Source organism: Medicago sativa, chromosome 2, assembly GCF_051527215.1.
Source record: "Medicago sativa cultivar Bolivia chromosome 2, Bolivia_mono, whole genome shotgun sequence".
NCBI lineage: Eukaryota > Viridiplantae > Streptophyta > Magnoliopsida > Fabales > Fabaceae > Medicago > Medicago sativa.
In genome coordinates this window covers 13,413,018-13,465,245 of record NC_140750.1, presented here as the reverse complement: position 1 = coordinate 13,465,245, position 52,228 = coordinate 13,413,018, and the positions used below count along the sequence as shown (strand labels likewise).

Sequence of the window (52,228 nt, the reverse complement as noted above, 5' to 3'; positions counted from 1 at the left end):
ATTTTATGTGGGACTCTCACACTCTATTTTTTCAATTCACACAACACTAGATCAAAGTTTAATTACTTGGTGTTTAATTTTTCAACCTTCCAATTTCTTTCCATTTTCACACCAATGTTCCAACAAAAGCTACTACCAATTGTTTCTCAAATTTAATGTTGGCACAAAGTGAGATACGTCTATGCAAGTTTGACAAACTAGAAGCTTCTTGTTCAATAATATCATTCAAAGAAGTGGCATGCTTATCCTCAACATGATATTCCAGCCATTGATTATTAACAGCCATTTTACATTTGGAAAAACTCCTGGAAAGAAAGCTCACATCAAATAAAATGATCGGAACTATTTTCCTGTTGGAAAAAGATTGGTGAACCACTCTTTTGCTACACCCTTTTGGTACACCCGCTGATGTGGCAGTGGTGGTTTGGTAAATTCACGTGATAAGGGGTAGTTTGGTAGTTTCCTTCACAACCACATAATCTTCTCCTCTTTCTATCTCTCTAAGCTCACTCTTCCATATCTCCTTTTCCCTCAACAACTACGACCTCCTCCCACCGCCGCCTCTCTTGTCCGTCATTGTCTCCTCACAACCACCGTAGGCTCACACTCGGGCGGAACTACACTGAGGCATAATTTGATTCCGTCATATGAAACTTGGGTATGGCATAATTTAATTATTCAAGACAACCCATTTTCTTTTTTGTTGTTTTTAATTTCAAAGATTGAATTTTTATGTGATGATGTTACTAAAGTTTAGAACTTGCAAGTTTTTTTTTTTTTTTTAATGGTTTGAACTTTGAACTGATTTTATTGGTTATAATTATTTGTGTTGTGAATTTTTGATGTTTGTGATGATTGCAGATACTGTTTATTGGATTTGAGTTGATCAATTTCTCATGCACTTGTTTTGTTGCGTAGAAATGAAGCTGTTTCTTTTGCTGTTTTGATTGGATTCTAGCGACCTGAGTGATATTTTGGATCCAAGTTTCATTGTTTTATTGGATTCTGAAATCTGAAAATCTAGCTGTTGCATTGATTGTTTAAGAATTGTTGAGTACAATGCCGTATATTCAGAAATTGTATGACGTCTGCAAGGCTTCCTTGTCTCCTGAAGGACCTATTTCAGAAGAAGCTCTCAAAAAAGTCCGAACCGTTTTAGGTACAATCTGATCCTTTGTTTTGTGTTGAATTTGTACAATTTACTTATTTAATTGCATATGATAAATGTGTAATTAAAGCATTTGAATTTGCCGAATTTGATTGTGAACTGTATACTGTAATGTTTGATTTGGGATACATGCATGTTGTTAGTAATAGTACAGTTTCCTTATTGTTACAGTGAACGGTGAATCATTGTGTTAATTAACCTTTTATAAACTGCATTGCCATGGCAGATGGGTTGAAGCCTTCCCATGTCGGTCTTGACCATGAGGCACAACTGGCACGAAGTTGGAAACGTTCTATGAATGGTGGAAATGGGAGAAATGGAACTCCTGAGGGTCCTCCTATTAAGTACATTCACCTGCACGAATGTGACAAGTTCTCTGTAAGCATTTTGATTGTTTTTGTAATTGCAGTTTGTCACTGTTTAAGTGTTGATGCTCTATATAGATTTGGATCGAGTCTTGTTTTTAACACTGAATTTTGGATTCAAATGGGCTGAAGCTGAATTTTTTGTTTTTGCAGATTGGAGTATTCTGTATGTCTCCTGGTTCTTTGATTCCGCTGCATGATCATCCTAGAATGACTGTTTTAAGCAAGGTTCTCTATGGTTCGTTGCATGTGAAAGCATTTGATTGGATCGACTTGCCTGCATCATGTGATCTATCCCAAGGTGACACTCCTTATTGTATTTACTTATGATTCAGTCCTTAACAATTGTTTGTAATCGAAAATGCCACTACGCTGCAATTGTTGATATTGTGAGAAATTGTGGACAAATGGGTTTGATGCGGCCGTAATAACGGTTCCAAAACCTAGACATTATGGCTGCAATTGTGGCAATAATTTAAAACCTCGCACATGGGATCGTAATTGCTTTGATTTACTTACTTCTTATAGAAAGTACAAGTAGATTAGCTATTGCACAATAACTTTATAATTTGGCTTCATTAACATGCCCCTTTTTCCTATCTAGATGACCGTTTACAGAAAAAAAAATACCTTTTTGCTAATTTTTAGTTGGAATTAAGGAAAGATGATTAAGGGCTCAACATTGCACTTGAGCAACTGTTAGGTGGAGTAAGATTTAGGCCTTCTTTTCTGTTTTGTTTTTTTAAGCAAAATGGTCAAAACCTGTCTTTATAGATCTCTTTAAGGGGTAATCCTTGACTTGAAATTAACATCTACAGAGGATGAAAGTTTCTTTAAGTCTATTTCCAAATAGTTTAACATGTCTCTACTAGATAAATTGTTGGAGAAAGTTGCAATCAATTGCCTTTTATCACATGTTAACCATCTACATTAGTGTTAATTTTGCTTCTCACTTTCAATCTTGTCATACCCAAGATTCAAGGTGCACTTATTAAGTACTCAGATTTATTCCTTTCAAAGAGAGCACGTAGACAAGTAGTGAGAAAGAGACAAAATCTATATGAAAATAAAAATTGCACCCCCGGGATAAAACATGGTTCAGTCATTCTCAATCTTTTTTTTTAGTAATTCACATCTCACACAGGGTAACTCATTTGAAAAATAATGGTGAATTCTAGCACAATTTTTGTTAGTTTTCCTAACTCGGATATAGAAAGTTATACAATAGTTCACATATGAACCCTGCATATCAGTTAAGATCCCGCAAATTGCCTCAGATGTAGGCATTGCACAGAAAATACGTGTAGAAATAGTGAGAAGGAGACTAATTGGAATGAAGAAGTTTGTCAAATATAGAAAATTATTCACATATAACTCATGTTATAAGTACTACATGTATGTTTTAGAGGATTTCAGTTTTCCTATTTCTGCAATTGATGATCATTGGTATGAAATTGAATAGCAGTTTCTATAAGTTTCTTGGAACAAGGTACATATATTAATGTGATTGTTGTTGGTATAAATTGGACCCGTATGTAATTTTTCATTTTTGGAGTTGTTTTGTGGCATATTTTATTTTGCATTTGATAATGATTAGTAATGTGTTTGTTATTTGGGCTCCGCAAATTAGTTGATTGCAAGAAGACTCAATAACTAACACTTCAGGTTTTTAATGATGACATTGAGCAATATAAACGATTGGGAATGGAATTATAATATTACCCCTTGATCTAGAAGTACAAACTGAAAAGAAGCTTCAATTTAGGTTGTTGTCAATTGTCATGACTTGATATACCCAAGGTGAAAGATAAGAAAGATCTTGGAATCATGAAAGTCAAGGTCTTGTATTACCAGTTTAACAAAGAGGAGGGATTGGTTGTACTAGAAGAAAAGATGTAAAGTGTATGGGAAGGACCATAAGAAATAATGAGTGATTCTTTGATAATTGACAGATTTCTTTGTAATGTTTTGACTTGGATGTGTAATATTAAGGTATTGTAAACTTTCCTTATTTATTGTAAATCAATGGGAAATTTATCACTGAAATATCAAAAGATATAGATTCTATGTTTCTTGAACTCTTAATATCATGTGAAATAGTGATAAAGACAATTTGGTCATGAAAATAAAATGTGGTTACACCTTTGTTAAAAAATGGTTAAACGCAGATCATTTTTCGATAGTTTTCCTAAAGTCTGTCAAACAATGAAGAACATTCACCTCACTTTTCAATGATCATCAAACAATGAGTAAATAGTTTAAACTCGAATACATATATCGCCTTAAAATGCCTTAAACAATGAGTAAATTGTTTTCACTACATTTTATCACTTTTTGATATTTCAGTGATAACTCGCCTTAAAATAATATTGTTTTCACAGGAAAATTATGTATAACCAAATATATGAAGTGTGTAACCACAGTTTTACAAAGGCGTAACCATGTTTTTTTTTTCTTTCATGTGTTTAAAACTAGTCGTGAGACATTCTAATTTACGCAAAAATGGTTACGCCTTTGACAAATTATGGTTATATTGTTCATTTATTTGGTTATCTGTAACTTACATGTGCAAAAAATAGTGGTCACGCATATGTAAAAATGTGGTCATACAGACCATATATTTGGATAGTTTTTCTTTCCCAGGTGTAAATAATATCGTTTTAGGCGAATCGAACGCATGATCTCATTTGATCACTGCATTAAAAGCCTTTCAAACGATAAATAACTTCTTTTACAATCTGCAAGTTTATCACGCCTAAAGACGGACAAGTTCTAATTTATGAAAAAATAGTGGTCACGCATGTGTAAAAATGTGGTCATACAGACCATATATTTGGCTAGTTTATATTTCCCAGATGTAAATAATTTCGTTTTAGGCGAATAGAACGCATATCACTGCACTAACAACCTTTCCAACCATAAATAACCTAATTTACAATCGGCGAGTTTATCACGCCTAAAGACGGACGAGTTCTAATTTATGAAAAAATAGTGGTCACGCATGTGTAAAAATGTGGTCATACAGACCATATATTTGGCTAGTTTATATTTCCCAGATGTAAATAATTTCGTTTTAGGCGAATAGAACGCATAATCTCATTTGATCACTGCACTAACAACCTTTCCAACCATAAATAACCTGATTTACAATCGGCGAGTTTATCACGCCTAAAGACGGACGAGTTTTAATTTATGAAAAAATAGTGGTTACGCATGTGTAAAAATGTGGTCATACAGACCATATATTTGGCTAGTTTATATTTCCCATGTATAAATAATCTTATTTTATGCGAATCAAACACATAATCTAATTTGATCACTACACTAAAAGCAATTCCAACAATAAATAACTTATTTTACAATTTACGAGTTTATCACGCCTAAAGACGGACAAATTCTAATTTCTGAAAAAATAGTGGTCACGCATATTAAAAAATGTGGTCACACATACCATATATTTGGCCAATTTATATTTACCAGGTATAAATAATCTTGTTTTAGGCGAATCAAACACACAATCTAAATTTGATCACTGCACTAAAAGCAATTCCAACAATAAATAACTTCTTTTACAATCTGCGAGTTTATCAAGGGAGAGAAAACAATTCAAGCACTAGCTCAAATATGAGTACTATTTATCCATCTCAAATGAAAAGTACTGTGATGGAAAATAATAATGCAGGGTTTTGTTGGGATGGATCAGAGAACAAATTGGACCCTTTGTTTCAGTTCCAAGTAAATGCTATAAAATCTGATGATTATGGAACTAGTTCATGGGAAGAAGGACAACTTCAAACTCACAATTCAATAGAAGATTTCAATAGCTATCCTTTAAATTCACTTTCAAAAGATTTAGCAGAAGCAAATTTTGATGTCTTCCATCATATATGAATTGTAAATTCTTTCTTTATTTTTTTCCTTCCAACAAAAGAATACAAGAACAGAGATAAAACTAATTAGAACCAATGAGATAAATTTAATTAGATCATGACTAATTAGATACAACTTCTCAGATCAGGCACAACTAAACACACTCAAAACGGTGTATGTGCTATGTTTCAAGTCCAGCAATTCCGACAAACTGTGTATAAATTTCAACAGTAATCACTACATAATGTTATTAACATTGAGACTATACTGCAACAGAATAAGATAATTAATTGAAAATATTGATTCAGTAATGAAAATAGAATAAGATAATTAATTGAAAATATGATTCAGTAAGGTATTAGAAGGATCCTTCATGTAGCTCAAAAGGTGAACCTGATATGGTTCAGCTGCCCTATTATGTAGTTGTAGTATATATTCTAACTCAAGAAAAGCAAAAGTATCACCATCATTATTTGCCATAGGGTAAGCTAGCTCCAGCAGGTATTGTCGTATCATCCTGGTTATGTGCAAGGTTAATGCACCACTCAAAGTGATATCCCATAGCATGATACTTGGAGGTTCTTCATACCAATCAACTACTTCAACTTTCACAATGTGTGGGAAAACTGATATGATGGTAACATGAATAACCACATCAAGGTATATCATAGTGCCCACCACTTCAAACAATGGATCAATTTTAACATATACAACCAATATAACTTCATACACTTGAGATGTTGTTGTTATGTGATCAATTGTTGAATTAACATCTAAAATGTTGTGCCACAAAACTATGCTGCCAGTGCCACTTGCCACTTGTAACAACAAAGGTCTAGAATCAAATGCTGAATTATCCTTATGGAAAATAAGGGATAGATCATGTACCTTGAAGCTTGCTGATAGAGTAAGCCTGGAGTATGGTTTAAGTGCAGAAAAATGATCTAGTAGTAACCATACATCACATGGCCAAAGAGTTAAAATTACCAGGTAGCCAATATTCTCACTACTTGTGTGGCTAAACTCAGAATAAAGCTCGTGAAGCAATTCACCATTCCTACCAACAATTGTGTGTTCTAAAGGAATGACTCTTAAATTTGTGATAGGAAAAGCACTCCTTAGAGCCTTGATTGTACCTGGATCCCATTGTTTGAAATCTAAGGACCAATTTATAATTGAAAAATAGCAAGTTCCACTAAGAGTCATTTCATCAAACACATAACGGACAGTGAACAAGGTACTGATGTTGGTTGATGCAATTGATTTACTTGTTCCATATCCAAAAACTACACTGTAACCATAGTCTAGAGGCCATTCAAACCAACACCAAGATAAACGACAAGGAGTACCTGTTCATATTCATTTTCCTTGTGAAGTCGAACTGGCAATACAGACCGAGACAGCATGAACGGCGGCAGCTGGACGACAACCCAATCCGGTGGTTTTGGAGGAGGTGGCGATAGGCAAACATAAGAACAAATCTTATTTGTGAGTTCCCCTGGCGCTTGGAATTCAACAATAATGATCTGGACACTTCGATCTGGTGGTTTCGGTGGCAGAGACTGCATTGGAACATTTCGTCGAGCACCAGACAGGCATGTTTGTATCAATTTTGTTATCCTTGTTGTGTCCTTAGTGTGATACTCACCGTATGGAGGTTTCTCTGGTGGTGGATTCAAGGTCAATTTGAGCATAGTTGTTTCAAGCCGGGACGTCGCAACGATAATACTATCTGATGGTTTCGACAGCGACGACAATGTTGACACAAAGTGAGTTCCCCCACGGTCGAAAAGAGAAACGAAGTTGAGTGGGAGCATTACATTCATCTTTGTTGATGATGACCCAATGAACGAAGAACCACACAAATCATCTCGAAATGTATCATTTCGCAACAAGGCCGTATTGAAAGAAACTGCAGTTTTAGGTGTGAAGGTGCTGGAAAATTGTTGCGAGAACTGGGGGAAATTCAATTTGGTATTGAGATGCAAAGCCTCCAATGAATCAGAGAGATGGAATCGAGCAAGGAAAAGAGAAGAGAGGGATGAAGAAAGAGGAAAAGAGAGATAGTGGAGTGTGGGCCCCACATTGCCACATGTCATTTTTTTGTGTGGAGGTAGGAGGGTGTTTGCCACGTTAGGATGTACACCTATCAGGACTCTTTCCTGTTTGTTTTCACGTTGAAAACCAATTTAAAGTGTGTCTAGCCTAATGCTTCTTTTTTCAGCTTCTACATTTTCACGTTGAAATTGTCTTGGGACGCCATAAATGTGAACGGAAAGTTGTTCCAAATAGGTACATTGTCCTTCTACCTTTGAGATATGACAAATTTTTAGCTTTGTTTTTATCTTTTCAGATTTTACCGAAAATTTTAAAGTAGAGCTTTTCTAGAAAAGTGTATATTTTGAGATTTGGTTTTACACAAGATTGCTTATATGCGAAATGTTGGTAGTGTCTAAATTGAAATATGTCTTTTCTTCAATTCCTTATACTTTACGTTAGGGTTTTTTATGATTTGTTGCTACTTTTTTTGTGTAAATATATTTGTGTTCATCTTCTTCTTTCCTAATGGTTTCATATTTCAAGATAAGAATGAAGAGATACATGATATTGAGTTTATACAAGATGCTCCTGATTATGAAGGCGTGGAGACATACCTCATGATATTGTAATATCAAAACATTATCAAAGTGTTTTTAGTTCAACTAATTGAGATTTACAAAGTGGTGCTTATTTTCTGTGCATAACATGGTTCACATTCTTCTAAAAAAAACTTGGTTTATATTATTGATTCACACAATTTCTATATGATGAATTTTTTTTCTTCCTATATATATCTAAGACAGTAGATGTGATTATAAAATTCCTATATGTATGAAATGGATTATGAGTTATTGTGTTGAGAATGCCAAAGGTAAAGTAAGGAATGAATTTGTGAAGATGAGCACATATATTTCCACAAATATTGTTCGGAATGAATTTGCGAATTTATGAACGGATAAGTGATTTTATTTATAAAATTATTTTGCCACCATGTTTCAACTTGAAGGATTGTATTGTATGTTCTCTTGATAGTTTTATAAATACAACGAGTTTATCATTGTAAAGTTTATTTTGTATATGTATGTTATATGATATGATTTTGCTAATTAATATCAGTTGCATTAAAAATTTAGAGCTTCAACAAATTTAAATTGTACTTTCAATGATTTGTCTCTAGCCTACAATTATTTGATTGATTGATGGGATTGAGATTAAATGAGACAGATCAAGAGTTTTTTTCACCCTCTTCAACAAAACTTGCTAGAGTCATAAAAAAGTGTTAAAGAAGAAAAATAAACACAATTACAACATAAAAATATAACGTACGTGGAAACTTTAAAATCGGAGAAAAAATCATGATTGTTGTTTAAACTACAACTAGAGATTTATTAGTATGTGAAAAATTGTACAACCACACTCTCACAAAGCAAATATTTAAACTATATCAGGTATAAGCTTAAAGTGATATTGACGGGTGCATCTAAACACAAACAACCTAGGTCCAATATATAGCATTGGTCTTCCCCTTGCTTCACCACACTAAGCGATGTAGGACTTCTCCAATAACTAATATTATTTAACCTCCTTTATTTAAGAAATTACTTGACAATCAAACCCAACAATCTCCACCTTGATTGTAAGAGTTTCATCTTCCGCTTCCATTGTCTATACCGACAATCATACTTCACAAAACAAATGAACTTCATAGTCTCTCATATATTTAGAGAAGGAAATTGTTGTGCTGATAGTTGAGCAAATATTGAGCTGTCTATTAAATCTTTTGTCTGGATGAATGACATTCCATCTCAAGCGAGAGCTGACTTCTTTAGGAATAGGCTTTGGCTTACTTAGTTTTAGATTTGTTAATTTTTTAAAGGTATTGGCCTTAGTCCCCCTTTCTTTTGTTTTTCTTTTTGGTGGAATATATAGGTGATGCTTTCTGCATCATCAGTTTATTAAAAAAAATTATACCCTTAAACAACAACTTTTTCTATAATAAAGATTATTGTTAGTGTCATTAAAAAAAATAAGAATTTAGATTTTTTTTGTTATATTGTTGAATTTATTGAAATAGATAATCATGGTTAATTTGATTTATTATAATTTGAAAGCAAAAAACATTTATTTTTTTACTTTTAATCAAAATTAAAATTTCATAAAAAACACTGTTCATAATTTTCAAAAGTTAGCGCAACAAAAAGAGAATACATAATTTTGGGCAGATCTTTTCACTTTCAATTATATCTTTAGATGAATTTATTTATAGAAATATTATATTGTTGATGTCATTCAAAAAATGAAAATTTTATATTAATATTGGTTATATTGTTAATGTTACTGGAAAATATAAGTATAGTTTGTTATAAAAGTGAAAAATATCAATATTAAATTTTTTAATCAAAATGAAAATTTCGTTTTTTAAAAGGAAAAACAATATTTCATAAAAATCTATTTAAAAAAAAAAGTCTTAACGTCTTAGCGACTTGTATCGTATATATACAAGACTACACACTTGTTTCATCACTCACTCTGTAACCGTCACCGAAAACTTAGCCTCCCTACCGTCACGATCAACACCGACAAATGTCACCGACCACCAAAATTCTCACGGCCAACCAGGGCAAAAACCACTTCTCAAAACTCACATCCTCGTCTTCGAAGATGAAAATGTAATATCCATCCATGAGATTTTTTTTTTAAAAAAGGGCAAAAAGGTAACTTCCCCTTTAATACCATAAAAGTGGGTGTCTTGAGAATTCTACACAATTCCACTCCTTTTTCTTTCTAAAAATATCATAATATTTTCCCCCTTCTTTCTCAAGAAACCTATCGGCCCTCTTATCTTCTTCTCCAACCCTCACCAAAATTTTAATTAACCAAGCTTTAAAACAATACACAATCCTTCCTTTGTAATTCTTATATAAACTCACCTATAGTTTCAAGTCTAAATCCTTTCCTTCCTTCCTTTTAATTGAGGTCGAAGCTCTCTCTCCCTCGCATTACACTTTGGTTTCAGTTACAATTCAAGGTAGAGGAGTGCAGGCATGCTTGTTTTGTCTCTGATCATGGCTTAGTGGGTGTTCAGAAGCTAAGAAACAACAAGGATGTTGGAAGCTAGGGTTGGGTTTTGAGCTAAAATTAGGTATGTTTGGATTATTAAATTTAAGTTGTTTTATGGAATAGGCTAAGGCAGTAGCTTATGTGTTTGATTGAATAAGCATGATGGAATATTAAGAACAAGAAAAGAATGATTTTTAGGGCAGAAGCAAAGTAGTGGATTTAAGCCATAAGCTGTTTTGGCACATAAGTGATTATTTAGAGTTGTCGTTTGGGCTGCTATAAACTAAGGGATAATAACAAGTGGTATATGTATGGTTTTTGAGATGTTATTATGTTTGGAATGATAGAATAAAAGCTTGAGTTATCTTATGAATGGTTAATGTTGTGTAGATGTTTTTGGATATTGTTGGTACTATCTTGAGTTGTTAAGAGCAAGGATTAGGGACTAAGCGTGAGCTGCTGCTTGTTTACGTGGGTACAGATGTGAGTATGTATGTTTAGAGAAAGGCAAAGTTTGAAGCTGTATTTGGTGTTAAGTTCGTATGGACAATTTCGTTTGTATATTTTCCTGTGTAACCTGAAAGTAAATAATTGTTGAATTTTTAGATTCTTCATTCAATTCCCTTCAAATCGGATATAAATTTCATGTGATTTTGATTAGTAATGAACTCGGAAAGTGTGTTTGAAGTTGGAAAATTCTGCTGGAAAACGGCTTACGGGTTTTGTCATGATTTTTGCGAAATGAGCTAAATTGTGGATTTAGACTAGTTAGAAAGGTGCAGAATTGAACGCCTATGATTAATAAGAGTTTGATCGAAGTTTGGGATGAATTCGGAACACGCAGAAGCCATAAGCTGCAATTAAGATGTTTCGGGGAAAAGTGCTTACGGAGCACACCAGGAGCTTAATTAGGACTCAAGCAGCGCGGAGACTTCAAAAGATGTTAAGATTGGAAAAATTGTTACCCTGCTTGCTCTCCGGGAGTGTTTGAAGAGAAAATATAGTTGGTGCGCCATAACTGTGAGTTGATAACTATCATTATCACATATTTTCACTATTAATATCATTTATATTTTGATATTTTTCTACGTTTAAGTGTTTATAAAAAATGGGGAACACACCCTTTGAATATTTTTCCTCTCATTGATACTTATGATAAAAGTCAGAGATATTATTATGGTCTCTATTTAGATTTATCTCTGACTTATGGAGCAAAGGATTTGAAATTGAGAGTTGGTTGCATATATTATGACATGTGTTTGAGACATGGGAAATACGGGTTTTGAAATATATGTTTTTTTTTTGGAATTTTCGATACTAATATGCGTTTTTGAAAGGATTTGATATTAATATGTACGCGATTTGGATTTGGGTTTGAATTCGGGTTTGCTTATGATTTGTTAAGCATTAGATTTTCAATTGAGATTTGATTGTACGTATTTTGAATATAAGTTTTGATATTGTGAAATATGGTTTTGGCATTTTGTTTTAAGAATGGTGTTTTGAAAATTACGGTTATAATGACGACGACCTAGGTGCACCTAGTATGTGATTTCAATTAGGTAAAGTTACCCCATTAGATGGAGCCGCCCCTATGGAATGGCCACCATTAGGAGGAGAGGGCTATCAATGAGAGGTAAACTCCCTAATTGAAAATGTTTTACACTTTGTTTTGAGTCGAGAGAAAAGAGCTATCCGTTAGATGGAGCCGCCCCTATGGAAAGGCCACCATTAGGAGGAGAGGGCTATCAACGAGATGGAGCTAGTTCTCGATTCACCCATTTTGATTATTTTTACTAAATGGAGTTTTCTATATTTTCTTTAAAGACTTTTATCAAGATTTTCGACAATATATTTTTTAAAGGCTTTTGTTATGATTTTCGGCGATATATTTTCTAAAGGTTTGTAATCTTATTTTCACCCCTTTACGACATTGGACTCAGAAATATTCTTATTTGATTTTGGATTAATAGAATTTTATACGGTTACTAGTTTGTAAATGAACATTAGATTTTGAGAAACTTAATTACTCGTGCCCATGTGTGTTTCCTTTCTAGTTGGTGATGGTTGTTGTCTCCTCACTAAGTCTTTATGACTTACCCCTTTTTCTTATATTTTTACAGATTCAAAGTCAATTGCGTAGAAAGCTTCTAGCAGGGTTAAAGATCTATCAGTGTCACTTTTGGTAGGCCCTCTTGGTTGGTTTCTCTTTCTATATTTATATTTCAGTGTCCATTGATGTATCTGCAGCTATTTGGAAGTCTAGGATGTGTTATTCTGAGTTGTACAAGTATGAGAAAAATGTTAATTGAGATATTGGATGATAAAACAGGTTTTTAAAACAGGATTCATATCTTGGAAATGTTGAATTTACAGGGGAAACTATGTCGAAATTTCAGTAAATATTTTTATTGAAGTGAAAACCGAATTGGAATTGTTTTTATTTTATAGTTTGTCAAGTTGAATTAATAGGCTTGCCGAGCTGGAATGTTCTAGTTCGTGCGCCGGTCACGATTAGTGTTTTGGGTCGTGACAAAGTTGGTATCAGAGCTTCGGTTGTAGGTCTTAATAGCTGCAGACATAGAGTAGTAATAGATTTTTGCTAATGAATTGTGAACTGCGGCACAATTTATTTGCAAAAAGCTATTAGCACTCTATGGTAGTGTCACTTGTTGTTCAATCTTATGATTCCTTTTGGGTCTTTGAATTGTCTCACTTTGTTTGTCGCTTAGTCCTATTTTTTTTGGTCAATTTTCTTTCATTTAGTGAGGGTGCCACCCATTAACAAGATCTTCACTAGAAGGGAAATTGGTTCCTTGCGAATTTAAAGCTGAACCGTAAAATCTTAGTCAAATAGGTCGTCATTCGGGCTGTTCTCATGGTTGACTTAAATAAAATGATAAATGATGTAGCATTTATGTTGACAAACGTGACTGAGTTGTAGGAGTAATTAATGTCGAGGTTCCTAGAGAAATACGAAGAAATCCAATGATGATAAAGATTATTGTTGGCTTACAAGGAATACAATGGCTTGTGTAACAAATTGTTGGACAATAACAACATGGTAATCAGGCGCATAGAAATGTTTTCGGCCCACAAGAAGTTAGTCATAGTGAGTACCAGTCGATAAACCATCTAGAGAGATCAATGTGGATATAGAAAAGTTCATGAAACTTACACCTTTACCTTTTATATGTCTACTATGTGTGTGGATATAATGACTTATTGACGGTCAAGATAGGTTATGAATGAAATTATGATGCTCTCATTTAAAGGTGGATATAAGGATGTGGGAGTTGACATAATATAAGTTGGAAGGTATGGTATATGACTAGTTTGATATATTTACACGTGGAAAACAAGTATGATAACCTCTGTTGGGATGAAGTGAGACATCTTAATTGTTTATGACTCGTTTTCTTTTAGAAAATGTTGGAGATGAATTTCCTCAAGAGTGTGAAAGATCGGACTAAACTGAGTTCATGCCAGTTTTAGAGTACAAAACCCTATCATAGTAGAGATACGTGTTAAGTGGTTCATTATAAAATTAAGAGAATGCTTAATTGGATTAGTGGTTAGATCTAAATGTGCTACTTTGCGGAGGTTTAAAGCTTAACACTTCAGATTAGGCAACAAAAGCTTAGGGGATGTAGTAGACAAATATTTGCAAGAAATGAGTTGAATGATTATACATAGATTTTTCTTAGCATGATGGTGAAGTTATATTTGGTTATTAGGAACAATAAATATAAATAACATAAATAGATAGTTCTAGTTGACAAACTTTTGGGCACAACGCAAAGTGTTGAGTAGATCATGGGGCATGTAGGTAATTTACTCTTCCTTGTAGTACTTTTGATCCTACAACGGTTGATTCGACTCTGGAAATATTTTGTTTCAAGGATGAAAAAGTATGATTTCAATGTGGTTAATTATGCTATATTAGGAGTGTTCATCATGGGTAGCTACGACACAACTATTATTTAGTCATGCATTAACATAGTCGTGTCAGTACAAATTTATAGAATTTTGAGTATGAATTGGTTGTTTGTCTAGTAAGCCACCTTACCCTATTATAACTAAGTAGTGAAAGTTGAGATATCGGGTAATCACTTTTATCCTTTTGAGGAAAATCTGGTTAGGTATTATATCATTTAACCTCAAGTTTAGGTTCTAACAAGTTATTAAAGAGAGGTTGTCAAGGATAATTGGTTTTGATTAGGGATATACAAGTGAGTGAAGGAGAATTATAAAGTCCCAAAAACATTTGGGTTTCTTGATATTGTCCTGAAGAACTTCCTGGATGGTCACTTGATATCGAGACTATATTCTCTATAGACTTGGTTCCTACCACTCAACCCACTTCCATACCTCTTTATCGAATGACCTAGAATAACTTACGTTGTTAAGGGACTGACCACAAGACCTTCTCAAGAAGAGATTCATTGACCTAAGTCCGTTTCCTTGAGGATTAATGGTATTGATTATAAGTAAGGAAGATAGATATGAGTGATTGTGTGCAGTTTATAGACAAGTGAATAAGGTGATAGTTAGGAATGCATATTGTTTACCATGCGTTTATTAGTTGTTTGACCAACTTCAAGAAGCTTAGTGTTTTCCAAGATTTATTGAAGTAGGGTATCACTAGTTGGATATTAAGAGTGAACATACATCAAAGACAACTTTTCGCACATACTACGAGGATTGTAAAATTCTGGTTATACCTTTAAGACTTACTAATGCTTCAATGTCTTTTATGGATTGATGAATTGGATTTTTCAACCTTAGATTTGTGGATGATATTGTTTAGTGATGACATTTTGTGTATTCCAAGAGTGAAGAAAGGCATGACCTAAGAGATCCTACACATGAGTGAATATGTCAACAATAATTTTGCTCTTAAGATTTTGAGGCATTAGCAATATGAAAGATTTTTTTTTTAGATTTATAACAACCACAAAGGTCTTAGTATAACTTAAATTTAAGACAAATAAGGTGGATGGACTTGTATCACCTTGGAAAGTCAAGTGTCGTTGTAAATGTTTTGACTAGGAAATAGATAGGTAGTCTTACTCATTTAGACAAAATGAAGGGACTTATAATTAAAGGGCTACAAAAACTTGTTGAAAAGGGGGATTCAATTTTAGCTTGCTCATTCAATGGCATTATTGGTCATGTGTAAATTTGTTCCACTATAAATTACAGTATCAGGGAGACTCGGTTAAGATTTAGACTAGGTAAAATTGATAGGACCTTGGAGGAATGAAGCATACGAAGAAGGAAAGACATGATGTGAAGTTTATAATGAATTTTTTTTAAGGAAGTATTCAACGCCAATGGTGGCTGGTACCTGTGCAGTTTAAATTAGTCAGTCAAAAAGAATCAGTTCGTAACAATATATGTTTGAGACTAAAAGTGAAAGTATGGGAGAATTATTTGTATTTATTAGCAGGTAAACTTTAAATTTCGAGGACGAAATTTTCTTAAGGGGGGTAGAATGTAATATCCATCCATGAGATTTTTTTTTTAAAAAAGGGCAAAAAGGTAACTTCCCCTTTAATACCATAAAAGTGGGTGTCTTGAGAATTCTACACAATTCCACTCCTTTTTCTTTCTAAAAATATCATAATATTTTCCCCCTTCTTTCTCAAGAAACCTATCGGCCCTCTTATCTTCTTCTCCAACCCTCACCAAAATTTTAATTAACCAAGCTTTAAAACAATACACAATCCTTCCTTTGTAATTCTTATATAAACTCACCTATAGTTTCAAGTCTAAATCCTTTCCTTCCTTCCTTTTAATTGAGGTCGAAGCTCTCTCTCCCTCTCATTACACTTTGGTTTCAGTTACAATTCAAGGTAGAGGAGTGCAGGCATGCTTGTTTTGTCTCTGATCATGGCTTAGTGGGTGTTCAGAAGCTAAGAAACAACAAGGATGTTGGAAGCTAGGGTTGGGTTTTGAGCTAAAATTAGGTATGTTTGGATTATTAAATTTAAGTTGTTTTATGGAATAGGCTAAGGCAGTAGCTTATGTGTTTGATTGAATAAGCATGATGGAATATTAAGAACAAGAAAAGAATGATTTTTAGGGCAGAAGCAAAGTAGTGGATTTAAGCCATAAGCTGTTTTGGCACATAAGTGATTATTTAGAGTTGTCGTTTGGGCTGCTATAAACTAAGGGATAATAACAAGTGGTATATGTATGGTTTTTGAGATGTTATTATGTTTGGAATGATAGAATAAAAGCTTGAGTTATCTTATGAATGGTTAATGTTGTGTAGATGTTTTTGGATATTGTTGGTACTATCTTGAGTTGTTAAGAGCAAGGATTAGGGACTAAGCGTGAGCTGCTGCTTGTTTACGTGGGTACAGATGTGAGTATGTATGTTTAGAGAAAGGCAAAGTTTGAAGCTGTATTTGGTGTTAAGTTCGTATGGACAATTTCGTTTGTATATTTTCCTGTGTAACCTGAAAGTAAATAATTGTTGAATTTTTAGATTCTTCATTCAATTCCCTTCAAATCGGATATAAATTTCATGTGATTTTGATTAGTAATGAACTCGGAAAGTGTGTTTGAAGTTGGAAAATTCTGCTGGAAAACGGCTTACGGGTTTTGTCATGATTTTTGCGAAATGAGCTAAATTGTGGATTTAGACTAGTTAGAAAGGTGCAGAATTGAACGCCTATGATTAATAAGAGTTTGATCGAAGTTTGGGATGAATTCGGAACACGCAGAAGCCATAAGCTGCAATTAAGATGTTTCGGGGAAAAGTGCTTACGGAGCACACCAGGAGCTTAATTAGGACTCAAGCAGCGCGGAGACTTCAAAAGATGTTAAGATTGGAAAAATTGTTACCCTGCTTGCTCTCCGGGAGTGTTTGAAGAGAAAATATAGTTGGTGCGCCATAACTGTGAGTTGATAACTATCATTATCACATATTTTCACTATTAATATCATTTATATTTTGATATTTTTCTACGTTTAAGTGTTTATAAAAATGGGGAACACACCCTTTGAATATTTTTCCTCTCATTGATACTTATGATAAAAGTCAGAGATATTATTATGGTCTCTATTTAGATTTATCTCTGACTTATGGAGCAAAGGATTTGAAATTGAGAGTTGGTTGCATATATTATGACATGTGTTTGAGACATGGGAAATACGGGTTTTGAAACATATGTTTTTTTTTTGGAATTTTCGATACTAATATGCGTTTTTGAAAGGATTTGATATTAATATGTACGCGATTTGGATTTGGGTTTGAATTCGGGTTTGCTTATGATTTGTTAAGCATTAGATTTTCAATTGAGATTTGATTGTACGTATTTTGAATATAAGTTTTGATATTGTGAAATATGGTTTTGGCATTTTGTTTTAAGAATGGTGTTTTGAAAATTACGGTTATAATGACGACGACCTAGGTGCACCTAGTATGTGATTTCAATTAGGTAAAGTTACCCCATTAGATGGAGCCGCCCCTATGGAATGGCCACCATTAGGAGGAAAGGGCTATCAATGAGAGGTAAACTCCCTAATTGAAAATGTTTTACACTTTGTTTTGAGTCGAGAGAAAAGAGCTATCCGTTAGATGGAGCCGCCCCTATGGAAAGGCCACCATTAGGAGGAGAGGGCTATCAACGAGATGGAGCTAGTTCTCGATTCACCCATTTTGATTATTTTTACTAAATGGAGTTTTCTATATTTTCTTTAAAGACTTTTATCAAGATTTTCGACAATATATTTTTTAAAGGCTTTTGTTATGATTTTCGGCGATATATTTTCTAAAGGTTTGTAATCTTATTTTCACCCCTTTACGACATTGGACTCAGAAATATTCTTATTTGATTTTGGATTAATAGAATTTTATACGGTTACTAGTTTGTAAATGAACATTAGATTTTGAGAAACTTAATTACTCGTGCCCATGTGTGCTTCCTTTCTAGTTGGTGATGGTTGTTGTCTCCTCACTAAGTCTTTATGACTTACCCCTTTTTCTTATATTTTTACAGATTCAAAGTCAATTGCGTAGAAAGCTTCTAGCAGGGTTAAAGATCTATCAGTGTCACTTTTGGTAGGCCCTCTTGGTTGGTTTCTCTTTCTATATTTATATTTCAGTGTCCATTGATGTATCTGCAGCTATTTGGAAGTCTAGGATGTGTTATTCTGAGTTGTACAAGTATGAGAAAAATGTTAATTGAGATATTGGATGATAAAACAGGTTTTTAAAACAGGATTCATATCTTGGAAATGTTGAATTTACAGGGGAAACTATGTCGAAATTTCAGTAAATATTTTTATTGAAGTGAAAACCGAATTGGAATTGTTTTTATTTTATAGTTTGTCAAGTTGAATTAATAGGCTTGCCGAGCTGGAATGTTCTAGTTCGTGCGCCGGTCACGATTAGTGTTTTGGGTCGTGACAGAAAAAGTCTCAGAAACGAAATCATCCAAATTACAATTCTTCGTCCGCATGTGGAACAGTAACACCTTAGTGATTCGTGCTTCTAGAAAAAACAGTTGAATCGCTCCTCAAACAAATTTCATCTAAAACCAAAATTCCGATTCTACATCAACGATTAATTTACAAAGGAAAACAGCTTACTCTAGAACAGAGTCTCTGCGAATGCGGCATATGCAAATCTTCAATTGGTTGGACGGTTGAGGAGTATAGCGTGTCCTAAAATGTTGAAAGCAACACATTATATTGTTTCTTTGATTCTCAGGCTTTGTAGAGGTGAATCGGTGATTGGTGCTTCGACAATGATTGCTGATCACTTTACAAATTACATCAATGATTCTGAATATTTTTCTGTTTTCATGTTTATGGAAATTCCTTCACTGTTGGTAGCTCTTTATGCAAATGCGCGTATTGCTGATTCCGTGATTAAGGATTTTGTGAAAATTTGCTTAGATTCGAAGGACAAAAAGTTGCAGGGTGTTTACCTTGAGATGTTATTGGAGTTTTGTGAATTGCTTAGAAGGACAGGGTGTAAGTATGATGATCATCTGTATGTTTTTTGCCGGGATAGTTTTGCATCTTTGTTGACGCTTGTTGGTCGTGCTAGCTTTCATAATCCTAAAGGAAAGGTTATGCTTCGGGGTGTTTTTGACTGTGTTCACGAGATCGCAGATGAGTTGTTGAGGTTTTTGGATTTGAGTATGAACTGTCCCACGGGCAAAATTCACCATCCGATGAATTTTTGAATTGTGCTATTTGTTACAAAGAGGATCCCTTGTTTGCAGGAGTAGTTGATCAACTTCATATTATATTTATTAAGTTATTGGGCAAAATGGATGAGTGCCTTGAAGTCATGGAGGATTGCTTGGTTAACAAGAAACGTGAAAAAGGTGATGGGGACGTTATCCATAATGGGTGGTCTCATTATATTATAATCCTGAAGGTATTATTTCACATCTCCAAGTTCTACAGCGGTGCACAAGAACAGCTTTGGGGACTTTTCTTGCGTCGAAAAAATGTGCTACCTCATATGATTGTTCGGTACGTGAAGATAACTGATGATCATCGGTGGCTTCTTGAGAACAGAATTGTGACTGATTTTGAATCCAGGAGGCATTTGGTGATGATGCTATTCCCCGACTTAAAAGATGAAATATTGGGATATGAGATGCTTATTGACAGGTCTCAGGTTTTGGCTGAATCTTTTAAGTACATATCACGAGCTATGCCTAGATCACTGCAGGGTGATCTATTTATGGCATTCAAGAATGAGAAAGCTACAGGACCGGGCGTACTAAGGGAGTGGTTTGTTTTGGTGTGTCAGGAAATATTTAATCCAAACAATGCTCTTTTTGTGGCATGTCCAAATGACCACAGGAGATTTTTTCCTAATACTGGTGAGTTTTGTTTAGATATCTAAATGCGCAATTTTTCTGTTCTGCTTACCATGCTTTCCAAGTATTTTTCAATGACAAGTACGTTGTTCTCGTGTCTTTTCAAAAGAAACATAAATTTGATAAGATTTATAGAATCTTGACAAAATGAAATTTCTTAGGATAATAAAATGTTGACCTAGTGTTCAAGGGCGTAATTGTGAAGTCCGTGTTCAAAGGTTCAAGACTACTTACTTCATAAGTAACTTCTGACTTTAAAAACCTCAATAGTTTATTTCTGTATCAGTAGCAATGATTCATCTGGGTTTTAGAGGTTCTCCATTAACTTTCAATATTTTAAGAGACTCCTCCTTGTGGAACATCTTTTTTCTTCCTGAATAGAGGGAATGGATCCTCTCCATTGGAAGTCTCTCAATTGTTGTCAAATGTTACATTTGAACTGTCAAACATGAGAGAAAAAGAAATATAAAATTATAAAGAAAAAAGAAGATTAAGTTTGTGGTTGATATGTAACAATTGTGAAAAATGGAGAGAATCAATTTCCTTGAATAGAACTTCATATCCCAGCTGTCTTAGGTATTTCAACTCACCAAAAACCAGGAGGTTTTCAGATTTGATTAAACATGACAACCTTTTGACAGAAGTGTTAAAGTTGAACCGTGATGGGCCAGTTCACCTATTAACTCTTAATTGTGTAATACTAATATGTCTGATCATTAGCATTTTGTCACAAAACTTGAGTTCCCATTTGTTAATGTTAGGTACTATGGTTGCTTAGCTATTTTCGCAAATATTGATGTGTTTTACCGTATATTTATCAATAGATATTATTAAACAGCTTCTGTGCAATCATATTTAGTATTACAAGTCTTGATAGAACTCATAATTGAGAAGAAAGTATAGAAAAGTGAAATATAAATTATATTGACTCTGAGGGTTAGTGTGTTACATCAAGTAGCCATTGAGGCTTTATAGAAAATTAGACAAACTACGTTCCAACTAATCTAACCAACATGCAACGAACTTTTACATCTCTAATACTTAGTATACTCTCCTTCTACTTGTCTGCAGCATCTATGGTAAATGCTCTGCACCTAAGGTACTTCATCTTCTCTGGACGTATTATTGCATTAGCTTTGAAGAAGAAGGTGCACGTGGGTATTGTTTTTGATCGTGTATTTTTCAAGCAATTGGCTGGAAACTATATTACTCTAGAAGATATTCGGGATGCAGATCCTATAATGTATAGTAGCTGCAAGCAAATATTGGAGATGGATGCTGATTATATTGATTCAGATGCATTAGGACTGACATTTTCTACAGAGGTAGAGGAATTAGGACACAGGGAATTGATTGAGCTCTGCCCTGGTGGAGAAAGCCTTGTTGTGGATAGTAAGAACAGGGAGAAGTATGTTCATCTTCTCATACAGAATCGTTTTGTGACATCCATATCTAAGCAGATATTACATTTTGCCCAAGGTTTTGCTGATATTATATCTTGCTCAAGTCTAGAGTTCTTTCAATTGTTAGACCATGAAGATTTTGATTGGATGCTGCATGGGAGTGAAAATGACATTTCTGTTGAAGATTGGAAGGCACATACCAAGTATCATGGCTATAAAATGAACGATCGTCAGATATCTTGGTTTTGGAAGGTATGTAGGATACTGATCTTATGGGATCACATTGTCTTTACCTTCATCTTCACTGTTTATTTTTTCCCTCTTTTCTTGCATTTTTTGGTTAGTGTAAATTTATTATATTTATTTTCATATTCAAGAACAAACTAAATTGTAACCAGAAAAAGGAGAACAAACTAAATTAATTTCCCCCTATTTAAATAGTTCATAGGCAGGATGCAGGAGTAGATTTATTGGGCAATACATATCTTGCTACATGGTTATCTCTAAGGTTGTCCCCGCTGTGTTCCATGTCCTCTAATCTTGTAAAATAAAACCAATTTCCATGACAGAATTGTTTGCCTCGTTTCAAAATAAAACCACTTATAAAATTCACTTCTCTCCTTATTTCCTGATCATCAGTCATGCTAGAGTTCTATTCTGTGCTTGTGTAAATTATTCATATTTTCTAGCCGTGTGCCCGTGTTAGGTTCAAGTTTTGATTTGCTCTATATTTTGTATAAATGCCTTCCTCAGTTCCTTTATGCTTCCAAATAGTAACATGGTTTTGTTACCGATGCATGAAATCATAATTATAATACTTTGTTTACAACAACCAAATCTTTTTAAGAAGTGTGTTCGGAATACCATAGTGCAGTCGTATTTACCTTTGCAGTACCATAGTGCAGTCGTATTTACCTTTGCAGAATCTAGTTAAAACCAGTGTTATAATGAATTCGAAAATCCTAGAATGTGAAAGTTTCAACACTTCCATCTGCATAGTAAGTTCCTATGACTTTTTTATATCATTATTCTTATTATTAAAAAAAAAAACTTAAGTTATTATTTTAAGAAAAAGCATGCAGTTATTGAAGTCTTTCTGGAATGTTTCTAAAATAACTCATCATGTAAATTTGCAAGGAGATGCTGCTCAGTGTTTAATTTGTTGATATTATATTTTATCCAAAAAAAACTTGGCAGATCGTTGGAAGAATGTCGGCGGAGCAAAAGAAGGTTCTTCTGTTCTTTTGGACATCAGTGAAACATTTACCAGTTGAAGGTTTCCATGGCTTGAATTCCACTCTATTAATTTCCAAATCCTGTGAACCTGATAATCATTTGCCCTCATCTCACACATGTTTTTACAAGCTGTGCTTTCCCCCGTATTCTTCTATGGCTATCATGCAAGATCGCCTTGGAATCATCACTCAAGAACACATCAGCTGCAGTTTCGGTACTCAATAACAGTGAATAGAATACACCTGCAATTTGGTTAGAAGTGGTTTCGAATCTTTTGATTGCAACATAGAAATACCGGTAGTCACCTTTGTACATTTGGATAGGATTGTTCCTTCTTTTTTTTTGTCGAAATGATAACCTGAGACAGATACTAATATAAGTATATTAGTATCTGTCTTTCTGCTAATAATTTTTTTCCAAACAAGTCTTTCTAATAATAAAGTATAAAAATGGAAGGAAAAAAAGTCAACTATTATCCTTGGAATAAAATATAAGCAATAAAAAATTCACATATTTTTGTATTTTTTTTAAATGAAATACATTAATTTTTCACATACAATTTTTACTCAAGGTTTACATTAAGTAAATGATACCCTTAATAATCTATAATTTCATTTTTAATCCTTACAAAAATTTCATTTTTTAGTTTATGTAAAATTTTCCGTTAATATTTTTAGTCCTTGTAAAATTTTTGACCAACATTTTTATTTTCAGTAAAATTTTATATTAACACTTTTCGTTCATAAAAATGTTAAAAATATGTCACAAGGACGGAAAAAAGAAATTACGAACTAAAAAGAATTATGGATATTTATAGCGATCATAATTAAGTCTCTAATTTATATTTCGCAAGGAGCTTTCATGGAGGAGTTTGTCTCCCCTCACTCCAAGTTTTTAAGGGTATGTTTTATTTCTTTTGTAATTTATCTTTAGTTATCATGTGTAACTAAACCTTTTTAGGTTAGGGAGATGAACCTCTATTTTGGTTGTTGGATAATTTATTTAATTTAAAAACTTGTTTTATAGGACTAAATCTTTTTAGGCTAGGGAGATGAACCTCTATTTCTTTTGTTTAGGGTTGTTTTATAGAAAAAGTTGTTGTTTAAGGGTATAATTGGGATAATGAAAAAGTAAGTATAGATATGCTCATACTAGTTTGTTACACTTTTTAAATGATAAAGAAAAAAAATTAGATATTTGTGTTTGTTACACTTTTATTTTAATATTTAAATTTATTCTTATCTATTTGTTACATATGTGTTATTTGTATTGAAAATAAAAGGCATTTTGGGAAAGAAAAAGTCAGCCCAAACGAGTTATATTGTTTTTTTTTGACGTTGAGTTATATTGTTATTTTCATTGAAATCTACTATCTACTATATATATTAAAGTAAGGTTATTCATATTAATTAAAACAATTTACAAATGGCATCACCATATGCATCCAATTTCCCGCTTACTTTATTTTGCATAACTTAATCTTAATATATATAATCTTAATATATATAAATGTTAGACAGTCTGACCTAACCCTAATCCCGCCCTTTTTGGTGGGTCTGAATAATTTTAATGAAAAAAAAGGTTTTCCAAGGATTCGAACCGGGCACCATATGGCCGCACTGTACAAGTTTCACCACTACGCCGCCTCCATTTTGATTGAAATATTATTGCTCCTAAAATTGATATACCGTACTAAAGCATTTTTTTTAAAGCCACAAATATCCTAGAAGTTCCTTTTCTGATAGCAATTTCATTTCATTATTAACGGTTCTTTTATTGATGATCGTTCTTTATTATTATTATTATTATTATTATTATTATTATTATTATTATTATTATTATTATTATTATTATTATTATTATTATTATTATTATTATTATTATTTTCCTTTTTCTTCTCATTTTTATAGATTTAACAGTCATTACGGTTAGGATCTGTTTCTTGATGTATGCTTACTACGTGTAATGATATTAAAGTTGCATTTTTAAAATTGTTGATAATTTGACTGATTCATATGATAATTTTATCACTAGAAACTTCACTTTTTAGTGTAATTTTGTTGGCCTCTTTGTTTCTCATATATTATATTACTTACAGTTATTTATTCTGACTTTTTATTTGCAAAAATCACTACACTTGATTATAACATTACTTTGTTTTCTCCCTTTGACTTTTCAAACATGTTTACTATTTTAAATTTGCTTATTTTAGTTGTTCTTTTAACATGAATGTAATTGAATATAAAGGTTGAGAAAGAACAAATTCATGAACACAACCTGGTAATATTATTTGATAAGAAAATAAAGTTAATATAGCTTAAATTGATATAATTTTTGCATTTTTTTTGTTGCTTTTTGTAGTTATTTTATAGCATATTATTGAATGTATAATCAGTATGATATTTATATACGAAATTCTACAAAACCCGTGCATCGCACGGGTTAGAGTCTAGTATCTACTATATATATTAAAGTTAGGTTATTCATATTAATTAGAACAATTTACAAATGGCATCAGCATATGCATCCAATTTCCCGCTTACTTTATTTTGCATATATATCTCAACAAACCAAATCTTATTTTATATATTTTATTTTGCATACATATCTCAACAAACCAAATCTAATTTTATTTTTTTATTTGTTTTTTGAAATAATATCTCAACAAACTCATCCAGTTATATTTTATTTCATGATTAGAAGATTTTTATTTAAGTAATGTGACATTTGTATAATTTTACTAATTCAAAAATGGGTACAGATTTCTGCAAGTCCGGGTACTAAAAATGTGTTTATTTTTTCTATAAATATATTAATAATTTTACGAAATCCAGTTAATTTCACCCGTCTGTGCATCTATTCATTTATGGGCACTTGCAATATAGTTTATTTAATTCTATGTGTTAATAATTTTAAAAATCCAATTAATTTCATTCACATGTGTATTAATTTACGGGTAGTTAAAATATGATTTATTTTATCGTATTCGTGTGTTTCCATACAATACTCATTCTATATTGGTTTGTGGTGAATTTTATTTTCGAATATCGTGCATACAGAATATTGGTCATCTTTAATTATATGTCTAACCTGGGCAAAGCCGGGTAAATACACTAGTATAATCATGATTATAGTTTGATTTGTTATAACTTGAAAGCAACAAACATTTATATTTTTAGTTTCAATCCAAATCAAAATTTCATAAAAAAAAACTGTTAATAATTTTCAAACATTAGTGCAATAAAAAGAGCGGAAAGACGGGCATGTGACTTCCAGTCTTTTCGCTTGTAGAGAATAAAAATAGATTATTGATTGATATAAGAAATTTTAAAATAGAATGAGTAGTTTGTTGAGATATTTATGCTAAAAGGTGAATAATGCTTTTTTTTTGGTAGTGGCCGGGGTATGAACCCCGGACCTTGCATATTTTATGCATTGTCCCAACCAGCTAAGCTAAGCTCACGAGGACAATGCATTTATTCAAGAAATAGACATTACGTTCTCCAAAAGATCTCAAAACATGTATATTAAAATTTCTCCAAAAACTTCGCAGCGGATATATAGCGTACGTCACCAAGTAGCCATAGTATAAATATCAGATACAACATCAAATAAAACTCCAAATATCCACACAGATAAAGTCTCAACAACATAAATCAATCCAAAATAAAATACAGACTGACAGCCTACATCAGAGCCTAAACTAAGACTCTAAGCAGATAAATAGAGGAAGCTCCCGATATCCTCAAGCAACTCACCAAGCTAGCCAAAAGATCAATCCTGCACGCCGTTTACCCATTCATACAAATAGGTAGGCGGTCAACCATAGACCACTGGGGGTTAGCTTCACATCAATCATAATCAAACATAAGCAATTGAAAAGATATTCATTGACTTAAACTTCAAGTAATTAAACAAAAGATAATCCGACTTCACATTATTCATCAATACAAACAAGTTCACAACATCACAATTACGCAATTTACCAATCACATCAAATCACCAACCACATGTGCAATTAGGACTCAAGCACAAACATATCATACACCTAGACACGACTACTATATGGACACGGTACCATCACCAACAACAGTTTGTCACCCCATGATGCAACAAAAACATCATATAACCATTGAATACAAAGTATTCAAATCACTCTACTGGATATAAATATCCTAAGCCACCTCCACTGGATGTAAACATCCTAAGACTCATGATTCATGAACATATGACACACTATACATATATTCAACAACACATTCACCAACATCATCACCATTCTTTAACATATATGCATCAATCAACATCAACTACATCATTACAACTCAACAATTCATACAATTTATCACAATCCAAGTAAAGAAGAAAATACATCATACTATGACAAACATCATATTCAACACCCATCAATCATTCGCACATTTTCATATAATCATATCACACTATTCACAAAAGATTTGCAAGGTATCCGGTTTTAAAGATCATTTTCGACAAAGTTCATCTATAGTTTTACAACTTTAAAACAATTGTGGCAATTGAATCAAAACCAAGCAATTAAGTTCTAATGCCTCAACTATGTATACTCTTAAATCACATATGAGTGCAGTTGAGCATACATGTGCGTTTCACCGGCTAAATACGATGAAATCAAACAAATCACAAAATTCGTCTCTCTTTATCGTTTTCCAAAGAAATTCAAGTTTTCAATGCAAAACCAAGTTAAAGTCCATGATTCCAATCCAAAACATTTTTACAAATCATAATAGTACTAAACAACCTTAGTCCTACACTTTTCCTTGAGAAAAACAAGTTTCGGAAAAATCGACGTTCTTGGACGTTTTCCACAAGTTTAGTTCAATTTCGTAAAATCAAGCTCAATCCAAATCATAAGATGTTCCAGTAGGTTAAAGAGTTAAAACATCAATTAAACATGTTGAAAGAAGCATTTTAGAAAGTTCGGATCGGTCCCCGACTACCCCGACACAACAAAAACGGGGTGTGCTGTTTCTGAAAATCTCGTCGGGAACGCCAATGTCGGGCGGGATGCACCAGAACAGCAACCTTGTTCTTAGTGTTTTACCTTACGGTAATCCACTATTTTCAACCCCAAAACCATAATTTTGATTCCCTTGACCCCAAATCTGTCCTCAAAGTTTGTCTCTACATTTATGAACTTAAAAAGGCAATCAAAACCATATAAAATTTGAAATCAAAACATCATTCCATCACAAATCATCAATTCACCCATCTTTCATAAAACTTTCAAAAACAACTCAATTCACACCACAACTCCATAGTTATGAATACCCATAGCATGAATCATCAACAACATCTCATAACAACAACAACATCAATTAACCATGAATTCATCAACAATCAACAACAACATCATACTTCAGTAATTTTGAGCAAAACACAAAGTGTATATATATATATATATATATATCACTAGCATGTAATTTCAACATCAACAACTTAATTATCCTCAAATTCACATACCCAAACATTGCATCAAAATAAGAGCACGAATTTCACCAATTAAATTCACAATTAATCATTTTTCACAAATAAGCACTTATGAATATGAGTAGAAATGAGATTATACTAAAAGATTATGAATGAATATTATCCCCCTTACCTCAATTGAGCACAAACTAATCTTAGGCTTCACTTTAGCTCCGCCCTCTTGAATCTCTACTCTTCTCTACTTCTCCCAAGTTTCTTCTCTCTAACCCTTGTTCTTCCTCTTTCTCTCTCTACCTCTCTCCAAAGTTTTGTGAAAATGAATGAATGAGCCTATGTGACCTAATTTCCTCAAAGACTATAGTTTATATAGGCTCTACACAATTTGGCTCAACCCTCAAATGTCTTAATGAGCTCAAAGTTCTTATTAACTAGTTCACATAGTTTCTACTCACTTACGGATAGAAATAACGGATAGTTATCGGTCATTAATTAATTATTCCGCTCTATTAGCAACTTGGTAAAATAATGATTCCCACTTAAATAATTCTCGTAACCAAACGACTACTTTACCTTGCTCACAAAATGACCAAAATGTCCCTAAGTCTAAACTGACTAAAATACCCTACGTAAGCCAAAATCCACTAATCCTGGAATAAAATACACACAGAAACAAATACTCACAAACAAGCACATATAAACACACATAATAATAAAATAAATCTAGCGAAAATCGGGTTGTTACAAAAGGTCCCTGTAAGTTCGCGCGTTTTTGGTTTTAGTCCTTGTATTTTTTTAGTTGTGAAACAACCCTAGTATCTTGTTAACTTTTTGGAATTGGTCCCTAATGTCAACTTCCGTTAAAAAAAAAAGTTGTGATGGCTAACGGAGGCTTACGTGTCACTTGCTGAGTTGGCAAAACACGCTTATGTGGCATGAGAGATGATAAGTGTTGTGATTAGAGGGACTAAAACCAAAAACGCAAAATTGTAGAGGGATGAAATTGAAAAAACGCAAACATGAAAAACCTATTAAATTATAATCATCAACAACTATTTTTTTTCTTTCTTCATCTTCTTTCCTCTTCTCCTTCATCATTTTCAACATAATCTTCATACCAAAAAAAAAAAAACAACAACACACAAGCTCAACAAAAATTACCTTGAATTATCATCACCCCTCTTCTCCTTCTAGTTCCACTAATCCATTTTCACTGCACATTTCCCTTCATTGAACATTCAACCGCACCTCTTCTTCTTTTGCAAAATCAACCCATAAAATCAATTACAATACTTTTCCTTCAATCCTCCATGGTTAGTTTACTCTCACCATTTCCAGGAAAAAAAATCACCATTTTAATATTTTTCTCTCTGCAACCCTTTTTTCTTTGACCCTCTTTGACACTTATACAAAATCATTCACATCAATAATATCATATTTGAATTCAAATTCAAACTTTAATGGAAGAACTAAAGTGAGAGCATCCAAAACCATCCTTGTTTGTTCAACATAGATCTGAAGTGGCTCGAAAAATGCAACAGAACGTGTTCGTTTGCGTGGGAGGCGTGGAGGAGTGGATGATGGTGATTCAATTAGGGGTGATTATGTCATGGTGAAAATGGGAGAAGGAGAATAAGTGTTGTTGTGTTGCATATGTTTGGAATTGGAAATGGGAGAAGAGAAGGAAGATAACATGTCTACGTTTCCACCATCTCAATCCTTTTCTTTTTTGAATTTTAGTTTTGCCATTTTGGATTGTGTTATTCTGCCATGTTGGGTTGTGTTCTATGCCTTTTCTTTTTCAATGGAGGAAGAAATTGATGAATTGTTGTGTTTCAATTTTAGATTTTTTTTAGTATTTGGATCCAATTAATTTTAGATTTTAGTGATTGGTGAAGGAAATGGGTTTTAGGGTGCAAGCAATTGAATGGTGAGCATGGAAGGATTGAAGAATAAAGAAAGATCAGAGAGAGGAAGAAGGAAAGAGTGGTTTTTAAAATTCAAAAATTATTGATTACGTTTTTTAATTACATCACTATGTAAAAATACGTTTTTGGTTTTATTCCCTCTACTTATACCAGTTGGCACCAGTTGCCATATCATCAAGTGCCACGTAGATGTCCGTTAGCCAGCAATGCATTTTTTTCATGGAATCTGACGGCAGGGACGACTTTCAAAATGTTTGGTAATTATAAGGGTTGTTTCGCAACAAAAAAAGATACAGGGACTAAAACAAAAAATGCTTGAACTTACAAGGACCTTTTACTTATTTAAGCAAAAAAATATTTAGTTGATAAGATCAAAATAATATATGAAATTTGTTAAGATATTTATGCCAAATAAAATATTAGTTTTAGAAAATAGAAAAAATAATAAATATATTGAGAATAAATGTGAAAGCGTCATGTGGCATAAAAAACCTTACTTTATATATATACAGCAAAAAAATATTTAGTTGATAAGATCAAAATAATTTATGAAATTTGTTAAGATATTTATGCCAAATAAAAATATTAGTTTTAGAAAATAGAAAAAATAATAAATATATTGAGAATAAATGTGAAAGCGACATGTGACATAAAAAACCTTACTTTATATATATACTTTTTTTTAGAGATACTTTATATATATACTATTGATTGATTGATTAATTGATTGATATATATATATATATATATATATATATATATATATATATATATATATATATATATATATATAGTTGTAACTACACCAATCTAAAAACATTAAGATTTTTCTTAAAAAAATATTCAGATTTAAGTTAGTAAGTGTGTATATTTCATTTGGATAAAAGAATTACTTGCCCTCATTCAACCAATTTAAAACGAAGGATAATTTAGTAAATTGCACCCAATTTTTTATTTTCAATAAAACATTCAAAAAATTGTTTGAATAGTGACAAGTGGTTATTTTTACCCAAATAAAAATGTGTACACTTGCGCTAACACCCATTTGAATTAGGTTAATTTTGAGCTTATCCAAAACAACTTTTACAAATTAAAAGTGTTTATGTATTAGTCATAAATTTTTCAATGTAATTTATAAAAAACAGTTTCTGAAAATACAATTTTTATTACATAAAACTTATAAATCAATAAGAGTTTATTTATTTGCATAAATTATTTTTAATAAACTCAAAAAATTGTCAATGCAAATGGACACTTAATCTATAATTATACGTTTGGATAAATTTATATATAAGAATATCATATTATTGGTGTCAAGATAAAAATTTATATTTTTTTTTGAAGAAGATAAAAATTTATATTATATTGACATGATTCGCGGAAAATATGGTAGAGATCAACCCAATTTTGATCGTGTTAGTGCGAAAGGGAACGATTTTAGTTTGTGGAAAATTTTTGTCACAATTTGGAATGATTTTAACATGTATGAATTTTGGGCCATTGGTGATGGGAGTTTGGTGAATGCTTGGATAGATAGGTTGTTGCGTCTCGGCCAATCGATTGAGGAGCTTGGTATTATGGTGCCTAATCGTATGCAAAACATGATGGTTAAAGATTTAGTTGATGTGCATGACTGCTGGAATGTTGGAGTTTTGAATTCATGGTTACCTGCCAATATTATTAGTAAATTGCATTATGTGATTCCGCCTAGCACTGGAATTGAGATGGATAGAAGGACCTGGCGTGGCACTGCTGATGGATAGTTTGTTATTTCTTCGGAATATACGATGTTGTGCAAGTTTAACGATGCCAGCTGGGACCCAGCGTGGTTGAGGATTTGGAGTCTTAAAATTCCTGAACGTACTCGAAGTTTTATCTAGTTCATTCGCCATGATCGGTTGATTAATAGCTTTCGCAAGAGTCAAATGCATATTGGTGAGCCTTGGTGTCATCATTGTGTCGATAATGTGGAGGATGTTTTGCATGTTCTGCATGATTGCCCCCTAGCAAAAAGTGTTTGATGCAATTTACTGAAAATTGAAGTGCGTGCGAACTTCTATGCTGAGAATTTGCAAGGATGGATACATATGAACCTATATAAGAAGCTTGGAAAGGACGGGGGCGGATAGTTGGGGTTATGTGTGGGGAACTAGTTGTCATTTTATGTGGATGTGGCGCAATAGAGAAGTGCATAGTGATGCTCGAGTTCACCCCAGCCATCTCTGGCGTAGTATTATGGGTTAGGTACAACAATATAAGAAAGCGGATAATAGTGTTGTGGGTGGGCATACTAAGCATCGAGTGAAAGTTGATGTTATGTGGAAGAAACCAGATGATTGTTGGATTCGGCTGAATACAGATGAGGCTAGTAAAAGAGATATTTCAACTGGTAGTGGAGGGCTTTTTCGAAATGTTGAAGGGAAGTGGATTAGTGGCTTTTCCCGTAACTTGGGTAGATGTAATGCGTATTTAGAAGAGCTTTGGGGAGTCATTGATGGTCTCCGAATTGCTAGAGAGAAAGGTTTTGTGAAGGTTGAGTTACACGTTGATTCGAGTGTGGTGGTGCGGACTCTGTAGACAACTAAGGATGGAAGTGTTGTTGGTTGGCGTCTCATTCAAGAAATTCGTCGAGTGCTTGCTTTGGAGTGGGGAGTGAAGATTTGTCATTCTTATTATGAGGCGAATTTGTGTGCAGACGCTATTTCAAACATGGGTTGTGAGCATGCGTCTGGGTTGCGTGTGTATAAGTAGTATCCAACTAGGCTAAGTTATATGTTGTTAGATGATGTTATGGGAATAGCGATTCTAGATTCATCTCTGTTTAGTTTTCTCTTTTCTCGGCCTTAAAGCCCTTTGTTTCAAAAAAAAAAAAAAGTAGTTCATAATAAATTGTTCCTAATTTATATAATTTATATGAATTAACGCATTAAAAATGAGTGAATCATCAACTTCGTCCCTGAATTGCCACAAATCGGCCAAATTTGTCCCCCAATTTAACAAAATATCAAAATAGTCCCTGGATTTGTAAAATGTCAATCAATTTAGTCCCTCCGTCCAATTGAAGTGTTAACGGTGCTGACGTGGTCGTTAACCTCTCACATGTCAGATGCCACATAAGCAGGGACTAATTTGGCTGATAGTGACCAAAATTTCCAAGGACGAAATTGATTGATTTGCAGAAAATGTTTTTTCCTCCCCAACGACTCTTTCTTTCTTCCCAAACTGACTGATAGTGACCAAAATTTCCAAGGACGAAATTGATTGATTTGCAGAAAATGTTCTTTCCTCCCCAACGGCTCTTTCTTTCTTCCCAAACGGCTCTTTCTTCCCCAAATATATAAAATTGCAACCCTAATTTTACAATCTTTAATATACACTCCAAAATCCCCAAAATTTATTCCAATAATTAGTGGTAACGGTTGTCCCCAATTCAAAAAACTCCAAACCCTAATTTTTTTTTATTGAATCCGAAAACCAGAATCCCCAAAATTTCTTCAAGAAAAATTGTTCAAATTGAATCCGAAATGATGGGGAGTGGGCATATGGTCAAAATGAGTTATCAAAGTCAAGCTTCATCTTCAAGCTCCATGTTTAATGGTGATGTGTGTAGAGTTGTAATGAAAAGAGGTTGAAGATGAATGAAATGTAGCATTTCTGTAATAATTTTACCATCATATTAGTCCCTGAATTATTTGTCTAACTATCAAATTGATCCCTACATTATATTAAAAAACCATCAAACAAGTCCTTGAATTATATAAACAAAAATCAATGTGATCGTTGAAGTAGCCTCTGCAATGTCCCACAAACATAACTCATCAGAATCCATTTTTTCCCAAACACGGAATTCACCACGAACATATCGTAGCCTCTGATACTCATCTTGCTTTAAACCACCACCTTGATGCAGGATTAGTGTGATATTGTCTTCCATCCTACGGATTTTGGCAACATTAGTCTTAAACACAAACAAAACAACATCAAAATGCAAACCCTTTTCAGAAATTGTTTTAATCAATCAATAATTTCATTCATTGTTAAGTTAATCTTCATCAATTTTAGTAACCAACCAGGAAAAAAAATCAAATTTTAAAGTCTTAAACTAAAAACCCTAAAATGAATAATCTAAACAACCGTCTCAAAAACACAACACTCACAAACAAACAAACAAACAACAAACCAAAATCAAATGAAGTTTAAAGTTGAAAACGAAATGAAAAAACTGAAAACGAAAATAAAAAAACGGACAAAAAATGGGTGAAAACGAACAGAGAAAAAGAAAAAGAAGAGAAACGACGTTACCTTAACCACAAACGAATTCTTCCTTCAAAAATCCAACATTGATCGCAGAAGATGATGATTATTTTGGAGAGGTGAAGATGGTGAAGGTTTTAGCGGGAAGGAGAAAGGTCAGGGACGAGTTTGATGTGAAAAGAGTGAAATCTGAGGGTGGAAGGTAAGGGTAAAAGAGGGGTAAAACTGGAAAAACAGAAAAAAATTGAAGTTCAAAAGTGAAAACTGAAATTTTCATCGTCCATCAAATTGGTCCTTGTACACGTGGGTTTCTTGTTGACAAGTGTATAAGACAACACAACATGTCACGGAGCATTTGAACGGAGGAACCATTTTGATGGACGTCTGACAAACTCAGGAACTATTTTGATATTTCGTTAAATTGAGGGACGAATTTGGACGATTCGTGTAAATTCAGGGACGAAATTGATGATTCACTCAATTAAAAATAGGAGATGGTCTTAACAACGGTGTGTATATATAAGGAGGCACACAAGACAACAAACATTTTTTTTTTTTGTTTTTTTTTGGGTTAAATATGTTATTAGTCCCTACATTTTGCGCGACTTTGAAGAATAGTCCCTACATTTTAATAAATGTTTTTAAAATCCCTACATTTTTACTCCGTTATCATAAATAGTCCTTACCGTCAATTTATGCCCAGTCACCAAACGGAATGGTGATGTGGCATTTTTTATTATTTTTTTACCGTTTTTTATTGGATTGGGCTGAATGAGATGGGTCAAATAAGACCCGACCCATGGATCCAACCCATTTCATAGTGGATTCAAACCCCTAAATTCCCAAATTTCTTCCTCTTCCTCTTCTGCGATCTCTCCTTTCCTAACTTTCTTCTTCTTCCTTCCTTCTCGATCTCTACCCTCATATAACTTCCCCCTTCCTCCTTCTTAGCTGAAGAGCGACATCAGCTATGGAATGATACTTCTGCATCTGAAAGATTTGGATCCAATGGAGTCTACGACGATGGATAGGGGCGAAAACATTGATGTAATCAACGGCGGAGGATAGGTGAGAGAGATGAGAACATAGAGCGTCGACGATTGCGTTGGCAGCGGCGAACTCGCCGTGAAACCAAGCGAGGATTGCGTCTGGCTGAAGAGGAGAGGTTGTGGGACCTACAACGGTAGGTCGATCAGTGGTGGTGTTTGATGTCGGGAAGAACAATGATGTTAGGTCGAAATCCGGCTTTAGAATTGTCGTAGGTGAAATAGTAGAAACAAAGATCTGTGTGTTTGTTGTTTTTAGAAGGGAAAGGTGAAGAGAAAAAGGGTTTAGGCTTATGAGTTATGAGAGTGAAATGGAAATGCAATATATGATGATGAAGAAGAGATGTTAAAGGCTGTGCAAGAGGGCTTGTTGGGTGAGGTTCTTCAAGGTTTGCCCAGAAAAGCTGCTGGTGGAGGTGTTTGTTACGATGAAGGGACTCCATTTTCTTCTTTTTTGGTTTTAATTTTGTCTTTTGTGTTAATTAATTAAATTAACTACACTACCAAAAAAATAATTAATTAAATTAACTACAAATTAACACTAATAATATTAATTTACATTCATTTAATGTGTGGGACCCATTACTGCCACATATACATCTATGTGTATTTGATTATTTGCCACATCATAAAATAATTGGGGCCACCATCTGCCACGTCAGCGTCCTGTTAGAAAATTAACGGCAAGGACTATTTATGATAACGGAGAAAAAATGTAGGGATTTTAAAAACATTTATTGAAATGTAAGGACTATTCTTCAAAGTCGTGCAAAATGTAGGGACCAAAAACATATTTAACCCTTTTTTTTTTGACAAAAAGACAACACACACTTGTTTCACTCTGTAACGGTCGCCGATTACTTAGCTTTCCTCTCACTAATCACTATCTCCGCTGACGGCGGCAGTGACTTTCATAAATGTCACCAACCACCAAAATTCTCACGGCCAACCACCGCAAAAACCACTCCCCAAAACTCACATCCTCGTCTTCGAAGATGAAAAAGGTCACGAAAACGAAATCATCGAAATTACAATTCTTCGTCCGCATGATGTGGAACAGTAACACCTTAGTGATTCATGCTCATAGAGAAAAAACAATTAAATCGCTTCTCGAACAAATTTCATCTAAAACCAAAATTCCGATTGAACATCAACGATTAATTTACAAAGGAAAACAGCTTAGTCTAGAACAGAGTCTCTGCGAATGCGGCATCGAAAACGATGCAAATCTTCAATTGGTTGGACGCTTGATGAGTACAGCGTGTCCTAAAGTGTGGAAAGCCACACATTATATTGTTTCTTTGATTCTCAGGCTCTGTAGAGGTGAATTGGTAATTGGTGCTTCGAGAATTATTGATGATCATTTTACAGATTACATCAATGATTCTGAATATTTTTCTGTTTTCATGTTTATGGAAATTCCTTCACTGTTGGTAGCACTTTATATGTCACAGTATGAAAATGCGTGTGTTGCTGATTCCGTGATTAAGGATTTTGTGAGAATTTGTTTAGATTTAAAGGACAAAAAGTTGCAGGGTGTTTACCTTGAAGTGTTGTTGGAGTTTTGTGAATTGCTTAGAAGGGCACGGTGTAAGTATGATGATCCTCTGTATGTTTTTTGCCGGGATAGTTTTGCATCTTTGTTGACGCTTGTTGGTCGTGTTAGCTTTCAGAATCCTAAAGGAGAAGTAATGCTTCGGGGTGTTTTTGACTGTGTTTACGAGATCGCAGATGAGTTGTTGAGGTTTTTGGATCTGAGTATGAACTGTCCCACGGGCGAGGGGCTTTCGTTTAACGTTGTTATGGATTTTGTTAAATTCTCTGGCCATTTAAGGATTGGATTGGCCGAGCAGCAAGCACCATCCGATGAATTTTTGAATTGCACTATTTGTTACGAAGAGGAACCCTTGATTGCAGGAGTAGTTGATCAACTTCATATTGTATTTATTAAGTTATTGAGCAAAATGGACGTGTGCCTTCAAGTCATGGAGGATTGCTTGGTTAACAAGAAACATGGAAAAGGTGATGGGGCCGTTATCAATAATGGGTGGTCTCATTATATTATAATCCTGAAGGTATTGTATCACATATCTCAGCTCCATAGCGGTGCAAAAGAGATGTTTTGGGAAGTTTTGTTGCGTCACAAAAGTATGCTATCTCATATGATTGTTCAGTACTCGAAGAATACTGATGATCATCGGTGGGTTCTCGACAACAGAAGTGTGACTGATTTTGAATGCAGGAGGCATTTGGCGATGATGATGTTCCCCGACTTAAATGATGAATCGTTGGGATATGAGATGCTTATTGATAGGTCTCAGCTTTTGGCTGAATCTTTCGAGTACATATCACAAGCTAATTCTACATCTTTGGAGGATGGTCTATTTATGGAATTCAGGAACGAGGAGGGTACAGGACCGGGTGTAATAAGGGAGTGGTTGGTTTTGGTGTGTCAGGAAATATTTAATCCGGAACATGCCCTTTTTGTGGCATGTCCAAATGACCGCAGGAGATTTTTTCCTAATGCTGGTGAGTTTCGTTTTGAATTCAAAATGCATAATTTTACTCTTCTGCATGCCATACAATTGGAGTATTTTCAATGCCAATGACATTTTTATTGTATTCTTTCAAAAGAAACATAGATTTGAGTAGCTTTATAGAATGTTTACAAAATGATAGTATTTCTTAGGAGTTAGGATAGTAGAATATAGTGTTCAAGGGCGTAAAACTCTTCTGCAAAATAATAACACAAAGTACCTACTTTATTAACATCAGAATTTAACAGCAGTGAAGTGCTAGACTTCAGCTGAAAGGCAGTAAACTTCATGGTAGAGTAAACACCCTAATGGTTTAGTTGAGGTTAGCTCATTTATTTCTGTACCAGGAGCAATCATTCCTCTTGGTTGTAGAGGTGTTCCATTAACTTTCCGTTTTTTCATGGAATCCTCCCAGTGAAACCTCTTTTTCTCCTGAAATATAACTTCATATCCTGGCTGCCTTAGGTGATTAAACTCACCAAAAATAGGGAGGTGTTCAGATTGTATCAAACATGACATCCTTACTTGCAACAGAAGGTTGTCAAGAATTGATTGATCGCAGTCACATGTAATGTACTCTGTCCATCTAATGATTATGGTAATTGCTCTTTGGCAATTACTCTTATGTGTTCAAGGGATGGACTCAGTTATTACATAATTCTAATGTTTTCTCTTCCCTACTAGTTTGCTATGTCTAAGTGTCAATTTTTATGCGAGTTGTATTACAATTTTCCTGCAACCCAACCTTATCCTAATGACTTTCAACTTTAGAAGTGAATGTTCGTTGGGATGCTAGCTAGCAGACCAAAATCTTGACATTCAAAGTTCAAAGCATCGTTATAACTTCATACTATTTTTTTTATCTGGGGGGTTGGGTAATTCAACTGATTTCAGCTAAGGGATTAAAGGAGTTGAGGGTCCAGGGTTCAAGTCCTCACAAGGAGAAAAATACTAACATAACAATTAACATACTAACATTTGCCATTAAAAAAATAGTATTTTTATCTATGATTTATACATATCTAAATCTGCATGATCAATTGAAATGCATGGAATGAGATAGGAAGGGGGGAAAAAGTGTTAAAGTGGAATTATGATGGGCAATTCCACCAATCAACCCTGGATTATGTAACACTAATATGTCTTATCATTTGCATAACCCTGGATTATGTAACACTAATATGTCTTATCATTCGCATTTTGTCACAAAACTAGAGTTCCCATTGTTTAATTTAACTCGCTGGATCAGGAGACATTGTGACATACTAGAATTGACGTATTTTGCTGAATATATTTTATCAATAGATACTATTGAAGAGCTTATGTGCAATCATATTTAGTATAGTCTTCTACTTTTCTGCAGCATCTAAGGTAAATCCTCTGCACCTAAAGTACTTCAGCTTCTCTGGACGTATGATTGCATTAGCTTTGAAGAATAAGGTGCATGTGGGTATTGTTTTTGATCGTGTGTTTTTCAAGCAATTGGCTGGAAACTATATTATTACTTTAGAAGATATTCGAGATGCAGATCCTATAATGTATAGTAGCTGCAAGCAAATATTGGAGATGGATGCTGATTATATTGATTCAGATGCATTAGGACTGACATTTTCTATAGAGGTAGAGGAATTAGGACACAGGAAAGTGATTGAGCTCTGCTCTGGTGGGGAAAGCATTGTCGTGAATAGTAAGAACAGGGAGAAATATGTTGATCTTCTTATACATAATCGTTTTGTGAAATCCATATCTGAGCAGGTATCACATTTTGCCGAGGGTTTTGCTGATATTATATCTGGCTCAAGGCTAGAGTTCTTTCAATTTTTAGACCTTGAAGATCTTGATTGGATGCTGCATGGGAGTGAAAATGCCATTTCTGTTGAAGATTGGAAGGCACGTACCATGTATCGTGGCTATAAAAAGAATGATCGTCAGATATCTTGGTTTTGGAAGGTATGTAGGACACTGATCTTATGGAATCACATTGTCTTCTTTATCTTCACTATTTTTTATTTTCCCCCCTTTTCCTGCTTTTTTAAAATTCTTTGGCGAGTGTAAATTTATTATATTTATTTTCATATTCAAGAACAAACTAAATCAATTTCCCCCTATATAAAAAGGTAGTCCCTCAAAATAAAATAAAAAATTAAAGATAGCAGTGGCTTTATTAGGCAACATGGTGCTCTCTAAGGCTTTCCCTGTGTTCCGTGTCCTCTAATCCTGATTACTTGTTAAGTTTCCCCATTTTCATGATGGAATTATGTGCCTTGTTTCACATAAACCACTTTTGAAATCTACTTCTATCCTTACCTGGTCATCAGTCATGCTAGAGTTAAATTCTGTGCTTGTTTAAATTACTTCTTTTTTCTAGCCCTATTAATTTAGGTTCAAGTTATGATTTGCTACATTTGTATAAATGTCTCCCTTTAGTTCATTTATGCCTCCAAATAGTAACATGTTTTTGTTGCTGATGCATGAAATCACAATTTTAATACTTTGTTTATAACAACAACCAAGAATTTTTTCCATTAAGTTGTGGTCGGCTAGATGGATCAAACATCACCATAAATATCATGCTCTGTTATAAATTGAGTTCAAATATGGACCACTCAACACTAAAATACCATAATGTAGCCATATTTACATATTCAGAATCCTGTTAAAATCATTGTTATAATGAATTCCAAAATTGCTAGAGTGTAGAAGTGTCAAAAATTTCCATCTTATGTTCACATACAATAAGTCTGCATAGAAGTTCTTATGACTTAATTATATCATTATTTATATTATTAAAAAAATGGTTTAAGATACTATTTTAATTAAAAGCATGTGGTTATATTGAAGCCTTTGAAATGATTCTTTTTTGAATGTTTTTTAAAATAACATCATTTAAATTTGCAAGGAGATACTACTCAGCGTTTATTTTTTTGATAATATATTCTGTTAAAAAAAAACTTCGCAGATCGTTGGAAGAATGTCAGCAGAGCAAAGGAAGGTTCTTCTGTTCTTTTGGACATCTGTGAAACATTTACCAGTTAAAGGTTTCCATGGTTTGGATTCCTGTCTATTCATTTGCAAATCCAGTGAACCTAATAATCACTTGCCCTCATCTCACACTTGTTTCTATGAGCTGTGCTTTCCCCCGTATTCTTCTATGGCTATCATGCAAGATCGCCTTGGAATCATTACTCAAGAACACATCGGCTGCAGTTTTGGTGCTCCATAACGGTGAATAGAATACACCTCCGATCTGGTTAGAAGTTGTTTTGAATCTTTTGATTGCGCATAGAAATACCATCACTCACCTTTGTAAAGATTTAGGATAGGATTATTCCTTTTTTTGTAGAAATGATTATTTGAGATAGCTTATTAGTTAGTTCTGTTTCTCAAATCGATTCTGGATGGCAATGTTGTTGATCTTATGTGAAGTTTCTTCATTCTATATTGATTTATGTGTGATGTTAACTTATAATAACGGGCTCACTCTTTTAAATTTGGCTTCTCGTTTGAAGCTTGAGTGACCGAGACTTTTGAGGTTGTAAATATGCAAAATCATCAAGAAAATCAATGTTATATATCAATTTCTATTTTTCTTAGGATCATCAAATTTCTATTTTAGAAATGCACACCACTTAGTAGTGCATTCTCAATACTTGCTAGTGCCGTAATCTGGTTACCAACTAGCAGAGTTAAGGAAGCAGAACCTGGTCTTTTCTTGTTTCAATTTTCTCGTGATCTTACATGGTGGTTGTGCTCAAGAAGGGTCCGTGGAATTTCGAAAATTATCTATTGGTGGTGGATAGAGTCAAGATTGGCAAAGCTTTGGAGGATATACCCCTTTTCATGTAGATTTTTGGGTGCAAATCCGTATCTTCCTGTACGTCTTGTGTTAGAGAGTGTAGGTCGGCCTATAGCAAACAACATTGGTGAGTTTGTAGAATATGACAAGAATGATGGATGATACTAGTTTTTGGAGGACCTACATGAAGTTGAGAGTCAGAATTGATGCTTGGAAACCCTTGATAGCTGAGCATAAGATAAAGGTGAGTAGGGGAAATTGGTGTGTAGTGAAATTAAAGTATGAGAAACTTGATGTCTTTTGCTTTGTGAGTGAAATTAAAGTATGATAATATACTATAATAAAATTATACATTTTGTCATAAAAAAAAAAGGTCAAATCACATTTTTAGTCTCTTATCATAATTTAAGATAACAATTTGGTCATTTATCTTCTCGTTGCATATTTGTTCATTTGGTTCATTTACATATGAATATTTAAGCTTCAAATCCATTATTTATTTTTCTGATGGCCTCTCGGTCTTCAAATATATGGTCTTTCATTCATTTGGTTCATTTACATATGAATATTCAAGCTTTAAATCCATGATTTTTTTCTTTCTCATGGCCTCTCAATCTTCAAATATATGGTCTTTCGTCTATGTTTTGATATAAATCTTAGATTTGATGCTTGAAAATCAATATGCAAATGGACCAAATGACAAAATTGCATTAAAGAAAAAAGATAAAAGACCAAACTATTATTTGAAATTAAGTTAAGGGACTAAAATTATAATTTTGCCAAAAAAAAATTAACATTTATAACATATTTTACCACACTCTTGTTAGATTTAAAGTATATTTTAAGTTTTAAAAAGTTATAATTACCAAACAACTTTAACTTTACTTTTAAAGATGTTCTTTTAGCTTTAGTTTAAAAATAACTTTAAAATTCAAAATGAGTTGGGGTCAAACGCTCCCTCAACATATTAAATTAATTACAACTTGCGCAAGGAATCAAAATAAAAACTCATATATGTCAATTTAATACATGTCTTAGATCAGGAGATTTTGAGTTTGAACTTTCGCTAATATCTTTGGAGAGAGATAAATATAAATATATATACAAATTTAGTTTGGGATGCTTAAATAAATTTTGTTTGTACACTACTTATTTTATAATTAATACTTTTTTTTAAAAAAAAAACTCGGTATCCGATCCAAGGACCGACTAATCTGAGGGGACCAATCTCACCGCCCACTTGCGGGGCCCCGTTCTAAGCCAGAGCAAACTCTGTATGAACTTGCCCACCGAAATTGACACCAGTGGGAATCAAACCTGAGACCTTGAGAGGAGCAAACTCCAAGATCCTAAGCCAACCACTAGGCCAACCCCAAATGGGTTATAATTAATACTTAATAAACTCATATGTCAATTTAATACTTAAAAGTTATTAATTATAAAATGAATAGTGTACAAACAAAAATTATTTAAGCACCCCAAACTAAATTCAACTCATTTCATTGATAACAACAATCGTAATATAAGATGACATATAATCATGAACCTGAGAACTAGGATAAGATAATAACGTCCAGGCTAACAAATGGGAAACATTATTCGTTTGTCTTTTAATGAAACTTATGTTAAAGTTTTGATAATTCAGAAGTGAAGCTTTGCAACCATTCAAAATAGCGCCGAATGTGAAATTGGTGCTTAGATTGCTAGAGATGCCGCCAACCACTTGCTTACAATTAAGTTTGATTCCTTCAAAAAAAAAATCAAGTTTGATAGACACCGAAGATAACCTCAAATTACCAAACCAATTTATCGATTCTTTTAAATCTCTTGCTTTCACCTCGTTGGATTGTGGGAGACCTTTAAACCAAGTTGTATTCGCCCCAATGAACTCCCATCTAAGACACATATCGACCTCATATCATCCTTGCTCGTTAAAAATTGCTGCATCGATATTGCATTTTACCACTTCATCTGATGGAATTGTAATAATTTTTTATTTTTTTTGTGTCAATAGCCTAATAGCTAAAATTCACCTTTTTCAATGTCAAGTAATTATAATTTTAATCAAAACTAAAATTCCACAAGTTTGAACACAACTGCACATAAGTTTTTTATCCTTTAAATATCTATATTTTATTCACTTGCTATCAATTAAACCTATTCATTAAAAAAAGTGTCCGTTTTCTGCTGCTTATTCGTAAAGTTCCTATAGAGCCAAGTGTCAGTTCGGTGGTGTTGTCACTGTAGTTTCCCTCTCACCCACCACCATTTCCGCCGTCGTTGACGGCGGTGAGCGCTAACGTCAATGTCATCGATCATTAAAACCCTCATCGGCGGTTGTTTCTATGGCGCCACCGCCGACCACCACAACAACCATTCCCCGGAGCTCAAATTCAACGACAGCAAAACGACGTCGTCACAGTTGCAATTCTTCGTTCGCATGATGTGGAAATGTAACGCCTTGGTCATTCATGCTTCAAGAGAAGACACGGTGGAATCTATTCTCCAACAAATTTCATCCAAAACCAAAATTCCAATTGAATATCAACGATTGATATACAGAGGAAAACAGCTTCAACAACAACAGAGTCTCAGCGAATGCGGCATCGAAAACGACGCAAATCTTCAATTGGTTGAGGAGTATAGGCCGTTCTGTAGTGTGGAATTCTACAGATGATATTGTTTCAATGATTCTCAAACTCTGTAGAGGTGAATCAGTGGTTGGTGCTTCCATAATTTTTTGTAAACACTTTACAAAGGATATGAATAATTCCTTCTATGTTTTCAAGATTATGAAAATTCCTTCTCTGTTGGTAGCTCTTTATAAGTCCCCTTACGAAAGTAATGCAAGCATTGCTGATTCGTCTATTAGGAATTTCGTGAAAGCTTGTTTAGAATTGAAGTGCAAAACGTTGCAAGGTGCTTACCTTGAAGTGTTGTTGGAGTTTTGTGAATTGCTTAGAGGGGTCGGGTGTAAGTGTGATCATCCTTTGTATGTTTGTTGTCGGGATGGTTTTGCGGAATTATTGATTTTGTTGGTGGTGTTCCCATTATGAATCTTAAAATGAAGGTTTTGCTTCGGGGTGTTGTTGACTGTGTTCGCGAGATCGCAGATGGGTTGTTGAGGTTTTTGGATTTGAGTATGAATTGTCCCACTAAAAGGGGGCTTTCGTACAAAGTTGTTTTTGATTTTGTTAAATTTTGTTGCGCTTTGAGGATGGGATTCGCCAAGGAGCAAGCAACATCCTATGAATCTTTGAATTGTGATATTTGCTATGAGGATGATCCCTTGTTTTCAGGAGTACCTGATCAACTTCATATTGTATTTATTAAGTTATTGAGCAAAATGGACGAGTGCCTTCAAGTCATGGAAGATTGCTTGGTTAACAAGAAACGTGGAAAAGGCGAATGGGATGTTCTCCATAATTGTTATCTTATTATTCTTAAGGAATTGTTTCACATCTCCAAGTTCTATAGCGGTGCACAAGAACAGTTTTGGGGTCTTTTCTTGGGTCGAAAAAATGTGCTACCTCATATGATTGTTCGGTACGTGAAGAAAACTGATGATCATCGGTGGCTTCTTGAGAACAGAATTGTGACTGATTTTGAATCCAAGAGGCATTTGGCGATGATGCTATTCCCTGACTTGAAAGATAAAATAATGGGATATGAGATGCTTATTGACAGGTCTCAGGTTTTGGCTGAATCTTTTGGGTACATATCACGAGCTATGCCTAAATCACTGCAGGGTGATCTGTTTATGGCTTTCAAGACTGAGAAAGCTACAGGACCGGGTGTACTGAGGGAGTGGTTTGTTTTGGTGTGTCAGGAAATATTTAATCCAAAAAATGCTCTTTTTGTGGCATGTCCAACTGACCACAGGAGATTTTTTCCTAATACTGGTGAGTTTTGTTTAGATATATCTAAATGTGTAATTTTTCTCTTCTGCTTACCATGCTTTCCAAGTATTTTTCAATGACAAGTACATTGTTCTCGTGTCCTTTCAAATGAAACATAAATTTGATAAGATTTATAGAATGTTTACAAAATGATATTTATTAGTGTAAATGCATGTTCAAGGGTTCAAGACTACTTACTTCATAAGTAACATCTGACTTTAAAAACCTCAATAGTTTAGTTGATGTTAGCTCATTTATTTCTGTATCAGTAGCAATGATTCATCTGGGTTGTAGAGGTGCTCCATTAACTTTCAATATTTTAAAAGACTCCTCCTTGTGAAACATCTTTTTTCTTCCTGAATAGAGGGAATGGATTCCCTCCATTGGAAGTCTCTCAATTGTTAAATATAAACCATCAAACATGTGAGAGAAAAAGAAATATAAAATTTTAAAGAAAAAGAAGATTAAGTTTGTGGTGGATATGTAACAATTGTGAAAAATTGAGAGAATTTCAATGGAGAAAATCAATTTCCCTGAATAGAACTGCATATCCCAGCTTCCTTAGGTATTTCAACTCGCCAAAAACAGGGAGGTTTTCAAATTTGATTAAACATGACAACCTTGTAACAGAAGTGTTAAAGTGGAACCGTGATGGGCCAGTTCACCTATTAACTCTTGATTGTGTAATACTAATATGTCTGATCATTAGCATTTTGTCACAAAACTTGAGTTCTCATTTGTTAATGTTAGGTACTATGGTTGCTTAGCTATTTTCGCGAATATTGATGTGTTTTACCGTATATTTTTTATCAATAGATATTATTGAACAGCTTCTGTGCAATCATACTTAGTATTACAATTCTTGATAGAACTCATAATTGAGAAGAAAGTATAGAAAAGTGAAATATAAATTATATTGACTATGAGAGAAGTGTGTTACATCAAGTAGCCATTGAGGCTTTATAGAAAATTAGACCAACTACGTTCCAACTAATCTAACCAACATGCAACAAACTTTTACATCTCTAATACTTAGTATACTCTCCTTCTACTTGTCTGCAGCATCTATGGTAAATGCTCTGCACCTAAAGTACTTCATCTTCTCTGGGCGTATTATTGCATTAGCTTTGAAGAAGAAGGTGCACGTGGGTATTGTTTTTGATCGTGTATTTTTCAAGCAATTGGCTGGAAACTATATTATTACTTTAGAAGATATTCGGGATGCAGATCCTATAATGTATAGCAGCTGCAAGCAAATATTGGAGATGGATGCTGATTATATTGATTCAGATGCATTAGGACTGACATTTTCTATAGAGGTAGAGGAATTAGGACACAGGGAAATGATTGAGCTCTGCCCTGGTGGAGAAAGCCTTGTTGTGGATAGTAAGAACAGGAAGAAGTATGTTCATCTTCTTATACAGAATCGTTTTGTGACATCCATATCCAAGCAGATATCACATTTTGCCCAAGGTTTTGCTGATATTATATCTGGCTCAAGTCTAGAGTTCTTCCAATTTTTAGACCTTGAAGATTTTAATTGGATGCTGCATGGGAGTGAAAATGACATTAATGTTGATGATTGGAAGGCGCATACCAAGTATCGTGGCTATAAAGAGAACGATCGTCAGATATCTTGGTTTTGGGAGGTATGTAGGATACTAATCTTATGGGATCACATTGTCTTTACCTTCATCTTCACTATTTATTATTTTCCCTCTTTTCTTGCATTTTATGTTGAGTGTAAATTTATTGTATTTATTTTCATATTCAAGAACAAACTAAATTGTGACAAAAAAAAAAAAAAGAGAACAAAATTAATTTCCCCCTATTTAAATAGTTCATAGGCAGGACGCAGGAGTGGCTTTATTGGGCAACACATGGTTATCTCTAAGGTTGTCCTTGCTGTGTTCCATGTCCTCTAATCTTGATTAGTTGTAAAGTTTACCAATTTCCATGACGGAATTGTTTGCCTTGTTTCAAATTAAAACCACTTATAGAATTTACTCCTCTCCTTATTTCCTAGTCATCAGTCATGTTAGAGTTCTATTCTGTGCTTGTGTAAATTATTCATATTTTCTAGCCGTGTTAGGTTCGAGGTTTGATTTGCTCTACATTTTGTATAAATGCCTCCCTTAGTTCATTTATGCTTCCAAATAGTAACATGATTTTGTTACTGATGCATGAAATCATAATTATAGATACTTTGTTTACAACAACAACCAAGTGTTTTTAAGAAGCGTGGTCGGAATACCATAGTGCAGCCATATTTACCTTTGCAGAATCTAGTTAAAACCAGTGTTATAATGAATTCAAAAATCCTAGAATGTGAAAGTTTCAACACTTCCTTTCATCTGCATAGTAAGTTCCTAGTTCCTACGACTTTTTTATATCATTATTTTTATTATTAAAAAAAAAGCTTTTGTTATTATTTTAAGAAAAAGCATGCAGTTATTGAAGTCTTTGAAATAATTCTTTCTGGAATGGTTTTAAAATAACTTATCATGTAAATTTGCAAGGAGATGCTGCTCAGTGTTTAATTTTTTTATATTATATTTTATCCAAAAAAACTTGGCAGATCGTTGGAAGAATGTCGGCGGAGCAAAAGAAGGTTCTTCTGTTCTTTTGGACATCTGTGAAACATTTACCAGTTGAAGGTTTCCAGGGCTTGAATTCCCGTCTATTTATTTGCAAATCCAGTCAACCTGATAATCCCTTGCCCTCATCTCACACATGTTTTTACAAGCTGTGCTTTCCCCCGTATTCTTCTATGGCTATCATGCAAGATCGCCTTGGAATCATTACTCAAGAGCACATCAGCTGCAGTTTCGGTACTCGATAACAGTGAATAGAATGCAGCTGCAATTAGGTTAGAAGTGGTTTTGAATCTTTTGATTGCACATAGAAATACCAGAAGTCACCTTTGTACATTTGGATAGAATGAATTGTTCCCTTTTTTTTTTGGTAAAATGAAAATATGAGAGGCTTTCTAGTTCTGTTTCTCAAATTGATTCTGGGTGGCGATGCCGTTAATCTTATGTAAAGTGTTTATATGAGGGGTCAAGAGACAAGAAAACAGGATTGAAGGAAAGAAGTTTTGGTGTTTGGTCATTCTAGTAGATAGATTTGGGTTAGCCATACTATGACATTTAAGTTAGGACAATCATGCTCCAAGAGCAACTCTTCCCCCATTACTAAGAATTAGCATTTCTATAATTCTTACAATTACTTTATCATTAGCTTTAGTTCTGGTGTATGCGTCCTGATTCTTCTTCTGCCCCAATATTTTATCATTCATTTAATATCATAAACTGCATGAAAGAATTTTTTTTTCTGTTGACAATGTTAAGAAAGCAAGTGCAATTTTTCTTAGCTCTGTGATTTATGGAGTGATGTTAACTTATGTTCTTCTTCACTCTTTAAAATCTGAAGTTTTACTAATCCATTTTTTCTTCTGTTCCAAGTAAAAACATAAGATGATAAACTGTTTGGACAAGGACAAAAGTACTTGTAAAATAAATTAAAAATCATTTATTCAAATCTAGAGAAACACACTAACACACTATGATAAAGTCATGGAACCTTCCCAAGACCATATCACCTTACAGTTGATCACTTCAATACACGACTCATAGGAGATCATGTTCGATCCAAAATAGAGAAGACGACAGAGTTGTTTAAATAGTACTCCCTCCGTCTCAAAATAATTGTCTCTTTACCATTTTTTTTTTTTTTAAATAATTGTCACTTTAAAATACTAATGCAGCATTTATTTATTTTTTTCCATTGTTATAGCCTTATTTATTAAATCTCATCCAACTTAACTACTCCACTAACTACAATTAATAAGGGTGTTTTAGCAAATGATACTAATTTTACCATCAAAATCAACAAAACTAATCATTTCTTTAAGGGAAATTGTTCTGGACCGGCCAAAAGGATCTTTGGCCCGTTTACTTAGGCCCAATACAATCCAAAGCCCAAACTCCATGTTTGGCTACTTTACTTGCGACACACCCCTTCTCTGCGAGGGGGGTGCACAGAGCGAGCGAGACCGGTTCAAACGAGCAACAACGTCTCTCTGCACGTTCCCGCAATAAACTCTCTGGCGGTTACACTTCCCACAATTTCGTAACCGCCAGAGCCAGGTGTGCCACTACAACGGCTCTACAGCCCTCCACCTCTATAAATAGGGGACTCACTGCAGTCCCCAAGGTAGAATCTCTCTTCCCTCTAAACCCTCACTCTCTGATCTCTACTGACTTGAGCGTCGGAGTGCCTGCAGATACACACCCCCCATTCGCTCCAAGAAGCATTCTGACGCATTCCACCACCGTCACAACCACCGCATTCAAAGCACCGATAGTCACCTTCTGATCAGGTACGATCAATGGCGCCGTCTGCGGGAATCATAAGCTCTCCCCGTTTTTATACACCTAAAAATCAAAGCTTTCCAAAAAACTACCATGGCTGCCATTGGTGCCAGCTCCCAGATACGAAGTGAGATAAGCATCCCTCAACGGGATGGTATGACATCCTCACCTTCACCTGTGGGCACGCCCAGAGAGGAACCAACACACATAGTTTCTCTCCAACAAAGACCTCTGCAGGGTCCTCCACGACCTACAGAGACACCTGAAGATGCCACGCCAACTGGCGCCCTCTTTAACAACCTGCTCTGCACGGTTCAACGACAAACGTCGTTAATCGAGGAACATAATCGACGTCTGATGGATCTGGAGCAAGCGCGCCAACTTGTCCTAACCAAGCAGACTCCTTCCCCAGTACGTAGCAGAAGAGGGATGAGCCATCGCCAGTCACGTTCCAGATCCCCTCGGCATTCAATAAGCGTCAGATCTCAGAGTTACACCAGGAGGTCGACGAGAAGGAGATCACTTAGGCAAACTCCTCCAAGGCGGTCTCCTCCCAGACGGTCTCCCCCGAGGAGATCCCCGCCAAGACGCAACAGACGCTCTTGGTCCTCCTCTGGCTCCGAGGACACTCGTGATGCCCGAAACGACCGTAACACTTACGGTCCATTCACACTGCGCATCTGAGAAGCTCCTATTCCCCGCGGGCTGGAGAAACCTCAGCAGATGGACTCATACGACGAGACAACCGACCCGGACGAGCACATCGAGAACATTGAGGCAGTTCTCACTTATAGATCGGTGCAAGGCGCCGTCAAATGCAAGCTTTTCGTCACTACACTGAGACGAGGAGTTGTCACCTAGTTTAAGAACTTAAGGAGAAACTCCATCGACTAATGGAGTGACCTCTGTTACGAGTTCATGACCCACTTCACCGCTTCAAGGAAGAAACGAACCCCTCCGAGACTATATCGAGAGGTTCAACAAAGAAGCTATTCAGGTATGAGGTGCCGATGAAACAATGAAGCGGTACCTCATCGCCAAAGGTCTGCGAGAGGGCACAGCCGTAAAGAAAGTTGTCCGCCTGGATCGCCCAAGGACTCTCAACGATTTCTTAGCGATCGCCAAGATCTACATTGCATGCGAAGAAGAGTTGTATGCAGACAGCCTCAACAAGGCCAGGAAGGAGGAGCATGCTGCAGAATCCTCCAAAAAACCCTTCCATGAGAAGAAGAAGGAAGGCAAAGCTACTTGGGAAAGCAAAAGACCCAACAGTCACTTCACCGAGTACACTCCCTTGGCCATGTATAGGGAGAAAATCCTCGCCGAGATCGCTGTAGCTGATCTGACAAAAGCTGGCATCAAGCCACCAAAGGCTTCATCTCAGGAGAGGAAGGGGGTCGACAAAACAAAATACTGCCGATTCCACAAATGCCACAGACACACCACCGACAATTGCATCCATCTGAAGGATGCTATTGAGCTCCTCATCCAAAGAGGTCGGCTCAAGCAGTTCGTGAAGAATCCAGAAGCGGAAAGAAAGACCGTCGAACTCATCGGTGACGGCTCTGAACCTGGCAAAACAATTGTCATGTTCGTGGAACATCTCGGTGATTTCCCTGACAACGTGGAAATCATCCCCTACTCATGCACCTGGGAGCAGTTCCGCTCTGCTAACGTCATCACGGGAGGAACACTAAACATCTCCATGGGAAGCATGAAGAGAAAATTCGAGGAACTCATGAGCGTCAACTTGATGGCCCCCTCCAACCACGGAGAAAGACCGCCTCTGGTGTTCTATGACTCAGAACTTCCTGGTGGAGCTTCAAATTCTGCCATCCCTTTGCTCGTGCAAGCATCGATGGCCAACGCAGATGTCCGACGAGTCCTGATTGACACAGGGGCCTCGTGCGACATCATGTACACCAGCCTGTTCAAA

At 34.6% G+C, this 52,228-nt stretch overlaps 2 protein-coding genes and 2 pseudogenes across 5 annotated transcripts; all 4 read left to right on the top strand.

Moving 5' to 3' along the window:
* The first annotated feature begins 373 nt into the window (after window positions 1–373).
* On the top strand, window positions 374–3,604 carry LOC146944729 (plant cysteine oxidase 5-like). Of its 2 annotated transcripts, none has more exons than XM_085743083.1 (4): window positions 374–658; window positions 919–1,159; window positions 1,395–1,546; window positions 1,687–3,604. In XM_085743083.1, the coding sequence occupies exons 2-4, from the start codon at window positions 1,060–1,062 to the stop codon at window positions 1,861–1,863; spliced, it is 429 nt and encodes a 142-aa protein (XP_085599209.1). In that variant the 5' UTR covers window positions 374–658; window positions 919–1,059; the 3' UTR covers window positions 1,864–3,604. The 2 variants fall into 2 exon arrangements, with proteins under 2 accessions (XP_085599209.1, XP_085599210.1); XM_085743084.1 differs by having other exon boundaries at window positions 862–1,159.
* A 6,535-nt stretch (window positions 3,605–10,139) lies between these two features.
* Window positions 10,140–23,417, top strand: LOC146944728 (E3 ubiquitin-protein ligase UPL5-like; annotated as a pseudogene). The gene is made up of 6 exons (XR_015026053.1): window positions 10,140–11,523; window positions 12,627–12,688; window positions 13,270–17,413; window positions 18,516–20,360; window positions 21,429–22,012; window positions 22,958–23,417. The product of XR_015026053.1 is annotated as an E3 ubiquitin-protein ligase UPL5-like (transcript).
* A 13,077-nt stretch (window positions 23,418–36,494) lies between these two features.
* Window positions 36,495–41,802, top strand: LOC146944727 (E3 ubiquitin-protein ligase UPL5-like). Its single transcript, XM_085743082.1, has 3 exons — window positions 36,495–38,216; window positions 39,588–40,174; window positions 41,184–41,802. The coding sequence occupies exons 1-3, from the start codon at window positions 36,605–36,607 to the stop codon at window positions 41,445–41,447; spliced, it is 2,463 nt and encodes an 820-aa protein (XP_085599208.1). The 5' UTR covers window positions 36,495–36,604; the 3' UTR covers window positions 41,448–41,802.
* A 2,390-nt stretch (window positions 41,803–44,192) lies between these two features.
* On the top strand, window positions 44,193–49,164 carry LOC146944726 (E3 ubiquitin-protein ligase UPL5-like; annotated as a pseudogene). The gene is made up of 3 exons (XR_015026052.1): window positions 44,193–45,922; window positions 46,982–47,568; window positions 48,498–49,164. The product of XR_015026052.1 is annotated as an E3 ubiquitin-protein ligase UPL5-like (transcript).
* The last annotated feature ends 3,064 nt before the right edge of the window (window positions 49,165–52,228 follow it).

Coding starts and splice junctions, on each gene's coding strand:
- LOC146944729 (XM_085743083.1), top strand. CDS start 1,060: ATGCCGTATATTCAGAAATTGTATGACGTCTGCAAGGCTTCCTTGTCT. Junction 1,160..1,394: donor AAAAGTCCGAACCGTTTTAG/GTACAATCTGAT, acceptor TTGCCATGGCAG/ATGGGTTGAAGCCTTCCCAT. Junction 1,547..1,686: donor ACGAATGTGACAAGTTCTCT/GTAAGCATTTTG, acceptor TTGTTTTTGCAG/ATTGGAGTATTCTGTATGTC.
- LOC146944727 (XM_085743082.1), top strand. CDS start 36,605: ATGTCACCAACCACCAAAATTCTCACGGCCAACCACCGCAAAAACCAC. Junction 38,217..39,587: donor GAGATTTTTTCCTAATGCTG/GTGAGTTTCGTT, acceptor ACTTTTCTGCAG/CATCTAAGGTAAATCCTCTG. Junction 40,175..41,183: donor AGATATCTTGGTTTTGGAAG/GTATGTAGGACA, acceptor AAAACTTCGCAG/ATCGTTGGAAGAATGTCAGC.